General features: G+C 36.6%; 2 protein-coding genes across 5 annotated transcripts; one reads left to right on the forward strand and one right to left on the reverse strand.

The window, feature by feature from the left end:
* The first annotated feature begins 3,488 nt into the window (after positions 1 to 3,488).
* Positions 3,489 to 9,010, forward strand: LOC140791366 (uncharacterized). Its single transcript, XM_073141902.1, has 3 exons — positions 3,489 to 3,818; positions 3,902 to 3,954; positions 8,712 to 9,010. The coding sequence occupies exons 1-3, from the start codon at positions 3,728 to 3,730 to the stop codon at positions 8,832 to 8,834; spliced, it is 267 nt and encodes an 88-aa protein (XP_072998003.1). The 5' UTR covers positions 3,489 to 3,727; the 3' UTR covers positions 8,835 to 9,010.
* Positions 9,011 to 18,315: 9,305 nt separating this feature from the next.
* On the reverse strand, positions 18,316 to 52,068 carry LOC140790401 (probable NAD kinase 1). 4 transcript variants are annotated; one of them, XM_073140468.1, is made up of 14 exons: positions 51,873 to 52,064; positions 51,190 to 51,293; positions 50,701 to 50,764; positions 50,382 to 50,608; positions 49,814 to 49,985; positions 46,437 to 46,556; positions 45,748 to 45,926; positions 45,474 to 45,587; positions 45,198 to 45,292; positions 43,131 to 43,237; positions 29,268 to 29,341; positions 27,876 to 27,955; positions 21,338 to 21,644; positions 18,316 to 18,935 (listed from the first exon to the last, which is right to left on the reverse strand). In XM_073140468.1, exons 5-14 carry the CDS (start codon positions 49,893 to 49,895, stop codon positions 18,612 to 18,614), a joined length of 1,482 nt encoding a protein of 493 aa, XP_072996569.1. In that variant the 5' UTR covers positions 49,896 to 49,985; positions 50,382 to 50,608; positions 50,701 to 50,764; positions 51,190 to 51,293; positions 51,873 to 52,064; the 3' UTR covers positions 18,316 to 18,611. The 4 variants fall into 4 exon arrangements, with proteins under 4 accessions (XP_072996569.1, XP_072996568.1, XP_072996567.1 ...); XM_073140467.1 differs by lacking the exon at positions 51,190 to 51,293 and having other exon boundaries at positions 51,873 to 52,067; XM_073140466.1 differs by lacking the exons at positions 50,382 to 50,608; positions 50,701 to 50,764; positions 51,190 to 51,293 and having other exon boundaries at positions 51,873 to 52,068.
* Positions 52,069 to 72,089: the final 20,021 nt, after the last annotated feature.

A 72,089-nucleotide genomic window follows, 5' to 3' on the forward strand; every position in this document is an offset into this window, starting at 1 on the left:
TTTTAATTTTTTTATTTCTTTTTTAAGATAGGTTGTTACAATTATCATCTAAAAGAACCTCTCTATGAAAATATATCCTTCTACAATCTATATTGGGAATTTCATAAGCTAACGACAAATAGTGTTGTATATATTTATCATTTTCCTTTCGGCATTCCCGTTTTAGTTTTTTCTATTCAAAATTTATCATTGCATCATTTCTTTCATGTGTTTTTAACAAACCATCAACAAATTTAATCAAAGGCTTCATTGCTAATGTGGGACTTCTTTCTTTGAGCTGTAGTTGATCCACTTTTATTTTGTCTCTTACTACCAAATAAGGTTTTAGTAGTATCTATGAAGTTAATATGGGAGATATTAAAATCTATCTGCCAAGTAGAATCAGCAAACTGACTTTCATCAACAGAAAATTTTCCACATATATTTCTACTAGCTAGGTGTATTAGAAGACCTAGTACTTTCATTCATTGTCTTGTCATTTGGTTCAATATATGCAAAAGCATTTCATCCTATTGCAAACCCCATATCTTCAAAGTGTACAAATCCATTATCTCGATATTATTCGTATCTTAGGTCATTCTGTACAATGAAAAAAGTATTTTGTATTATTATGGTTAACAATTGTCCGTTCATAAAATAAAATATATACCAATTTAATTAAATTTGAGAAAATATTATTAAATATATCTTTAACAAAAAAATCTCAATCTTCAACATTAGGTGTGACTGACTTGCAGATGATGTCGTCCTAACCCCAACCCCAACCCCAACCCTATCCATATTTTTCTTTTAGGCTCTTGTAATTTCTTTAATACTCACAAAGCCTCTTTCGCATACTATTTAACTGATCCTTGTGTATGTCAGTCCTAGTATTCAGATTTAACTTTTCATAACTTCATTCCAATCATCTTTGGTAAAGTTCTTACCACTCTTTTTCCCTGTATTATGTTAGCGATGAAGGTGCTCTAATAAAATTATAGTTTTCTCATCAGTTCAATTTTCATCTCTTGGCATCTCTACGGCATCTTCTCCCTAGTGGTGAAATATGAAGAAACACATCTATATAAGAAAGCGATAGTACATTTTGATGCCTTATAAGGATAAAATTTTCTAAGATTCATAGCCTATAATAACAATGCAACATGCATGACCCATAGCCTAATCTACATATAGCTTATCTTCTATAGAAAATCATTTTGCTCTTACTTAGTAGGTAAAACAATATATACAATAAATGAGCTATGATTTATTAGATCTATAACTATTTGAGATAGTAGAAAGTTTATAGTACTTACTTGAGATTGTTCGAGGCTCTTCAATAGGATATTGTTAGTCTAGAAAATGCTACTTATTGGATGCGAGAAATTTTGAGATGTCGTTGCTTCGTCAAAGATGATGTGTGATTCCCAAGAGGTTTCTTTGTCGAAGACGGCATGCGACAGACAAGTAAATTCTTTGAAGGAGACGGCATGCTATTGAGAGTGGGAGCGAGCGAAAGATGACTAATAGTGGGAGTGAGAGGGAAATTGTTTTCTCCGTTGTCTCTCAGCTGTCTCTCAGCTATCTGATACGATCACACCTCTGGCTATGGAGTTCTGATACCAGCTTGATACGATCACGCCTCTGGCTATGGAGCTCTGATACCAGCTTGTTACGATCTCTCCTTTAGGGCTAAAGATCGATCTTTTCTAATTCTCAGATCTGGACTAGATCTGGCACGGAACTTTGAAATAAGATCCCAAAATATTCCGCCGTTGGATCGATGTGAAATTTTGATATGTTGTCTCCCTAGAAAAGAGCTTTCCAACAAATCAAGTTTCAGGCAAATCGGATGCGGGGATCTCGAGATATCGTCCGATTAGTGGACGAACATCAGGATGCTCTGTTTTGGATTCGTGGATGGAGGCACGAGATCCTAGGTAATGATGGTTGGTGGAGGACCGGCGTTAATGTGGTGGCACCGGTGAAAAGTGATGGTGGAAGGGTTGTGGTTGATGGAAGAATTAGGGCAAGTGTGGGATAGATTGGACGAAGGGGGAGAAGAGGGCCACCCCTAAGGGACTAGGGTGATTAGCCGGACGAGGGAGGTTAGAAGCGGCGTCGCCGGGGATTGAGAGAACGGGAACGAAGAAGACGAAGGAGGCAAGGCAAAACTCAATCTCAATAATCAATAATCAATTTGGTTGCCTACCACATCCTTTTATAGGCTAACCAACAACTCAAATTAACCCTAAAAACATAATTTTCGTCGACCGCGTTCGAACTCGCCCGACCGCGTTCGAACGCACCGAGTTCGCTCTTCTGGATTTGCGAACGCGATGCAAGTGTTCGAACGCGCGATCGAACGCGCCTGTCGGTATTTGCGAACGCGATGCAGGCGTTCACAGTGCGTTTGAACGCACCGCGTTCGAACGCACAGTACATTCTCTTCACCACGTTCATAACCCCGTTCACAAACCGCGTTCGAACTCACTCCACCTGCGTTCGAACACGACTTATAGAAAACTTATTTTAATGGAAATTAAACACTAAAACATGAAATAAAAACACTCCTAAAGTGAATCCATGCTCGAGACAACGTCGGTGAAGTCCGAATCGTATCACTATCCTCCTTACTAAGAGAGAGGAGAGAGGATGAGATGAGATTAGACATGATTTGACAAGTATCAGTATACAAATTTATTCTTCTTATTTGCAAACTTCACATTCTAAGCTAACAGATAATACGACCAAGCCCGCAAATAAGTAACATAAACCTGCTAATGTCAGAGTAGTGACTCATCACGTATTAAATTAAAAAAAATTCATGTGATATTTATTATATAATCGTTAGATGTGTACATTTAACTTATTATGAATTTGTCCTCTATAACCCTACAAATTTATATTAAGCCTACAAAAACATAGTTTACTGGCTTATTTTGTTAAGCCAATGAACTAACCTTTGCTGCCTTTTAAACCCGCAAATTAGCCAATTTAGTTTACCCTAAGTCCGGAAATTAAATTTAATATTAATAGGCTTCTCTTTCCGGCTAGTAAACTGATTTTCAATAATTTTTTTTAAACACCCTTTCGCTAATTTGTTATATAATTATTTACACTTTTATTTTATTATATAATTATTTATTAAACCTACATTAAATAATTATTAGTAAATTAAAAAATTAATTATATTTTATCTGCTCAAATTATTTACACTTTTTCCAATAATTTTTATTTTATTTTGTATTATAAAATATTTGAGTATTTTGAAAAAGAGAGGAGAGAGGAGAAAAGAGAGGAGCCATAAGATTAACAATACATTAAATTGATAGATATAAGTAAAATTAGAATAAAATTAAAATAATATTAAAATTTAAAATATATTATTTAATTATTTATTAAAGACTAAACTGGATTAAAAAAGTAATTTAGTGTTTAGTTACCGAACCAAACCAGACTAGGTTCCCTAAACTCAAAACAAAGGGGGTTTGTTTTTCATAGAGTTCACCCAGTTAGAAATAATAATACCCTTATGCTAGGGGTTTGTCGTCAATAAAATTCTTCAGGGGTTTAACTGAAAGTGCAATCATCCCATTAAATGCCCTAATCGTAGTCGGACGGTCACCAGTTGTGGGAGGTGCTTGTATTAATTCATAGCCAAGGCGGCTGGGCAACCCTAGAGGGGGATCTTTAGCGGCAAAAGCAACTCTTCTCTTGGAAGTCCACAGATTGGGATTCTCTAGGGATGACGCAGAAAGGAAACCTGTTCAAGGGCAAGAAGAAGCAGAAGACGATCCCTCCTAGTCGCCATGGTAAAGCTCCTCAAATTCGAAAAGGTACCCATCCATCTCTGCCCTCTGGTAACTTCTCTTTCTCGTTTCCTTGCTGAATCCACTCTCGGTAAATCCTTTAACCGCAGGGAAGCGGTTCGTGAAGCCGTCTAATTACATCAAGGAGGTGGACGCAGATCGAGTAAGCTCTCTGACGTTCTTCTTCTTGTTTTGGTTATTGCTTTTCCTTTTATTGATTTGCTCTGGTTATTTGTTGAGTCTTTTGTGCCATAGATTAGTTAAGAAAATTTAGAGCAGTTTGGGGTAAATTTGGAAGAAGTCTCTTTTTGACACCACAAGATCAACAGCGTCTATGAGCTTGGGCTTCTTTTGCTGATATAAGATCGTCCCTTTCTATGTTGTTGGATAAACCCAATAAGGGTTGCCATTTCTTTGTGAAGTTTCAGTTTTTCTTCTGTTCCTAGTACACATTCCTCTGTTCCTGCATGCAATTGACATAATGGCTTCAAAGGTGAAGCTAAGCTTCATTAGTTGGGGCACACAGCATTCTCAATCCATAATTTTAAGTAAAGCAAGGTCTTTACCTGAAAAATACTACTTCAATTTTAATATCAAGGTGGTCATGACCCCCTTTGCTTGTATGTTGCGCGGCTATTCAGTGTCGTGAATGGTTTCCCTATCTCAGATTAGGGTTGTCTAAAATACATTGCTGGCTCGCGAGGCGACTTTTGTTCGAGCTCTAAATGAGCCGAGCCAAGTTGAGTTTTTTAGCTCGAAAATGTAATCGAGCCGAGCCAAGTTAGAGCCAGCTTGCTTGACCTCGGCTCGAATTAGCTTGAAATATATATTATCATATTTAGTTCTGTTTATTTATCCAAAGTTATACTAGCAAAGTTGGTAAGACTGTCTTTATTCTTACTCATGACTCATGTTCGAATCCTACTTACTGCATTTGTCAAGATAGTGTGTTACTTTTTTAAAATGAAGTTCCACTTTAGTCCCATATCGAAAACTAACAAACTTGAAAATGACCTTTATAGATAGTCTCTTAGACAATTAAAATGTGTTCTCTCAAAATAAATAATATTTAATATTTTAGATACGAAGCACTCGAGTTGAGCCGAGCTAACTTGTCTCGAGCTTGAGCCAAGCGGAGCGGAGCTCAACTTGCTCGAACTCAGCTCGTTTAGACCTCTATTTCAGATGATTGAGCTAAACTGAAGTAGGGATTTACAAAAGTTTCTAGATGTATGAACCTCCTCAAGTTATAAGAACTCTTAAGGAATGTGACAGACTTGAGTATTTCTCAAGAACAGTAGATAACATTATATGCTTCTTTTGATTTGTGGGTATGGTGGTGGTCTCTTTTTGCTGTGGTTGTTTGCTTTGCTTGAAATTGACTATACATACAGGGAATATTTTTGGTTTCAAATTATGTGGATAATTTGAGAAATATTTAGCATTAAGACACCTTGAGATGGGAAGACCATGGGGATTTGTTCTTGAAAGCTAATCAAAAGAGGAGTCAAGTGCATGAGGGTCTAACCTATGTGAAGTCTAGGAAGGTTTGATGTACCCAACTTACCTTTATTTCTAAAGAGGTTATTTCTGTACTTGAACTATGACCTCTTAGATGCAAAGGGTTAAGCCTTATCCTCTAATAATGCCCTTTGGTAGTCCTATATTTTTTTTGTGTTTTAGGAGAAATACATTTAACCCCTTGTGGTTAGGCTAAAATTTTGAGTTATCTCTTGGAATTGCATTTGTGACACTTTAACTCTCTTGTATTGTTAGCCTTTGTGCAACTACTTGACAAACAGCTATTTAAATGTGCAAAGGGTAAGCTTCCCTTTTTAATTTACAATAATGTTGCAAAATTTTTAAATTAGAACGAAGATAAGGGTAGAAGGTCAGATGTTTGATTGTTTTGGTGGGAATTATCTTTTATTATTATCTTTGGATAAAAAACTAATGTTTCTATGTGGAGCAGCACCATAAGGGTTTATCTGCAGATGAAAGTTCAAGGAGACACTATAATTTGGCCAATCCATAGGGAAATGTTTTTTGTTTAGATCATAACATGTAATGTTGCTCACTAAGAAAGATTTTCAAATGCTGGAATATGTTTAATTGAGAGCCTTGCTTCCCACTACATATTGCTCCATTGGCAAGATACTTAGGTGGTGCAATATATTAGAATGCACTTTTGTCCTGCACCAATCAATAATTGACTAGTTTGCCATTGTGGCAGAATACACTGCACTTGTACCTTTCTGGACTTACATGATTATGTGCAAGTTGTGTAATCAAATATTCAATGTGGTTTACATTGCTGGTTACCTTACTGCTTGTTACCTTGCCTTTTTAGAAAATATCTTATTTAATCTTTAATGGGGTTTACTAGTTAGTTAGCAACTTATGCTTAGTAGTAAACTTCCTAATCTTGATGGTTGATTGTGTTGATAAATTTATTCAATTTTTCATAAGAGTTGTAAGTTGAAGCGTCAGTAAGATTTATTTTCTTTCTTATGAAAGTTGTTTGGATTTGGCTTGCCGTCATTTCAAGTGAAGAATAAGTATTATCTATGACAGAGGATGTTCTGGGTCATTTGAATATGTTGGTGCTTCTTTCTTGTGCCTCTTTGCTGACAAGTGAGAATCAAATATAGGCTATCGACCAAGAATTAGGTGATTGTATTTTAGATTGTTTGCATGAGTTACTACACACTTACTAAGAAAAACTGAAAAAGGTTTGTGATTTTGTCTCAGCCATATAATATTAGTTTCCTTATGGAATTACAAAATATTAGTTAGTGTCTTGCCATCTTACCATTTGACTGGGTTGGGCTCTGTCTTCAGTCTGAATAAAAGACAAGAATTTTTAACGAGAAATAGGATGTTTATGGTCATTTGCGCATGTTGTTTGTTCATTATATTATTTCTATTCTTGATAAGTGAGTCATTACTGCTTGTTAAGGAAAAAGTGAGGCTTTGTAAATTATAAGTACTTAACCTTATTATTTTATTCCTTTTTGTGGATATTACAGAGACATCAAAGACGATCTACTATTATTACTAGGTTTGACCACGGATAGAGAAATTGGAAGTTTAGAAGAAACATACTACTAATACAGTTAGGATTAGGTGGCAATTTTTGACTCACTCTGATAATCCGACACGAACCAGAAGACCTTAAACGGGTTTGAATTTAATATAATCAGGTTCGAGTTATAAACGGGCTGACCTGTCTAATTAGACTATTAAATGGGTTGTCTTAATGTTCATGATCTCAACCTGTTTAACCCGTTTTTGACTCACCAATCTATTTATGACATTATAACTCGATTAGAATGCAAATATTTTGTTTATAACATGAATAAATTTATTTGTAACTCAAATAAACTTGTTTATAATCCAATTATAGAACTTGTATAAACTGATAACCTATTTGTGACTCATGTAACCCATTTAATAAACCGGTTGTGCTTGTATTTAATATTCCAACCTATTTAATAAACGAGTCGTGTTCGAGTTCGCTTAAACTTGAGCGGATTGCAAACCCCAATTATGGTTAATACTTTTTCTTTAAAAAACAATTTGTATCTTATAATCAGATAAGAATACCCTGAATCATCCAAATATCATCTTTGTATTTTGACAGTAAAGTATATGTAATATATATCTATGTTAAGTACTCTTAATATATATATTAAGAATTATGTAGTCCTTGGGGTTTCAAGATCTGACTCAAATTTGTATTTTTTAGCTTCAACAGATTTTGCAATAGGGCACTCTGCTTGTTTGGTGTGGTAGGGATAAATATTTTTCCTTCTATATTGTTTTCAAGACAAGTTGGTCAGCAAACCAAGATGTGCTTAGACATGAGATTTATGGGAAGTGTGTTGCCCATAGAATATAAGGTAGGATAGTTCGAAATTAGTAAAGAGGTGTGCCTGTAAATATAATGGAGTATTGCATTTTGGAGAAAAACTTTGAGCTCTTAATATTTTTGGTATTCCTTAAGGGGAGGGCTTTGTAAATGAGGTATTTTATTGTATTCTTCTAATCTTTTATCCACGATTATGATATATCTTGTGGGTGCAAATATAATCCTTTGGAGGTGTGTAAAAAGAAACCATTGTTCATGTGAGGGACCTTTAGTAAAATGATAGATTAGAGAGAAGGAGAAAAAGAAAACCAGCAGTAGGAACTTTTAGCTGCAGATAGCTAAACAGACAAAAATGGATAGGAGTTTTTGGTGCAGTTGGAACTTGGAAGAACTTCCAGGAGAGGAAGATATACCCTCCCTTTGGTCATAAGCATAAAAGGGTTTCAGAAGTTAAAATGAATTCCATTACGTGACTCACTTTAGTGCTATTGAGAGGAACATTGGATTGCAATCAGCTGGACTCCATTCTGACAAATTGGATGCTCCACAATAAAACAAAAAAAAAGGGGAAACTTGCTCCTCTTTGAATTTGAGGTAATTTGTAGTTTATTATTGTTTTTTTTGTGCCACACTACCTTCTCTCAAAAACCAAACTTAGATATGGATTTAAAGGCTTACTTCACCTTTTAATGATCTTCTGACTTCAATGCCATCACAGTCTAATGAGAATGCTGCTTACTCAGAGCACCTTGTTCCCTTTGTGAAAATCATTCATATGCTGAAACTCTGATGTGCAAAATGGTGATTTAATTGGTGTTGAAATTGTTATTTTGTTTCTGGAAGGGTGGTATGCAATTGCTTCTTTTCATCTGCCTTTTATGATCGTCTGTTATTTGGATAAAAGAATGCTCATCTTGTTGCTTAGTGCATGTTCAGGTTAATACTGTATGTGAAAGTTAAATATCGTTCCTTCAAAAGAGTTCTTTATGTTGATCATGCTTCCTATATGCATTCATATCCTGATTGATTTATTGTTTCATTTCACCTAGGAATTGAGCAAGTTCATAAACAAATGTAACGAGATTAAAGCTGCTTCTCTTGCTAACAAAGAAGGTGGTCAACTCAGCATAGTAAAAACCCCATCAGATCCTTCAAACTCTGCACAAAAGTAGATGAAGCTGCGTTTAGAAATGTTTCAGATGTAAAGCAGAGGAAAGAGCTGTTTGGCAGTGTTGTTTTCTCCTAGTTATTTACTTACGAACAAGTCAAGTCTTTCGATGAGATGGAATGTTGCAATTGTATCTGCCCTGTTCTCTGATGTATATCAAGTTTCCATCTGAGTTCATTACTTTCCTGTTTTCCAATGCATTTCATGATAGGTACAATTGAGAGATGCTATATGCTACATGCCTTGATTTTTTTGCTTAAGTGTAGAAATATTTGAAGGCATTTCGCTTAATGAGTCAAGTTTCCATCTGTTGCCTTTTAACGTTGCCTCATTGGCAACCTGGGTTTCGTTCAGCTGTTGTATATGTGATTTGAGATTTAGATAGAGATGATGCACTGCCCAACACTTGGAATCCGATTTTAAAGGAACCATGAAGACTGGAATAAGCTCAAGATAGAGTGCCCTGTTTCGGTGGGAGCGAGAGGGGGATATATGCACCTTTTTTCTTTTATATGTATATATATACACACACACAATTAGAAATACATGAACTTAAAAAGTGGCCAAGGGCCCAAAATTACATGAAACTTCCTTACATTCTAAAGCATCTGTCACCAAAATGATATTAAGATCAGGATGACCTGATTCAACCCACAAATCCGCAGCCTGATTCGCTTCCCTGTACACTGAGTTATATCCGTTTGCTCAAAAGATTTAATATGGTGTTTACAATCTTCAATCATATTTGCGATCTTCAACGGAGAAGTTTTGCTGTAAGAAGTTGAATGAGCTGGTTTTAGTCTGTTTCCTCCACCAGCTTAGCAAAATGCTTGTCCCTAGTTATGCACAATGCTTCCCTCATCGCCTAAGCCACGATAGCCAAAGCCTCTTTCATGGATGTATTGGCATTAGCATCTCTGAAGATCAATCCAACACCCAATTGGTCAGATTCATCATAACCACCATCTACATTGAGCTTAATCCAACATCCAACCCGTGCTAGAAGTCCAATGGGCCAACCTACACTGTTGAGAAGGGGACTGAAAACCCCTCAAGCAGTCCTATGTGTATAATCAAGAGTAAGGGAAATCATATTTATCCATATTTCATAAGTGGTACCAACTACATGATAGTTCTTGTTTTTCCATAATAACCACAAAGTATTACCAATAATAACTCATATAAGCATTCGGTGATCACTGTGATTGACTCCTTCATTCAACCAGTACCCTTTCAGTCATTCTCAATTTTATTAAAGATGAAAACTAAACGTCCGTCATAGACAAGTCCCGCATCTGCTGAGCTGTCTTACAAGCAAGAAATAGCCCCCCTTTAGCTTCTAGAATGCTCATTGTTCTAGAATAAAACTCTTTATTATGTAGTAATTGATATAGTTAATAATTTATCATCCTCTCTCGTCTTATTCTATACAACTTTTAAAAAAAAATTTAATAATAACTCATAATTACTATTTTACCTATAAATTTAGTAACATTTAATGACACATCACTTCATCTACAGATAAGATTGCCTCTTATCTATCTCATCTCCTAAATACTGACCATTTCAACTTCTGCTTAAATATTAGTCATCTCATATACAATTGAGCTTCCATCTCTGTTTTCTTTGACGAGTAAATTTTGCAAAAATAGAAAAAAATATTAAGTCCGCACACTTCAAAGTAACTCCGAAGTGCATAATTATTTCCTCGTAATATTCAAAAATATTATCACAGTAGAAGGTTATTTCGTAATGCAAGCTTATAATCTCGTATTGGTCTAAATTTATCTCGTAGTGTATGGTTATTTTCCTGTAATGTTTAAAAATATACTGCACTATCGGGTTATAATTCTGCATTAGTCTAAAATTACCCCACAATACATAATTATTTTTACATAAAGTGCATTGTTATTTTCTCACAGTGCGGGCTTATAACCTTGTAGTATATAGTTATTTCCTTGTTATGCGAGTATATGGAGTATTTTAAGTAGCACTTGTAATAAAAACTATTATAATTTTAGATAAATATATATTACTACTACTAGTTTACATCCAATCAAAGATATTTTCTATCATTTGGTATAAAACATCACTAATTTCCAATACAAATTCATTATTCTTCAAAACTCTAATATCAACTTTATGTCACATCAAATGTATTTATTACTACTTATACTAGTATTGAATTAAATATTAGAATAGTTTATACTATATTAGCTCTCTTATTCTGGTATTAAAAATTAGAATACTTATTCTAGAATAAACCTTATTCTATAAGTGAATAAGACAAATGCTCAAAGATTTCAATATCTTTCTCAAATATATTACAGAGGAGGTTACTTTTGTTGTCATACTTAGAAATCCTATCCCTAGTCAGGAGCCTTCCCAACAACATTTTCCAAAGGAAAACTTGTATTCTAGGTGCACTAGGAAGCTTCCAATCCTTCCTCCACTTTGGGTTTGTAGGACTCTCTTGGTTGAGTTCCTTGTCCTTCTAGCAAAACTGTGAGAACTAAGAAAAAATAAAATTATATATATATATATATATCCCTCTCCGACACGCGATGAGGCAGCCACAGATATCTCACCAATCTAATTTAGATTTAGATTTTTACTCTATAAATTAATGTGAGAACTAGAAAAAAGGGCCCCCCCTATCACTTCTCCTTCATAGTTACGCGACAGTTTCGGCCACTCCAAATCTAAATTTGATCTCAGATTTGAATTTAAAAATATATCCTATAAATTAAAACTCTAACCCTAGTATAGGGCTCTCTCTCCTCTCTCTCTCTCTCTACTTCCTGTCGGAGCACCCATCATCGAATCACTGGAGCACTGCCGGAACAAGTGGAGACCACTCAACGACTCGTAGGTAGCCCCTCTCCCATCCCTCATAATTAATTTTAAGTTTAATAAGTTAGAATAAAAATACCTATTTTGGGGCGAAGCGGCGTCGTTGATGAATTGAGACGGCCGACGGCTTCGGGTTGCTACCGCTCATGTGCCGAACTATCGTGCCATCGGCCTCGGGGCGTGGGCGTGCTTTCGTAGAGCCTTCGTGGCTTGGATCGCCGCCGACCGTGAGTTAGAATCGTTGGTCATTGGCGGCAGCCTCTCCTCACCTTGTGTGGTTGTCGTTGCCGCGATCATGGCAGGAAGCTTAGTGTGGCCGCCGACGGTGGCCTCTCCTCCGGACTCTCTTCTTCTTCTTCTTCTCTCTTTCTCTTCCTCGCGTTGACCTTCTTGAGGATAAAGACTGGGGTGGGGCTCGGGTTAGTCCGAGCCAACCCCTTCCCTTCCTTTTATGTTGTTGCGGGTTTGGGTTAGCCCGTAGCCCAGTCCATTGCTAATTTAATTGTTGAGCCTTGGCCCAGCCCGTTAAATCAAAATCTTGTGGGCTGTCGCAACCCACCCCAATCCTATGGCTTAAACCAACCCATTTTAGCTATTTAATTAGCTTTAAATTTTAGAAATCATGGTATTAGTTAAATTGAAATATGTTATTTATTTATTATTAAATGTGGTGATTTTTCTCAACCCATGGACTAGAGATTTTAGTCGTTTCAACTAGACACAAGTGAGTAGGTTCACTTATGTATTTATTTTATTTATTCATCTCATATTTTATGCTTTTTTTATCAGATAACATATAGTTCAGTGTGCAAATACATTATTTTATTTTTCAAGCATTATTATGTTCTGTGTGCAAAATATAAAACCCACTGCATTGATATACTTAGTACATATAGTCATTTATATGATCGATAATATTAGTGGAAAAATATAATTAATACATGGTAGGACTTTGAGAATAGACACAGGCTAGATATTCTTCATGCATCTCCCTTTGGTGACTCAAGACTACCTTGAAGTCTAGGGGAAAGACCTATTCTTGATCAGCATATGATCCGTTTAGGTGACTCTAGTACGATTAGAGAACAGTCTAGGGAACAGATTGATACGATTTGGACTTCACCGATGTCGTCTGGAGCACGAGTACACTTTAGAGGTGTCTTTTTTTCTGTATGTCGCATTCGAACGCGGGTGGAGTGCGTTTGAATGCGGTTGTGAACGCCTGCATCAAGTTTGCACATCTAGAGAGTGCGAATTGTGCATTCGAACACCGTGTTCGAACGCACCTGCGAATGCCTGCATCACGTTCGCAAATCCAGAGAAGTGTGAAAAATGTGCGTTCGAACGTGATCGGGCGTGTTCGAACGCGGTCGACGAAAATATACTATTTAGGGTTATTTTTGAATTGTTTGGTTAGCCTCTAAAGGTATGGATGGCAACTAGGGAGTCATTATTAATGAATTGAGTTTTTGCCCTGCTTCCTTTGTCTTCTTTTCTCCCGTTCTCTCGTTCCTTAGCAACGCCGCTTCTAACCTCCCTCATCACCCTAGTCCCTTAGGGGTGGCCATCTCCTCCCCCTTCTTCCAATCTATCCATCACTTGCCCTAATCCTTCCATCACCCATAACCCTTCCACCACCACTTACTCACCGGTGCCACCCTATTAACGCCGGTCCTTCACCATCCACCATCATCTAGGATTTCATGCCTCCATCCACGGATCCTAAGACAGACTACCCGACGTTCGTCCACTAATCGGATGATATCTCGAGATCTCGACATCTGATTCGCCTGAATCTTGATTTATTGGAAAGCTCTTTCGAGGCTACAACTGATGTCAATCTAATGGTGGCATCTTTCGAGATCTGTTTCCAAAGTTCTGTGTCAGATCTTATCCAGATCTGAAATTCAGAATAGATCGAGCCTTCACCAAAAAGGGGAGATCGTATCACAGATCTATACCTGATTAGCATATGATCCGTTTAGGTGACTCTGGCGTGCTTAGAGAATAGTCCCAGGCTAGATTAGAAATCTCCCTAAGGTGACTCTGATATTTTTCTATGGTTAGTGGAAAAGATAGGGTGAGTTATCACATAGTGACACCTTCTGGTGACCCTAACTGGATTAACTATAAGGAAAAGACCCGAATGCATATCGAGGTGACTTGTAGTCGATATTGATCCTCATGCACAGTTCCAAGTTGAGACATATGACATTATTATAAATATTGAAAGAAATTCAGCATATTGACGCAAACCATGTTATGAGATATGATTTACTCTTTATTATTTGTACTTGTTATTATTATTGTCATCATAAGCAAGTTTAGTAAAATTCTCATTTTATATTATTGGACTTGTATTTGTCTAATTTATGTTATGGATTCAGATTTATTGGGCTTTTGAGTGGATTCCACTCACTAAGCTATAGTTATTGGCTCATGGGTTCCCTCTTCCAATATTTTAGGTCATGGTTAGCGTGGCAACTGAGCGAGATACACCGGAACTCTACCTCCACTTATGACCTACCCATTTACTTTTCCATTATTTTGGTCTTATGTTTTAGATTATTTGTTAATTTAATTTTGTTTAGAGACACAATAATAATGACATTGCTTTATTTTCATTGAATTAGTTTAAATCAAATAAAGCAAATTATCTTCTTATGTTTATTCTTGCAATTGTACACTTATGAAGTATTAGTAAGGCTTCGTGTCCCTCAAGCATATTGAGGTATATGGTCGGTCATGATTCTGATTTTGGGTCATGATAATTAAACCCTAATTCTCTCTCTCTCTTCTTTACCCCAGCCTCCTTTCCCTTTTTCTTCTTCTTCTCCTTCGTTTTCTTCTTTCTTGCCGTCGGAGTCACAACGTCGGTTCGAATCGCCAGAGTAATAGGGGACCGCCACGCGAAGCGTCGGTAAGCCCTCCCCCACCCCTCAAATTTAATTTAAGTTTAATGGGTTCAAGTAGAAATACCTAATCATCGGTGAACCACGTCACGCTACCGCTTCATCACCAGAAGGTTTTCCTTCTTGACTTTGGGTTGGGCCTTGTCCTAGCCCAATTAGCATGAAGTGAGAAGGTGGGCTGCGGGCCAGCTGCAGCCCACTCCAATCCAATGGATTTTATTCAACCCATTGTAGCCATTTATTTTAGTTTTAAAAATTCAGAAACTTTATTAGGGATATTTTAAAATTTATGTTATTTCTGTATTGATTAAAGATGGTGATTTTTAGCACGTGGAATAGAGACTAGAGATTTCAATTGTCTTACTTAGATTTAAGTGAGTGGGTTCACTCACATATTTATTTATATTATATTTCATATTTTTATTAGACTATGTAAATTGCTGTGTGCAAATTTATTTATTTCATTCTTATTTGCAAATTTATTTATTACATTTTCTGTGTGCATTCAATTATTATACTCATTGCATCGCTATACCTTGTGCAAATTATAAATTTTAGTGGGAAAAAATAAAACTAGGTCTATGATCACAAGCATTGTGAGTAGGAGTTTGCGATCAACAACCTAGTACTCGTGCGTGTTCAGCCATATCGATAGGTGACCTTGAGATTGGTGCGCAACAAAAAATTGGCACACCGATACTTTGGGTCATTTCGAGTGCTCAAGCGACTTGGCCCGGTAGCATACATAATGCCATTGCCCGAGGGATCCCGCGTCCATCTGGTGCTCCATGTTTCACTCCTGAAGGATCGGGTCGGGATGGACCAGATCGTGGATGGAGACATACTTGACCCGATGGAGGAGACACACCTAGTGGAGCCGGTGACGGTTCTGGCCAGGAGGCGACAACGTAGAGAGGAGGGGCTACGGATAGAGATTTTGGTGGAGTGGTTGGGCTGACACTCCGATGATGCTACGTGGGAGCTTGAGTCCGAGATAGCCGAGCGCTTCTCTAAATTGACACCTTGAGGACAAGGTGGTGGAAGCGTGGTGAATTATTGTAAACCAGCCTAGAGTTGGGTGGTCGGGTTAGTCTAGTCGAGTTAGGTCGAGTCAGGGTTGGTCCAATCATTTGAGTCTAGTTTAGGGTTGCTTGGAGAGCAAGTAACCTAGTATGGGGTAGCCACTATAAATAAAGTGTGGTGAGCACCCCAAGGGTCTAGTTTAGGGTTCCCTAATTTTCTAGAATCTTTCTTTTTTTTTTCTCTCCCCCCCCTCTCTCTCTCTCTCTCTCTCTCTCTCTCTCTCTCTCTCTCTCTCTCCCCCTAGACTCTCCCTTTAGCTGGCGACACTCCCAAGACCACCAACTGAACCCACGTGCCCCTCTCACCTACTACCACACTACTCATCCTGTCAGCTCACGTGACTAAGACCTTCCCCTCATTCATCCACACCGCAGCCCCACCATAATCTTCCTCCCCAACCTCAACACCAACCCCGCTAGCAACTCCTTCGCATCGACCTCCCTCTTCATTCCACACCACCACTGAGTTCTATCCTCATCCACTCTTGCCATTAACCATCTTCACCGCATCAACACGTCCAATCTGGTTCGACGACGCACCTCTGACATTGACGACCTTACCAGATTAGGAAAGCAAAACCCTTCTAGGATTAGGAAAATTAGATACTACTCAAACTATGAAAAACTACAAGAAAGTGAAAACCTATTAATAGTAGGGAAAATTGAAGTAAGAAAAAATAGGAAAAGTAAGCATAGAGTACATGATCATGATTTTTTTAATGTGGAAAATCTCTCAAATTGTTGAGAGAAAAAAATCTCAAATCTGCTAAAATCAAATCAATCTATATTATATCATTCATAGAAATAAAAAATACTTAACAACCCCTTAGATAGTTCGTCGTCTAAATATTAACATTTATGTCTTTTACTCAAAATTCGTCTTGATTAGCTACTTGATAATAAGATTGTCTTCACATCTAATTCATAGTACACCACTACAGATCACTTATGAAACTCTTTGTGTTGGTGGTGGACATCATTGACGACTCCATTGATCGCCTTCGTTGATCAATGATTAATCTCTGATGTAGCTTAGCATTTGGCCTCACACTTGATAGGAGATTTTATTCATGAGGATGAACTTGATCTTTATTGAATTCTCTCTTAGATAGATAAAGTCTCTTCACTTCTGATTCAGTTCTATTGATGTGTTACAAGTTATAGCCGTTGTTTGATTAGCACGCAAACTCAAGTTGAAACATTCAACTAAAAGATCCTTGGCTGAGATGAGACTTTAGTCTACCTCTAGATCCTCTAAATAAGTGAGGGAGAACAATTGCAATTCATACTAAGCCCTCACTCATTTGTGAAATAAAGAATAGCCTTCTTTTAGAATAAACCTCATTACTATGGTATAGTAACTAAATAACATCTTAGGTTATTTTGGTATAATAATTCATCATTTTTTCTCATCTTATTCTATATAACTTTTAAAAAATAATTTAATAATAACTCATATTGCTCCTAGATTAGACATCACTTAATTACATATCACCTCAGTTAGTTCTTTCTCTCTTTTCTCTTTTTTTTTTGAAAAATAGTTATGTCACATAAATATTCGTGCTTTTATGCACTATAAGACATTGCCACTGCATAGTCACTACATAGTCACACACTACAATGCATTACACACTACATAATTATTGCATAGCCACGTACTATCACAAACTGCAATGTACTACAACACACTATATAATTGCATAGTCATGTATTATCATGCACTACAACGCATTATCACGCAATGTAATGCATTGTCATGTATTGCAACACATTACTACTGCATAGCCATTGCATTGCCATGCATAGCCACACACTATATTAACGTACGTTGCTATGCACTATTATGCACTACCATGCAGCCTATGCATTTGTAATTTGTATTTGTTCTTAATGCCAATATATGGAGTATTTAAGCCCGTGTTTGTAATAAAAAATAATACCATTTTAGAAAAATATATTTACTACTGCTACTTTAACATATAGTCAAGGGTATTTTAGCCATTTAGTTTAAAATATCACCGATTCCTAATACAATATTATTATTTTTTGATACTTTAATATCAATATTATGTCGCATCAAATATTTATACTAGTATTAGATTAAATATTAGAATAGCTTATACTAGCATTAGCTCTCTTTTTCTGTATTTAAAATTATAATAGTTATACTTATTCCATAAGTAAACACAAGCCAAGAGAATCATCAAAGAAAACTCCTGTCGAAAACAAGAACAATCACTTTCTTTTCCAGTCCGCATACACTATCTAGATGCCAATGACGAACCATTTTGATTTCCTTTTTAAGAAAACATGATTGTTCTGTGCCGCTATCGAGACTCATCCGGATAGCATAATAAATGCTGAATTTTGCTTCTTCTCCTTTAAATATTCAATTTCTTGACACTTCCATAATTAATGTTTCTTGATCATACATATTTTCCAAATTATATATCATAAAAACATTAGTGTTGTGTCCACAAGTTTACCATTACATTACAATATTTTGCACTACCAAGAGGAGCTGATGTCATTAAAAAAGTGAAGGTATTTTAGAGTACAAAGCCTTGGATCACCAGCATCTAGTTTCATGTAATGATTTTGGCAGTTAACCAAGATTCGCTATCCTTAACATTCTCACTGTCCAGTTTCAAATCACTTCATCAACTTAAATAGAAAATAGCATACAACGCTTTGCCAGTTGTTTACAAATATAAGCTCATTAATTTCCGCATTTTTTTCTCTATATCAGTTGTCTAACTATCTGCTTCTTTTTAATATGGAATTGGTATATTACATTTCATGTCTACGTATATATATCTGTTGCAAAATAGAGGTGTTAGTTCACCATCCCTCTGTTTGATGATAACCGAGTTTGGAGAAATACGCTCTGAATCAGCAATCTTTTCTGACACCATGACGAACCATTTTGATGAACTATAACTGATTGGACAATAGGTCGCGGGGACCATCAAATGATTGGCTCTTCCTCAAGTTCCAATGAAGGCCTTCAAGGATGCTTCGAAGGAAGTCATTGGTCGAGTCCACCTGGCATGCTGTAGGCACAGGCCAAGGTGCAATGCTACAGATAAGAGCATCGCCGGGTGCTAACTGTTTCCGGTCTTTGCCATCAAAAGATGCCCAAGCATGACCTCTGCTGTTGAAAGGTACTTGGACCCGCAGAGTGACATATTCTGGTAATATCAAAGGCCTGAATGACAATGAATGTGGGCAGATTGGTGTAAATAATATCCCGGGAACCTGCAAGTTGAATATGTATAGTGATTAATTCTGATTATATAATGCCAAGAGATAAATAGATTTAAACAAGAAAACTAGCCAGTAGCCGCTGTTTCTATATAGAAAATGCAAATTAAATCATCTCTTGCTTGAACTTTTACATAAAACTATTCTTCTTGTTGACTTCCTACGTTAAGAAACAAAGTCGTGGTATAAAACTCTAAATCTGAAGATACTACTTTGGCTATGTAACTTATCAGCCTATCAGGTGCTCCTATCTATCTAGAAGGCTCGCTAAAGTTCAAACATATATTAGGAGCACCTTTAGCCAAGATGTAGTGAAAAATTGCTCAACATGTGCAATGGTGATCTTCTTTAAAATAGTCAGAATTTGATTTTGGGTGAGTTTTTTGCACCAAACACCCATTTAGTTTCTATTTTTTGAGCTAAGGCTGTTTTCGCTTTCCTTTGCACTTGAGAATTTTTTTTTTCCTTTTCTTCCATGACAAGCTTCAAGAAATGCATCATCCACTGCATGAATTAGTCCATTTTGGCTATATGACAATATCGTCATCTGCTCAAATGGTTCAATTGATACCCAAAGATGATATAAGAACTAGGTCCATGATTTAAGTTTTCAGCTTTGGCTATAATTTTGCTATTGGAATGATTTGATTATTGGCATCCAAAGATCTACTAAATTCATCGAGTTGTTCCAAAGAATCAAAACGGCCGGTTCGCAACAAGTAAACAACCTCTATACTTGCCAGTTAAGAAAGTAGCATCGATGTCGAGCAATGATGACAAATGTGACTTAAATGAACGCAAGCATGCACCAAAAGCCCAAAATACAGGCTTAAAATATCCACAATCAGCCTCTTGAAGTTTTGTTACTATATCAAGATCCCTCTTTTTAAACTCACAAAGGTAGCTTTGCAACCACTTGTAAGATTCCTCATAACTGCCATGGATCTCTTCTATAGACTTTCGTTTAGCGCAATACGCCTTATGCTAATCTACTAAAACACTAATTTTTTTCTACATATCAACTTGAATCATCTTTGGTGTGTATGCTTCAGTACTCTTCACTTGCTCCCTGCACTTTATCGCGTATGAATAAATTCGTACATTGCTTATGATCCCTCCTAGATATACTTTTGCTGCATGAGTGTTGTCCAATAAGACATTTTATCCTAAATGTATTAACACCTAGTATTTTTATAGACTTTATCTTCTATGAACATTCCTTTAAATTGCATCAGGCAATGATCTTTTGAAGGTTAGTTTTAACAGGCTTTAGTTCAAATCTATGCTTGATAGCAAATGATTTTAATACCTTTGCAAACTCTAATGAATTTTAGAACATCTACCATATAAAAAAATTATTTGATGTAATATATTGTGCCACTTCAGCTTCAGAAATTTCTAAATGTTGTACATAAGATTCTACATAATTAACAATACTATTACTTTGTAAAATAACTTCGCGTATCCCATCAGACGAATTACTTAAAATTTGTTCATTATCATCGTAAGGTTGGATGCACAAGTTTGTCGGCGCATCAACTTTATCTGTTAGAAATGGATTAATAGAATCAAAAATAGGAAATTCTTAAAGATTCTCATCTATTTCGTCATTTAAATATGAATCGAGACAATCAATGATAAGAAATTCTTTACCAAAATTGTCATTGCCGTCATGAGAATGAATAACATTTGCTGTGACAATATTATAAGGATCACATATAAGAGGATCAACCATACTGTCAGGTACATACTGTCCATTTAAGTCAAATGACTAATTAGTAGGATGATTGAGATGAGACGACCTTCATGCCCCTAAATTATTCAAGTTAATATTACTAGGATTTGGAACATTTGAAACAATAGGCTGCTCATTCATTGAATCTTGTATTTGGATTATCCTAAAATAAAAATAATAACCTAAAGATGTCAAATATTGAGGAACTTTTTCTTTCCTTAAAAATAACAATAGTTCAAAATTCGTAGCTAAATTACGAATGACATAACTAAAGTACAACATATGTTGATCAATAATGATTTTTATGCTCAATGTCATCATTTTGAGACGAACCAATATATTAGACTTCTATGAGATGACACTTATTTTAAGCTGACTTACATTATGCAAGTACAGCTTAGAAAAACTAAAGAAGATCCATGAATCATGTAACCAAACAAGATAACAAGTACACATATAGTCCAACCAGAATCTACGTTAACTTTAAAATGTCACACTAAAACCGAATAGACTACCAAAACCTATATAATAATAAATTGTCCATGAAGTTTCAAAAATGAAATGAAATCATCTAACTGCTTCCATAATTCAATAGTACATATTACACTAGGAAAAGCTAATCAAGCAAATTTTGAGGATAAAATAAAAGGTTAAACAGTACCTGTGGATGGACCATGGATCCGCCAGCCGCTAATGAATAAGCTGTGCTGCCAGAAGTAGTTGACAATATTAGTCCATCACCTTGTACAGTGGTAACAAAAGAACTGTCACAATAGCACTCCAGATATGTGAGGTAAGATGATATCCCACGGTCAATTGTAACTTCATTCAGGACTAAAATTGGCCCCTCAGTTTCCAATTCCTCCTTAGCTGTGTCACGGATTACATGGCACTGTAACCGATGGCGCAATGTGATGCTAAACGGTCCCTTCAGTACTGTGTCTAAATAATCTTGATAATGCTCACTTTCTAAGAGATGTTAAAGATCACAGCAGAAAGTGTGGCTAACTGTATTCTACACGAAATGACAAATCCAATTTGCATAATAAATTGCACACAAGCCTGAGTTTCTCTAAGGACCTAAATATTATTAATTTCCAAGAGTTCGTACTCCTCCAAAGTTAAAGAAGCACTTTTTTGAGGCTTGATGACAAAGTGCATATAACATGATCAAGCTCAACGGATGGTTTCTAATATTCAAAGCATGAAGAGACCATATGGAAGTTACTTTTCCTGAATAAATCTAAACTTAGATTCCTATAAATTTCTGAACCTTCACATATATAAAAATATTTACATCAGTAGTTGAGAGGATCAATCATTGTCTCTCATTTAGCTAACTGGCTGAATATCTGTCTCTTTATGCTTTGTTAATTAGCTAAGCATGTATTAACTATCTGCTTCACTCTAGACCATTAGTTACCACCACTTGGAATGGAAAAAGAACCTCACATTCGAGGTAAATGAATATAGAAGGTCAATGGAAGGTGAAACTGGAAATATTATTTGACTCTGTAGCATGTATGTACCAGTTACATGAACAAAGCTACCTATGTAAAAACTAAAAAGGAACATTCATTCCTTCATCATCAAATTGCCATGACTAGATTTTGCAAATGGTTTGCACAAGCTTACTGTGACCACCATTTTAGATCTTCCTATACTGTGGCAAGGTTTTAAACCAAGGTTCATCTGATCGGCTGATCCGGATTGGGATCGGCCTATTTTAGTTAAACCAGGTCAGATCCATAATGGATCTGACCCAGATCTAAGCCAGGCAACTTTACCTTTTTTTCTTGACTTTACCTTATTTTTTCCTCACACTCTCTTTCTCTCTTTCACTCTTTTCTCATTTTCTTCAAACTCACTCTATCTAAATTCTAATGGAGAGATCTAGCTCCGATGAAAACTCCGGCGAACTCCGACGATGCAGATCTAGCTCCGGCGAACTCCTATGACTATGGTTCATCAGCGACGTCGTTATCACAATGTACATGCATATCAATGACGTTGTTATCAAGATGTTGCTGCCTATAACTATGGTTCATCAAGTATTCATTGTTTCGAACCATCACTTTAAGAACTAGAAAAGAAAAAAAAAGCCCTAATTCTCTCCTCTCTCCTCAACTCCCCCAGCCTCCTTTTTCCCTTTCCTTCTTCTTCACCTTCATTTCCTTCTTCCTTACCGTTGGAATCGCGACGTGGGTTCGGCCCGAGCATCGCCGAAGGAAATTGGGACCACCACACTCCTCCTTGGTGAGCCCTCTCTTATCCCTCTAGTTTAATTTCGATTTAATTAAGTAAATTAAAAATACTTATTTTGGGGGTTCTTCGGCTTCGCCAGCAAATTAGGCCGGCCGGCAGCTTCGGGTCGCTGCCGCTCCATCTGGAAGCATCTTGCCATTGGCCTCGTGCCGTGGGCGTTCATCATTGGAGCCCTCGTGGCTCCGGTCGTCGTCGGCCATGGGATCGATCGTCGTTCGAGGGTTCTCCTCCACCTCGCAAGGACGGCGACACCGTGTGGGTGTTGGAGAGCTGAGGGTGCGGCCGGCGAACCAACGCTGCGGTGGCCGCCAGCGTCTTCCTCTTTCTCTTTCCCTCTCTCTCTCTCTCTCTCTCTCTCTCTCTCTCTCTCTCTCCGGCTTGGAGAAGACAGACTTGGGCAACTCAAGTCTGGTCTTCTACCATCAAGTGGTTGGATTCGGGTCAGGTTGGATCCGAATCCAAGGAACTCGACCCGGTTGTATTAGTTAATTGGATTGGGCCTTGGGCCCAATCCATTTAAGTTGTTGGATTCGGGTCGGGTTGGATCCAAATCCAAGGAACCCGACCCGGTTCCATTAGTTAATTGGATTGGGCCTTGGGCCAAATCCATTTAAGTGTGGGTTGGTTGGGCTGCAAGCCAATTGTAGCCTAGCCCAACTAATTTGGGCTTATTTTGGCCCAAATTATTAATTTTTGAGTTAAATTGTAGGAATTTTTTATATATTTTTTAATTAAAAATGTTATTGTTATTTATTATTAAAGGTGGTGATTTTTAGCACGTGAGCTAGGGATTTGAGATTCAGCTGTCTTGCCTACATTCAGGTGAGTGGATTCACTAACATATTTATTTTATTATATTTCGTACCTTTGTCAGTCCATGTAAATTTTCTGTGTGCAAATTTATTTCTTTCATCCGTACGTACAAAAATTTAATTGTTACATTTTCTGTGTGCATTTAATTATTATACTCATTGCATCACCATACTTTGTGCAAATATTGAAATTAGTGAAAAAAACGAGACTAGTATTGGTACAACTTAGAGAATAGTCCCGGTATAAATCGCTTGCGATTTTTCGAGGTGACTCAAGTCTATCTGGAAGTCCAAGGAAAAGTCCTAAATCAAATCACTGCGGTGACTTTCTTAGGTGACTCTGGCGGGGTTAGAGAACAGTCCTAGGATAAATGAGAAATTCCTAGGTGATTCTAACTTCTCTCAACGGTTAGTAGAAAAGACAGAATGTGTTGATCACATAATGATACCATCTGATGACCCTAACCGGATCAGCTATGAAGAAAAGTCTCGAGCGTCATCTCGAAGTGACTTCTAGTTGATGTGGATCCACAGGGTTTAGACCCATTGAGATATATGACAGTATAAATATTGAAAAGATGTTAATACGTTAAAACTGTGCAAGGTTACAAGTTGTGACTCTTTATGGTTATCATTTTTATTATTTTAAAGAACATGCTTACTACAAATTGTTATGGATATTGTTGCTTTCAGTTAATCTTATTCAGCATTAATATAATATAGAATTTATTTGGTTTTCGAGTGGATTCCACTCACTGAGCTATAGTTGTTGGCTCATGGATTCTTATTTTGTATTTATTTATCTATCTCAGGTAATAGTCAGCGGAGCGACTGAGCGAGATGTACCCGAACTCCACCTCTACTTAGGATTCACCTATTTACTTTTCCGCTCTTTTGAATTTTATGCTTTAGATTAGAAGATTTATTTATTTCGTTAGAGACTCAAAAACAATAACCTCTACTTAGGATTCACCAAATGAAATATCCAATATTGTCATCTCATCTACAGCCATCATCTTAAGGTGTATACACCAGCAGAAAACAGACAATATCCACTTCTCATCCGTGTCCATTCTTTCATATTCTCAGCTTATTGAATAATCGATCCAAGAGGACTTTAAATGATGGTATTGTATCTAGTATCTACTGTATTAAATAAACTTTTCATTCCAAAAAAGACTTCATTTTGTGTCATTATACTTATGTGAAACCTTTATATTTTTTAGCTGTTCAAAGTTCTTTAACTTCTAATTTAGGATTTTTCTTTTACTTCTTGTAAGTTCCTACAACAATTTAAGCATGGAAAATAGCTAATAAATCATGCACCAGACTATATTTGCAGATGCGCTTAGTTTATTATAAAAGAGTAGATTACTGTTAGGAATCCTTTTCCCCTTTCAAATGAACCAATAAACACCCCAACAGATATATGATATTTCAACTATATGCAACTGAAACTTCTTTATAGTTTGCAGAAGAAGCAGAAACATCCACCTCCAATGGAAACTTGAACTTCTATCAAGAAAAAAGTAGATAAAACACCTAAGCATAAAGAAACAGAGCCCAAGTTAGCTATTAATCTGTAAGATAAAACACCCAAGCAGAAATATCCTTTCCTTATGTGTCCAAGAATCCCCTTCATGGTTAGAGATAACATATTAATAGTTCTGACTAATAGAATGTCATATTCCTTCCAACTCAAGACTTATGTATTTTAAAAGATGCAACACAGTGGACCTTCCAAAGATGGCTGTGCCGATCCCCCGCAAACCATTGGCATGCCTTTGACATATTTTTAATAAAAATTTAAAGTACTTAGAGATACTTTTGGGTCTTCGACATGTCAATCTTTAATTTTTAGCTTAAATATATATACTAAAACCTACATTAGAGTCGTTTATCTTTAGATTACTTTAATAAATGACATATTTTATTAAAGATACAGCAAAAGTCAAATAGAAACATTATTCAATACCTAATATAATTGAATACATTATTAAAACTAATATTAATAATTGAACACTCATTATTATGATTGAATGCTCTACAATATGATTGAACATATAATATCATTCAACACATTGATATTAGTTCAATAATTAAAACTAATACCTAGTTGTATGAAGAATGATGAAAAGAATAAAAAACTTCATTTATCAATAGAAAAATAACATGAGAATGTTGCCTCAAATATTATTTATATTTTCTAAAACTCATCAAATACTAGTATTGTTCATTGTAATGTCTCACATAGTCTTCATATAAATATAAATTTTGTAATTCTCCTATGATGTGATGGGTATTGAACATGCATGAAAACGATAATCGTCAGGATAGGCACATCATAAGCATATACATATTGTGGATATAAAGTATAATAAGGATATTGTGGCTTCGGTAGGTGCGATCGATATGACGGTAATGATGATGATGATCTGATATTATCACATGAGTGCACGCGCTCTGATGTCTTGCTACATATAGATTCAAGTCCTTCTCTCATCTGACTATAATCACGTTGACCTTAAAATTGTCCCTTTCCTTTCTTCTGTCTCTAATAAATTCTACTTCATACTTGTCTAGGTCTAGCCCTGTGGTATTGATCTTGAGTGGCATGTGTGAAGTTTTCTCTTCTCTGTAAAAATAATGCTTCTTTGAGAAGGCTATGTAGCAGGGACGCATGTCTTATCCCCATCATTATCGCTATTAGTCCTACACTAAGTCTTATCATTATCATCATCAATTTTATCTAAGCCTTCTAAGGGATTACTTGGACGTGAAGATGGTCCAACTCGACTAGTAACTGGTCGTGAAGATTCAGCTCGACTACTAGCCAGTCGTCCATGTTCAATACTCAAATGACCACCACTAGCTTGGCCTCTTGAGGTTTGACTCCTTGTATTTAACTCTTTATGAGAGTTTTAGAGGTACTTAATGCCTCTAAACCTCTTAGCTCACAAGAAAGAGAGTGAGAATGATGAATGAAAATACGAAAAAAGAGAGTGAAAGAGTGATGAATGAAAATACGAAAAAAGACAAGAAATAAGATTAGATGATAAAATATAAGTTAATTATTTGATTTGATTGAAAATTAGAGGAACGGCAAAAAAAAAAGTTAGGCATGAGCTGCTATTCTAATAGGAATATTTTAAAAGAAAATGACTAAAGAATCTAAAGATGATTGACAAAAATAAAAATAAAAGTTAAAAAAATGGTTCCACATGACATATTATGTTTGTCGCGTGTTGGGTCAACAAAATTCATTTTGAACCTCATGCGATCTGTGCCAATCATCACGGGTCAGTATGCACTCATGCCGATCGGCACGGGGGTGTGCCACTAGCACCCCTCATGTCAGGTGCCATCATTGACACAACCATCATTTGGACCTTCTAACTTGGGAGCAAGTTGGCCATGGCCAACAGAATGTGATAGGAGACCCATGGTTGGCTGGATGATCTGGATCATATTATTACCCAATTTGAACTACACATACTCATCTATTTTAGCCTTGCAAGTTATAACTATATGCTGTACTGAAATTAGCTAGTGAATTGCTTTTGAAAGTGACGTCACTCGTCAGCATTGCACATAAATGTTGTCATAAGAAAATTGTAGTCATAAGCTCTTTTTATTATGTGGCAAAGAGGAAAGTATTTCTTCAAAAAGTTGCCACTTTCTTACTCTTATTTACCATCAACCAAAGACAGCCTAAGGCAAGTACATAGTCAGATGAAATAAGACAGCAACTGATGAAGTAAAAGAAAATATTTGTATAGCATGAGCATATTTACATAAGATATGAAAAATCCTGAAAGAAGGAATATGTGGTAAGAAAAAGTTTCTGTTTAGAGGATTGTAAACTTGGTAATAAATGATAGAGGAGCTGAGACCTCCGCCAATGTGTTTCGGGAGGCATGGTGTGTTCAACCTTGTTCCCATTTCTAAAAAGGCTGCTTGCATAGCTCGAGCATGTGCCCCAACATGCATGATGAAAAGTCTTACCATCAACAAGGGAGGTCTCTTAACAGATCATTTAATAAGTGAATAAAGATTTAAAAGTATGGAATATGGATGGCACCAATAACTATATTCAGAAAGAGAAAATGACTTAGAAGGATATGAAAAGGGGTCATGAAGCCCAGTGATCCTAGGGAGAATGGAACAAGAGGGGGCACTGGTCCTTTGAATAATGATGCTGCCTGTACAAACAAGTTACTGCATCATCACAAATTAGAATTTAAATACAACCAAGGAAAAAAAAAGCAGTCCTAACCTAAATTTAGTGACTGTGCAATAAACTGATAGTAGTACATTATAATATCCAAGTAAATGGGCATAAAAATACACATGCACGTATGCTTTACAATTGCAACTATGTTGCAAACCATGCTTACCATCAGGATGTACATCATCATTTATGTTTTCATCCAACATATGAAGGGTTCAGCTAAACAAGTTTGAAGGTGAGAAGGCTCCATGATTTAACACTCTGAATCTTCTAAGTAAAATCTTGTGAGGGCTTATCATGAAACCCATTGGCCAGATGAGGGGTAGAATCATCTACTCTTATTCATTGCAACTCAGGTTTGCAATTAGGAAATTAGATTTTGCACATTGTTTATTTCAAATGTATTTTAAGGTGAAAATTTGATTTAGTTCTAACTTATCTTATTTGGTCTGTACAATTATAAGCTAGAAAATTGGGACATCTTTCTAAAGAAATGGTTTGGAGGGAAGTTGATTATGCATCAAATAAAGCCCTTGATCATAAAGAGTCATAAACTTACAACCTACAGGAAATATTTTATTTTACGAACACATTCTTTCTGAGCATCATAAAATATATTCTCTCCATTTTTATTGGATTTTGATTGTCTAGTTTAGTTTGTAAGAGGGTGAAATTAAGAGCTTGAAGGGCATATCAAACAAAACAAGTAGACAGTAGATCAGAAATAGGTCTCGCAGATATTGGAGAAATGTGTAATCTTTCAAATGTTGTGAATGCACAAAAAATGCAAAATTTGACGAATGTTAAAAAATAAGTTTCTGAGTGCACGAGACTATTATCTACACAGGGTTTGGGGAGAGGATGTACACAGATTCATCATCATTTAAAGCTGGCCAATATACTAACTATAATAAAGGAAACTTTCTTCTTCTTTTTTGGGAGAAAATGGTCCATAGACAATAAAGGAAACTTCTCAATCTGCAAAATAGTAGGTAGCTAACTGTATCAGCATATTCTTGAGGTGACGTATCTTAGATGCCTTCGGAATGTCTTTCATGGAAAAGAAAAGGCTACATTTAGTTTCTTAAAGGTGATTATTTTCATCAAATCATAGAAGCAAAAAAAGGAATTTATTTAACATAGGCATTTTAACTCCATTATGATATGCACAACAAAATAGTGTGTATACATGCTATAGTATCACCAGAAATATTTGACATTTAGCACAAAAAAAAAACCACAGGTTATTATTTTAAAAACATTTAGGATTCGAAGCTACATACCCACAGAACCGTGCCATCACCACCAAGAGTTACAACAAGATCAATCTTTGTATGCAGGAGCTTTATTTCCTCATCTATAATGAATTGTTAGTTAGTCAGAGACAAAATGGCTCTGCAAAAATGATTAAAATGCCAAAAGATCAATCAATTCATTAAACACTAAAGCTTCCAATTATGAAAATAGAGATCAATTCATCAAACACTAGAGTTTCCAATTATGAAAATACAGAGAAAAAAAGATGATGATACCATATAAGGAGAAAAACATGTTGTAGAGTTACAACATTCATCAACAGCATCTGGTTAACCATCAATGTGAGATGCAGGCATGGGGCAGTAAAGTTTTAGATATATCTTTAAGATATTAGAATTCATATTCTAATAGGACTCTTATTTTTTTTTTTTTTAATTATAAAAGGGGGCCTAGAAGAAAACCCTAGAAAGATTTTTAGGAAAGAAATTAGGCGGTACTCTATAGTACTGAGAGAAAAAAAAAAGAGAGAAAAAGAGATTATTCTTGAGGGAGATTAGAGAGAAAAAAAAAGAATAGAAAATAGAGGGAAAAAGATTTTATCATATCAAAAAGAAGAAAAAGAAAGAGAAGACAATCATGGAGCACTTTGGAATTCATGTAGATTACGATTAGGATGCGAAAATTAAATTATTTTGGATTGAGCGATCAAAGCAAGTTCCCACTCATATTTTCTTAAGTTTTTATTATATAAAAATAGAATTGATGAATTATAAATATCTTTATGTTAATTCTTATTCTGTTTAATTTTATAAGATAAGAAACTTTACAATATGATGATGTCAATTATACGGGAAGTTAAGAAATTCATTGTTTTAAGAATTTTCAATAAAGAATTAGAAATGTTAATATTTTGCATTTTATAGAAAATTCGTATTTATCATTCTTGGGAAAAAAAGGGATTTTCTTGTTTATTATTTTTCAGATTTCAAAGTATTTATTTTTATTGTAGAAAATAAGAAAATAAATTAGGAATATTTCAATTTATATGGATTTCGAATTTCTGAAAATAATTAATATCTATTTTTATTGTAGAAAATAAGATATAAATTAGGATTACTTCAATTTAAAGGAATTTCGGATTTGTAAAAAAATATTTATTATTATATTTTATTTTCAGAAAATAATAGAGGAGATCTTTATGCTAATATATTTTATTTTCTATAAATAAAATATTATTTTTGAGACATGAAATTTTGCAAGATTAAATATTAGATTATTATTTATTCGTGTTTTTTGACTTATTAAGAATGATTTATATTATATATATATTAGAGGAAATAGTAGTATTTGAATTTATGGATTATTCGTGTATATATTGTATTTGAAGAATTGAGAATTTTGGTGATCGAGGAATTTGATACTTGAGATTCAAAATGAATCAGTATAATTGAATACTGATAAAAGTGAGATCTGGAACCCAATTTGTTTTTAAGAAGATAAGTCCAGAAAAAAGATACTTGGAATGTAACGTTGCGACGTGCTGCCAAGTGATTCTGGCGGGATTAGGAAAAAGATTCCTGGATTTTCGTCCCGGTGACTCTAATCTTACTCAACGGCTAGTGGAAAAGCCAGTAGGGCACTGTAGAGTACCTACTGTGACCCTAGACGGATTGACTATCTAGAAAAGTCCCAGGCGCCATCTCAATGGTGACTAGGTAGTGCGATGTGGCCACGGGTCAGAGTACCCATTAATGAGACAATATGGCATTTTATCAATTTTGACGGGTTTCCATGATAGTACACTTTTGGCAGAGATCGACTGCTTTTATATTGATTTATTCAAATTGAGATATTATGAATGATTTATGATTCAATTTCCATGATAGTACATTTTCAGTAGAGATTGATTTGTTTTATATTTTTATTTAAATTGAGATATTATAAGTGATTTATAATTCAATTTCCATGATAATACACTAGAGGAGATTCGTTTTATGCTCATTTATTTGGATTGTGTTAATATGAATGATTTACGATTTGATTTCTATAAAAATACACTTTTAGCGGAGATTGACTCGTTTTATATTGATTTATTCAAAATGAGTTAATATGAATAATTTATGATTCCAATTTAGAATATATATGGATTTTGAAATTCAATATAAGAGACAAGAAAATTATTTATTTTTCAAGATGGCTTATATATTATTATTATGATTCTTTTCTGCTACTATATGTATCGCATGTTGATCTTTGTCATTAGACATATTATTAGTAGAGTAGATTACTTGCTGGGCGTCTAGCTCATGAGGACTTATTATTTCGCAGGAATTTAAGAAACCGCTTAGTGAGGACTCTGTAGACTGAGTACCGTTTTCACTGTGTCAATCTATTTTACGATTTGATTACTATTTGGGCTTTCGTGTTTTCTCCGGGTTTTATCCTAGAGATTCACGGATCGGGGCGTGACAGAATGGTATCAGAGCCCAGATTTTTGATCTACCTAGTAGATTCATTGCAGAAATTCAGTACTCAGAGTCCTTTAGATTAGCTAGTCTAAATTTTTAAGACAAATATTTTCTTATAATATTATTTAAGTCAGATAGTTAGACGTATGTGATTATCAGAGTAGCTAGCGGAAGCGTGGAAAATAGATTTATTTCTAATGTTGTGAGAAGATAGTTGAATTGCTTATGATGATGATGACATGGATACATGAATTATTATAATTTAGCAGCTTTAATTTAGATTTGTTATGGAGATAAATACAAATTAGATGACTATTTAGATTTGGTGTCATAGTATTCAATTAAAGATCTAGTCACTTCTAGAAAGCGATCGATATTTGATTTTTGATTTTTGAAAATAATTGAAATTATTTTTGAATTATTACTTCATAAATTCATCTAATGGAATTATATTTGAGGATTTGAATCTTATATTTTGGATCGAACAAATAAATGAGATTTGACTATGATAGTTTGGAAATACTTGAACTTATGTTTGGATTATTATATTTTGGAATTTTATCTATAAAATAATTGACACATTGGGATTATAGAATAAGAAAATTATAAAAATTGGGGAGAATGATACTTGAATGAGAATATTATATAGATGAAATTTCTAATATTAAGATTGTATCATGATTTTGAGATTTAGTATTGAAAATAATAAAATAATAATAATAATAATAATAATGTGAATGTGCAAAAGAAAGTGATTATATTTAACCTTTTGATTTAGTATGATTTTGGCAATTCTTATGTAGACTTGATCGATAAGAATATTTGGAGAAATTAGATAATAGCATAACTCGATATCTTTAAAGGTATTTTATAGCGGAAAATTTTTAGATGATTTCATTTTTTATTTTGGAAAGATGAATTATATTGGTCATACAATATCAATGATTTGGAGGCAAAAGATGAATTATATTAGTCATGTAATATCAATGATTTGAAAGAAGCACATGTAAGATTTTTTAGCCTATATTGATTACTTAATAAAGTATATTATTTACTCATTTGGATGTTGATGTGAATTTTGGTGAGAACAAAATAATCAGATAATTTTCTATGATAGATGAGTCATTAGAATTTTGATTTATAAATATAATGTCAAAATGAGAAGATATTTTATTTGAAATTTGTTTAGCTTAATTTGTGGATGACTTATACTTGGAAGAGAATATTAAGTTTATTTATTGTTGAGGAGATGATATAAGGAATTATGTTTAGATATCAATCATGATACACGGAAAGAGATAGTATTGATATTATTATTAGTAGATTTAAAATTTCCTATCCTCTACATACATTTGATAATTTATATAGGTGATCAATTATGATTTGAATACTGAAAATTATGCGAGAAATTTCTAGAAGAACTGAATTAGCAAGATACATATTTGATGATAGTATCTTTTGAAATTATTGGATTATGATCATAACAATTTAAATTTCATGAAATCATATAGAAGCTCTATGTTAATTAATTGATCAACTTTTGACCTTTGTATTGATAAAAAGAAAATTTTGAGTGAGCAATAGAAAAAAAAAGATTCTGACTTACGAAAGAAATTTTAAATTGTAAGTTTCATCGGAAGATAAATATAAAAGCCCTTTAGAGCTATCATCTAAGATATTTAGTTAAATGAAAGTATTTATCTTTCTTGGAAAAAAAAAGGGATTTTATTGTTTATTATTTTTCAGATTTCAAAGTATTTACTTTTATTGTAGAAAATAAGAAATAAATTAGGAATATTTCAATTTATATGGATTTCGAATTTCTGAAAATAATTAATATCCATTTCTATTGTAGAAAATAAGATATAAATTAGGATTACTTCAATTTAAAGGAATTTCGGATTTGTAAAAAAAATATTTATTATTATATTTTATTTTCAGAAAATAATAGAGGAGATCTTTATGCTAATATATTTTATTTTCTATAAATAAAATATAAGAGATCTTTATTTTTAGAATATGATCAAAAATAAAATATTATTTTTAAGACATGAAATTTTGCAAGATTAAATATTAAATTATTATTTATTCATGTTTTTTGACTTATTAAGAATGATTTATATTATATATATATTAGAGGAAATAGTAGTATTTGAATTTATGGATTATTCGTGTATATATTGTATTTGAAGAATTGAGAATTTTGGTAATCGAGGAATTTGATACTTGAGATTCAGAATGAATCAGTATAGCTGAATACTGATAAAAGTGAGATCTGGAACCCAATTTGTTTTTAAGAAGATAAGTCCAGAGAAAACTGAAGAAATATAATTAATTTTCTTAGTATACTCTGGCATGGGGACAATATTTTTAAAGTCTGTGGATGCTACTGCTCATTTCAAAAATGTAGATTATATTTGTCAGTTGATGGGTGAGGTGGTACAATAAATCGATAAAAAAAGAGTAGTCCAAATGGTTACTGATAACGGGGCAAATTATAAAGCTGTTGAAAATTTACTGATGATTAAAAGACCTCATTTATATTGGACGTTATGTATTGCATATTGTATTAATCTGATGTTAGAGGATATTGCAAAAGAGCTTGAAATTGACATGGTCATACGTAAAGGTCAGAGGATAACAAATTTTATATAGAACTATGGTTGGGTTCTTAATTTATTCAGGCAGATGACTGGTGGTAGGGAGATCATCAAACCCGGGGTCACTGGATTTGCCACTCACTTTTTAGCCTTGGAGAGCATCATGCGCTACAAGGATAATATTATGCGAAAATTTACATCACATGAGTGGTCTATAAAAATTAAGAATATGAAACTTAAGATAAATCTTTAGGTAAAACTTTGAAAAATATGGCTCTTGGAAATACATTTTGGGATAATATTACAATTGTCACCGCAGTATTTGAGCCTCTTGTCTAAGTATTAAGATTTGTAGACAGTAATGACAAGTCTGAGATGGGTTTCTTATATGAGGTAATGGGCATAGCTAAAGAATCAATAAAAAGAATGTGGGCCAAAATTATAGAAAGTGGTGAAAGATAATTGATTATAGATGAAACAAACAACTACATAGAGATATACACGCTGCTGGTAGGTATGCTTTTAAGTTTTAAGTTTTAATTTACTAATTTACTTTTATTTATGAATATTTAAAAATTTGAATGCTTACAAATTTTAAATTTCTAAGGGTATTTTCTTAATCCAAGATTTCAATTCTCTAAAAATGTCAATAATGATAGTGAAGTCTTGTTGGGGGTTAGAAAAGTAATCAGCAAGCTTGAGCCCGATATTCATAAACAAATCCTGTGCGATAAAGAAATGAGTTATGATCCAATTAAATAATTTTATTATTATTTGTTTCAAGTTTTAACTTTCAATATAATCAATAAGCTAATTATATATTTCTGATTTCAGATGGAGAGATATAGATTGAGAGCTGGGCAATTCAGTACTGCTAAAGTTGCTACAGCTATATCTCATAACACTCTAACTGAATGGTGGTCTATCTATGGATGGGAGGAGGCACCAAATTTGATGCTAATGGTAAAAAAGATTTTAAGTCGAACTGTGTCTTCATCACAGTGTGAAAGAAATTAGACTACTTTCTCCTTAATCCACACAAAAATACGCAACCGATTGACAATGAAAAGATTAGAGAAGTTAGTTTTTTGTTATTATAACATGAGATTAAGGGAGAGAAATTTAAGAAGACAGAAAATGAACAACTGATTGATTTAAATCATGTTTTTGATGAAGAAGACCCCTTGACTCCATGGATCAGAGAAATAGAGGATAGGTTATTAGATGATAAAGATAACCTATGGTTAGATGAAATATTGGGAGAGACCACGACGAAGGCAGAGGCTGGTACGAGTCATTCAGCAGCGAGAGATAGTATACCTACTAATACCAGTCATAGTCCTGATGATACATATGGTGGTGAGATCGTTCCATCTATATTTGTTGAGGAAAGTAAAGGAGGCATAAGGAGTGAAGACAGAAACTGAGGATATATATATATATATATATCAGCGACGTCGTCATGAGATGCATTTTGGTTCCTATGATTATGGTACATCGAGTATTTATTGTTTGGAGCCATCACAAGATCCATATGTTAGTTATTATCCTCAGTATCCTTAGTATTCTCAGGCATAAGATCCAAATGCTGGTTATTATCCTCCTCAAACGCAAGTCACACAATAAGATCCATACAATATGACTAGTATGATAGAATCACTTTTTAGAGCATCAGATCTCATACATCAATATTTACAAACTTATGGTGATTATGATGATGAAGACTATAAAAATTTACGAGAACCAGCTCGGTATTCATCAAAGTTTTAAATTTTGAGTAAGTTAATGCACCTTTTAAGTTTTTAGACTTCATATGTGAGTAAATTTTGTTTTCTTATTTTTTGTCATTTTTTCTAAATTTTTCTGCATTTTTCTACATTTTTAAATAATATTTAGAATTTTCTATAATTAAAAACTAGTCTGACCCGATACGAATGGCCAATACGGCCGATTCAGCCGATACGTATCGTTTTTCTAGACGGCCGATACCGATCCTGATCCCGATACTGGGAACCTTGCTTTTATGGAATAAGCTTCTTGTTGATTCAGCGTATGGGCTGCTAAAAGTGTCTCATCTTCTTTACTAGTGATGATAATTCTTCACAAACAATTTCTAAGCTTAAACATAGGAATAAAAACTTTGCAACGTTAATGAAACCTGATTGAAAATAGAACTACATGTTATGGTCTACCAATTTTATGCATGTCGTACAATATTTAATAATCTAGCAATAGCCATTTTGGATAAGCACAAGAAAGATGAGGATCTTAAAAATATTTAATAGACTCCTAGCTCATGTCCTTTCATATAGAGGATCTTCAAATATAATGACATTGGACAACCATACTTGTAGAGAACGCCCAAGACAAAGAAGATAGTATGGAAAATAGTGACATAATGTAAAGAGTTGGTAGCAAATTATGTTTGCTAACTCATAAACTACTCTAAAAACTTCGGTTGTGTTTGATTTAAGGTTAAGTTTCTAACTTGATTAGCCGGCCCCAATTTTTAGTTTTGATTTAGATACCTTGGACTAGGCTAAAAATAATATGGTGTTTGGTTGTGAACTAAGTTAAAGTGCAATTATTACTTTTTATGTGATATAAAAGAGTGATAAATATATTGGTTTTTGAGGTAAATAAATGATATATAAAATTAATGGACCAAAATAGCCTTTGACTTTAATGATAAAACTGATAGATTTAAATCATGCAAGGATAAAACTGAAATCAATTTAAATTTTTATTAGAATTTTTATTTTATTTATTGGGGAGTGAACTTAATTAGGGATAAAAAAAAGATAAAAAGATATTTTATTACTAAACTTGGTTAGAAGCCTCTAACTAAGTTCAGGGATCCTCCTGAACTCAAAGCAAATAAGGGTTAAGCTATTAGAGAAATGTAGTTTTTATCTTTTATATACTACCACTCTTCCTTATTTCTGAGCTTGGGAATAGACCCAAGAATTGAATACTTAGTTAGGATTTTATCTAATTAGCTAAATCCAGCTCTGCGCAGTTTCGAAAAAATATTTGTAGAATATTTGACACTTATCCAAATAATATCAAACCAATTGGATAAGGTCGACAACCTCTAGATCTACAACTTTGATATTCATGACTTCTCCAGATTCGGAATATATCTATGACAAAATGAAAGCTTAATCCAAAAGGTATAAGGAATACTGGTTTAATTGGTTTGTTAGGGTTTCATATTATTTTAGGACTTATTGGCTAGCCTCTATAAATATGTGGATGGAACCCAATTTTATTGCTATTAGATTCTTGATTTCTTGCCTCCTATCTTCTCTCTAGACTCCTCCCTCTTCACCATCCTTTTACCTCTACTGTTGGCAAGGTTTCTCCTCGCTTCTAATCTCCCTCGACTGTCGAGCCACCCCTCTTCTTTGGAATCTCGACCACTTCATTCCCTTCGTCTACTTCCCTTAATCACTTCCATAATCCACCCTCATCTCCATACCCATCCATAACCCTAACATCCACTCCACTCGTCACCACCACCATCACCCACGTTATTTTGTATTTTCGTCCCTACTACAGTTCGAATCTGCGAAGGGCGTAAATACGAAAGTTGTATATTAGGAAGATACGGATCCAACCCAATTGGTTTCGTAATTTTCTAATATCTGACAAATATTTTCCTATGGTTGCGCGAACTGCTTCCTGCAATAAATTCAGATCTTAAGGAATTGTTCCGTAGCCGATCTTTTGGTTCTATATCCTATCAATTGGTATTAGAGCCCTATCAATTGGTATCAGAGCAGGCGAACCTCAGACCTCCATTAATAGTTGAAACAAGGAAGATGACATCAATAAGGAGACGTATGGAGAGCACACCAACAAGGGAGGACTCAATGCACGATGATCCTAATCGTGAGGCCGATTCCCTTGGAGCGACCACGGCAAGACCAAGTCAACCAACGTCTATGGGTTCGAATATGGATGAACTAAGGGGCATGTTCCAAACATTGTGGCATAGAGTTGACAATATACAAAAGGATTACAATGAATTCAAGGAATATGTCGTGAATCGATTGGGTTCGTCATCTCCTCGACGACGAACGGAGTTTCAAGAAGGACCAGCAATGGGACCCCATCGAACCGATACCCCACAGGTCCAGTTGCGTCATATGAATATCAATGATCCCCTCCTACCTATGCCTTCACATCATCCCCCACCTCCGTTACAAAACCCAAGACTAACGGTGGTGGAACCCAAGAGGCGTGAGGCACCGGTGCGCTTCGTCGATGAGGAAGATTAGCACTATGAGGATGAGCTTGATCCCTATGGAGATGGTGATGGACGTGCTCGAGGATTTAGAAAAGGTGATTAACATGCACAAAGGTTTAGACCTGAACCAGGGATCTTTCGCGAACCTGACAATGATATTCTGAGGAGAACCGCATGTTTGGACTTTCCAAAATTCCAAGGCGGTAATCCAACGGATTGGGTATTTCAAGTTGAACAATATTTTGATTGTCAAGGTATAGCGGAAGATGCAAAAGTCCAAATGGCAAGCTTTCATCTCCAAGGAATAGCATTGTATTGGTATAGATCGATTATTCGTGGTGGTGGATTTACCGGATGGGCTAATTTTTGTAGGAGGATTACACGCAGATTTGGGATAGTGGCATATGAAGATTTTGCTACCACATTAAGCAAGATGGTTCAAAGGACAACCGTATTGGAGTACTAAGCTGAGTTTGAAAGAGTTAGTAGTCATTGTGAGCCACCGTGACCTGAACGTACATTGATGAGTACATTTATTTCAGGGCTGCGAGAGGAGATACAAGCAGATATTCGTGCTCTATGCCCTACTACTCTTGAGGAGGCCTTTGAGAAGGCCGTGAGGATGGAACAAAAACATAGGGCTCTAAAGATGGCAGCGAAAACCAATTGGGGCAACCGAAAAGGGCGGTTTGCACCTAGAACGCTCGCTGCAAATTCTGCGGTTTCAAAAACAGCGACTGCGACTACTAGACCACGACCACTTTGAGACATTTTTCCGACTACTAGACCACGACCACTAGACCCCCCGTTCGAACTCTCACACCTGCCTAGGTGGAGGAGCGAAGAGCGAAGGGCCTTTGCTTTCGATGTGATGAGCGTTTCACCCCCGGTCATCGGTGTTCTAAACCGATCGGGAGTGTGATGCTTATCGATGGTCCTGAGGAGGATGATGAGATTAATGATAATGGAGAGTATCCAGAGGAGACCCATGAGGAGACCGTTGAGGAGGGAGTTGAGGAAGATATCCAGGCTGAAATATCGATGCATGCATATTCGGGTACTTCTGCGTCAAGGACGTTACGAGTAGATGGACTCGTTAGAACATTGTGTGCACATCCTCATTGATTCAGGGAGTACACACAACTTTCTAGGCGAGAGGTTAGTGAGGAGATTGGGTTTGGATGCCGAACCGACTATGGGGTTTGACGTTGCTATTGGAGACGGCACGAAGCTGAGGGCAGATAGCCTGTGTCGCCTAGTCGGTATACGGGTGCAAGGACACGACATCATTGTGGACTTGTATCCGTTGGCGCTACAAGAAGCGGACATTGTCCTTGGTGCTCAATGGTTACAAAGTTTGAGACCCGTCACATTTGATTTCTGAAACATGTGGATGAAATATAAACAAGGAAACAAAGATGTGCGACTTGATAGTGTACGGACTTTGCCGATTCCTACAATGCAGCCTATAGTGGGGCTGCTTGGTGCGTATGATTTGGCATATCTTCTTCAGTTAGGACCAGCAGGAGATGAGCCTCAAACGAGTTCAGGTATTACAATTGAATTGTCTAATTTATTGGATAACTTTTCTGGACTGTTTGACAAGCCGCAGGAGTTGCCACCGAGGAGAGCGGCGAACCATCGTATAGAGATTGTACTCGGGGCTACACCAGCTAACGTGAGGCCATATCGGTATCCACATGTGCAAAAAGAGGTTATCTCAAAGATGGTAGCCGAGATGTTAGAGCAAGGCCTCATACAACCAAGTCATAGTTCATACTCATCCCCCATGCTATTGGTGCGAAAAAATGACGGAACATGGCGTTTTTGTGTCGACTATCGAGCACTAAACGCTATTACTATCAAGGACCGATATCCTATCCCAATTATCGAGGAGTTGCTGGATGAGCTTGCAGGGGCGACTATATTTAGTAAGCTTGACTTGAGAGCCGGGTATCATCAAATTAGAGTTCACCCGGCGGATGTGCATAAAACTACATTTCGGACTCCGGACGGGCATTACGAGTTTCGAGTGATGCCGTTTGGTCTCACCAATGCTCCAGCTACCTTCCAAGGCCTCATGAATAATATATTTCGGCCTCTCTTGCGAAAGTATGTCTTGATATTTTTTGACGATATTTTGGTCTATAATATGACTGAATTGGAGCATTAGCGGCATTTGGAGGACGTGCTGAATTTGTTGGAGCAAAACTAATTGAAGATCAAGAAGTCCAAGTGCCTATGGGGAGTACCAAAGGTGGAGTATTTAGGTCACATCATTTCAGCGGATGGTGTAGCGGCGAATCCTTAAAAGGTTGCATGTATGACCATTAGGCCTATTCCTACTACTACCACCGGATTGAGAGGATTTTTGGGGCTGATTGGTTATTATCGTCAATTCATCGCCGAATATGGCAAGATCGCTACTCCTCACTTCTTTGTTGAAGGACTCTTTTAGATGGACGGATGAAGCACTTTAGCCTTTGAAAAATTAAAAATAGCAATGATGACGGCACCCGTTCTAGTGCTACCGGACTTCACCAAAGAATTCATTGTTGAATGTGATGCGTCGGGTGTTGGCATAGGAGCTGTACTAATGCAAGAAGGACGTCCCATTACCTATCTTAGTAAGGCTTTATCGCAAAAATCTCAGCAATTATCAACTTATGAGAGAGAGATGCTAGCAATTCTATATGCCGTGACAAGGTGGAGGCCTTATTTGATCGGTAGACAATTCATTATCCGAACCGATCAGAGGAGTCTTCCATACTTTATGGGACAGCGCATACACACTCCGGCACAGCAGCGATGGGTCACAAAATTGCTGGGGTATGATTATAAAATTCAATACAAGAAAGGAACGGAAAATAGAGCGGCTGATGCACTATTGCGCTAACCTGATATCGCCGAGCTTGCAACCTATTCATCTCCTACATTTTCCTTCCTTGACGAGTTGAGGTATGCATGTACATCTGACCCAGATATTTTGAAATTGTTGCAGGAGGTGATGGATGATCTGGAGCGCCGTCCAGAGTTAGAGAATCAAGGCGGTTTGCTGCGGGACCGCGGATGCATTTGGGTGTTGGAGCGTATTGATCCAGTTGTATATCGTTTGAAGCTGCCAGAGGGGTCGAGAGTGCATTCTGTCTTCCATGTTTCATTGCTGAGGGAGCGCATTGGAGATCATGAGATTGTTGGACCAGTTCTACCGGAGCCATTGGAGGAGATAGAGATCATAGAGCCAGCTCAAGTACATAATAGACGCTGACGACAACATGGTACCAGATTGGAGATAGAGATTTTAGTTGAGTGGCTTGACAAGCCATCTGATGAGGCGAGATGGGAGTTGGAGACTGATATTTTGGAGCGTTTTCCTGACTTTTCATCTTGAGGGCAAGGTGGAGGAAACGTGGTGGGCTAATACACTTAGTTAGGATTTTATCTAATTAGCTAAATCCAACTTTGCGCAGTTTCAAAAAATATTTGCCAGAATATTCGACACTTATCTAAATAATATCAACGACAACCTCTAGATCTACAACTTTGATATTCATGACTTCTCCAGATTCGGAATATATCTATGACAAAACGAAAGCTTAATCCAAAAGATATTCGGAGAAGATAAGGAATACTGGTTTAATTGGTTTGTTAGGGTTTCATATTGTTTTAGGACTTGTTGGCTAGCCTCTATAAATATGTGGATGGCACCCAACTTTATATTGCTATTGGATTCTTGATTTCTTGCCTCCTATCTTCTCTCTAGACTCCTCTCTTCTCCCTCTTCACCATTCTTCCACCTCTACTGTTGGCAAGGTTTCTCCTCGCTTCTAATCTCCCTCGATTGTCGAGCCACCACTCTTCATTGGGATCTCAACCTCTTTGTTCCCTTCGTCTACTTCCCTTAATCACTTCCATAATCTACCCTCATCTCCATACCCATCCATAACCCTAACATCCACTCCACTCGTCACCACCACCATCACCCACGTTATTCCGTATTTTCGTCCCTACAATTCGAATCTGCGAAGGGCGTAAATATGAAAGTTGTAGATTAGGAAGATATGGATCCAACCCAATTGGTTTCGTAATTTTCTAACTACCAGAGAATATCTGACGTATATTTTCCCACGGTTGCGCGGACTGCTTCCTACAATAAATTCAGATCTTAAGGAATTGTTCCGTAGCCGATCTTTTGGTTCTAGATCCTATCAATTGGTATCAGAGCCCTATCAATTGGTATCAGAGCCCTATCATTGACAAAGTAAGCCTAGCGAGATTTAAACACAATACCTACTTTGATACCATGTTAACTCACAAACTACACTAAAAGCCTAAGTTATTAGAGAACAATAGTCTTTTTATCTTTTATATTCTAACAATATTAATAGCAATCATTAAAATGGTTTACAGTTTAAACAATTGATTAACAGCTTAAACAAAATCAATGATTATTCAGTTCCTTTGATAACATTAACATTAATTCTGAGGTTCCATAGAATTTCTAACATACTGGTATTTCAGATGACAGAACTTCCAATATATATTAATTACTTATGCTTTGTCACTTACCGTCTTCCCATGTCTGGACAAAGTCAAAGTAAGAAGCCTCAGACAGAAGTTCATTTCTCACTCGGGGCTCTACAAAGACATGTATTTTCTTATTCTCTTTTAGCCATCTGCAGAAAAAGGAAGGAAGCAAATATAGCTAAACAGATTGATACAAGGTGATTATGAAAAGAATTTTTTTTATCAGGCCAATGTGCATTATTATATAAGTAAACTATAAGAATGGTCCAATGTTTCCACATTAGACATACTTGCTCATATACGTCACAGTCAGCCATACACCAAAGCATCTCAGCTATCAGGAGAAACTACTAAATTACTAAGATAAAATAGGTTAAGAATAGAATGATCCTGCCTCATTTCCAGAAGCTGCAGTAGAGATCCTCGAGTCTGAGATCAAGTTGATGATATCACTCAATAGCTTTTGTAAAGTTTCTGATTAAAGCAACAATGAAGAAACAGAAATGCTACTTCCAATCCATATTTAATTAAAAATGTTGTCCTGGAATTCTGCAGCAAATTTCTTTTAATGTCTTTGTACTTTTTCCCACATACATTAAAGTTGTTTAATCTCCTTTATCACATGATCTTGTAAGTGTTTTAGGCTTTTCTAATATTTGACCCTAGGAATCATGGTTTTGTCTCCTCTTGCAACAGAAGCAACATCAGTAGCAACTGAGTTCAGTAACAGTTTTTAGAACCACTCATTTCAGTAACTAACAAAGAGGGATGCACAACCTGATATTCAATTGAGAATCCTTATCATGTCTTGGCCTCAATCTCATTTAACTTTTCCCTTGCTACATTATTCATTTGTTCACTCACTAGTTTTACCATGATCTGTTTTCCATCATCTATAAGATGGGAGAAGCCCATAAAAACTGAAAGTGATTGACCTTTTTCTCAAAATTCAATATAAAAGTAAGAAATTCGATCATACGGGCATCTCATTTCCCATAAATTGGAAGCTAACTTATATATGACAATAATCTAACTCAGAGATATAATTCTCAACATGTTGATTTGTTGTTCAGCCTAATTTTTGAGTTTCTGCAGATATTTCTATAAACCTAATTATACTGTTTGTTTGCCAGCTACATACAGACAAGGATGAATTCAGTTCCTACATTATACTATTAGCTCATCAATTTCTCTAAATGGGCAAAGACTTTATATTTTACATAGCGGAGAGGCAGGCCTAGCCGATTCGAACTCAAGACCTACTGTTCTGTATTATGTCAACTCATTGACAACTCTCAAAGCTTAAGCAGTTTAAAAAACAGTGATTTTGTTCCTTTACACTCTAATGTAATCATATAGTATGTCTCAAATAAATATACTTAACTTTAATCCTAACTAGACTTGACTCGATAAAGACATGGAAAAACCAACTATCAACTCTCTAATCTGGAATGTGAGCAACTGTTATGCTTTGACATCATTGCCTCAAGTCAGTTTTTGTGATTTAAGTCATGTACTGTGCTGCAATGCACAGTGATCACTAATTGAATCGTTGCTTTCAGATGGGTCAATATAAAACAAAAAAAAAAGTTTAAAGCCCTATATTACCCAATGTGCCCTTGAATCAATTGTGCAACTAAAAAAGCATATATTCCAGGACAACAGAAACAAAGTTGTAGGTAATAAACCTACAACAATTTTCAAGGTTATTGTTGATGTAATAGTACCACTAAGTTAAGGAAATCTACATGCAGTAATTTACCACTTCTGCAGAACACTAGACCTTGCAAATAGGAAGTAGTTATCTATGATCTAACATCAGCTACACTTGTTTGACATGTCAGGAATGAAATCATCATAAAGTTGTTGCATAGAACATCTTTTATTCTCACTGCCTCATTCCGAAGTTTGTATCTAGAACACTCAGAACAAATTTGTGACAAGCTTAACGTTCGTCATGATCACCTAGAAAGTTACCCACATTCCCATCCTAGATAACATGGTTAATTTTATGATGAATAAATAAAAAAATGCACTTCGAAATTTCTCCTGCAATCATATAGTTCCTGAAAAAACCCTAGATGATAAATTTCCTTTTGTCTAGCACACCTGACCATTTCTGCGCAGAGAGCACGGACAGAGGTAGAATTTGGTTTAGTCAAAATAAGCACAGTTTGTGGTTGGGATTCCCATTTCAGCAAAATCTGAAAAATACAAGTTGCCTAATATAAGCATGAAAGTACAGAAATGCAATGGCAGAAAATGGCATGTTGCACAATTTCAAACTTCACATGGCTAAAAAAGTAGATCCAGAGGTTTTGATGGAAACATAATGAATGTCAAAGTTTGAATAGAATGAGAGGTTAGATTTTGGAGAAAGTTTACCTGCTTACTACTGCGCTCTGCAGTTGTGATGTTTCCCTTCTCAAAGGATACAACTTCATGCTTGTGCTGGCCAGTTTTGTCTCCATTGCATCCCCATGAAAGCCTAAATGATGCCTGGTAAAATGCCAAAAGTCATACCTTATGGTGATCAGGCAGCCACTCATTAACATGGAAAGTCAAATAACCTTTCCTGAGTGCTTAATAATATGAATGTATGCTATTCTTTTTAATAAAAAGAAAGCCAAGAGGGAATAATAAGTCTATCATGATTTACCTTTCTTCCCACCATTTTACGAGCTGATTTGGAGACTATACCTCCATTCCGAAGAATCTCTTGTGAACAAATTCCATGATTTCCACAACATTCACTATGCTCCAAAGATGGATTTCGTGCTAGTAACAAGTTCTCCATCTCCACCTTCAAATCTTTGGAACAACCTTCAGACAGTTTTGCTACAGAATGCAAGGAAAACTTTGACAAGTCAGAGTCAACTGTTAATAAATATAAAGAAGGGTCCATGAAATGAATTTCAATATCTCACTTTTCAAAGATGAGGTTCATAATCTGATTTTCCTTAAGGTATTAAAGAAGCTGTTCTGAGGAATTTTAATAGATCTTATCAAGTTATGACTTCTCTAGTACATTCACAATATAAGCAATCCTATGCACTGTTTGACTTTGACTGGAAGTAAACTCAATAAAATTTTCTGATTTGATATATTTTCATGAAAGACAGAAATCATCTTTCATATAAATCACACCGGTCTGCCAAATTCTTCCATTCCCGGTAGCACAATCATGTCTATCAGGTTAAACAATAGAAAGAGAAATTCTTGCAAATGTTCACCTGCTCCTTTTGTCTAGTGAGTAGTGAACCAAGAGATAAATAGCAAATAAATATTTGAGAGTGAATATGCAACTGCCAAAGAAATACCAATAGAAATTTTTTGGCAAAGGCTAACCTTCATGTTTATGTTGCAGGTTGTGTTCCCTCTCTAACTCATACTTACGTTTCCATTCTGCTGCTTCAGCTTGAGCAGCAGCCTTTCCTTCAGCAACTCGCCTTAGCGCCTTCGCAACAGCTTACAATGCACATATATAGATTAGCAAACTATAGCCATTACTTTGAGAAAATGATAATTAAATAGAAGGAAAATATTGTAACATACAATAGGAAGTATTTACACAAGATTAGATAAATAAAATAGTATAGTTCCATGTTAAGAAATTCAAGGATTGTTGTGCCAGTGGCACGCAGCATCCCAACCTTAGCTCCGCATGCTATGTACTATTAGCATGTGCTATGTCAAATGGTCTTAACATGCCAAAAAACAATCTATAAACCTTTCTATGACTTTAAAATATGTTTTAGGGGTAAATTAAAATTATTCAATATTATATATCAGTGTATGTTGTAAAATTTTATGTAATGGCAAGTTCATGCATACAAAACATTTTAAATAAATTATACAATCTAGGTTTAATGTAAGATCATGACATGACATGACTTGTGGAAGAGTGTATGGCAAAGAAGATCAAAGAGCAAATGAGGAATCAAGTCAAAAGAGTTATTTTTCAGTTATGCAGGCTAGCTGCGCACTCCAAATATTGTGGTTGCACCCCAACAAAAAAATTACATACATCTCTGATGTGTAACTCAAGGCTAGGTGCCCACTCGATAGGCTGACAGCTTAAGCAAACTTCTAAATAGCATTCAAACTTGGTGTTTTCCTTTTAGAGCATATTTTTTACCAATTGTGAGGAGAGCTATCTACATATGTTCGTATGCTAGGCTATATCAAAGATTGATCATTAAGCACCAGAAGAGCTAAATTGAATCGTCTTCAATGATATCTACACTAACACGAGGAGTTTGAAAGTTTGATCCACGTCAAGTTGAAGATAATCAATGAGGAAGTAACATATTTCACTAAGTAGTTCATCGACGTGGCAAGTTTGAGCAGGAGGACTTCAATCAGAGAGACCTCTCGGAGAATAATGAGAGTGATTGTAAGCAAATTTTGTATTTATGTTTGAGCTTGAAATAGATTGATCCGAGAGGTTGATTTGGACCGTGGTTTTTTCCTCTCTATATAAGAAAGGTTTTCCATGTTAAAATAATTGTGACCATGTATTTGTCGTGTTTTACTTTTTCTATTCATTTTCGACTTTACAATTTCTACTCTTACATGGTTTTCACTTTCTGACTTGAGTTCAATTTATTTTCATAGTTTGGATAATATTCTTTTTTCCTTGTTATAGAAGCATTCATATTTCTTAATTGGACTAGGATTCAAGTTTCTTTTCCTACTTGGTTTCAGTTTGCTAAATATGATTTGAAATTGTTTTTCTAAACTTTATAAAATTAGACTCTCCTACTTTATTTGGATTTGAACTTTGATTTTTGACTTGGTCTTTGACTTTCTATATCTCTTTCAACTATTGTCCAGGTTTTATATCTCCCCAAAAATTTCATTGTAGCATACGCAATTAGATTCTAATCTCATCATTTTCTCTAAGTTTTACTAGATCCTCTTTGCTTGGGAAAATAACTCGAGGAAAACCGAAATTTCCCTTTGATTTCTAAAATTCGAAGTATAATTTATATAGATCAAGTACCAAAATGTAAAGAGGTATCAAAAGATATGAAAGAGACGCCCTAATTAGGTTTCTTTAAAGTAAGACATACTTAATTCTAGTGGCAAATATTGATGAGTGGCTATGAAAGAGTATCAAATTATTACCCCATATATCGATGCCGATAATTCAATGGCACTATATGTATCGACCCATGCCGATCATGCCGACCGGCACAGCAACCCATTGAAATGGTGCCTTTCCGAGTGGTATGCAACAACTAGATTTGAAGCAAGTTTCTTATAATTTCATGATTAAGAAAATTGCTTCCGGGTTCTAATTATCTACAAGCAAGATTCCAGGTATCAAAATTGAGATCGGCCGTCCCAAAAACTGATACTTATCCGTGGTATTGGCAGTATCAGCCTGTATTTAAAATAATTTTTAAATTACCGAAAAATTATAAAATTTTTAGATAAAATAATAATAAGATATAAATATAAACTATTCATATATAAAGTCTAAAACTATAAAAAAAATATTATTTTCTCAATCTTTATCCCCTCCCTTTCTACTACTCACACTCTCTCCCTCTCTCACACAAATAAAAAAAAATCTTAGTTTTTCTCCCACCAACTCTCTCATTAACTCTCTTATCAAACTCTCTCTCACTACCTCTCCCTTTCCCACTAACTCTCTCCCTTTTCCTTTTCGATTCCCTTCTCTCTCTCCCTCTCTCTCTCTCTCTCTCTCTCTCTTTCTCTCTTCCTTTCCCACTCTCTCTCCCTCCAAGCCGATGATTGTCTTATGTAGTTTCGGTCTCCATCGATGTCCAACAAAATCTTCTGACATAGATCCGGCTCCATCGGCCTACGACAACCTTAGATACAGTTTTTTTTATTCCTTTGTTCTCTCTCTCAGACGAGCTCTCTTTCTCTCCCTTTTTTCTTACTCTCCCCCTCTCTTTCTCCCTTTCTCTCTCCCAATTTTTGTCTGTTTCAGCTGATTCGGCCGATACGAAGCTGAAATCAATCAATGGACTACTTTTAGGCCTTAAATTGCGATCGGCTATGGTCAATCTTGATCCGTTTTGGCCAATTCCACTCAGGATCTATAATCTACAAGTACAAGAATTTCATAAAATGAAACCAGAGAACTTATAAAACTTTTGTTAGAATATAAAAATATAAAAACTACTATTATCAAAAAGCTTAAGCTTTAGAACAGCTAGTGAGTTAATATAGCATCAATGCAGATGTCTTGAATTCTAATTCCACCAGACCTATTTGCCACATAAAATACAAAACCTCCACTCATTTAGGTCAAGTCCATTTCTAAAACTCATCATGTCTCAAGCCCAGAAGTGAAGGGAAGTGTTAGAATGTATTATATAGAAACTATTATTCTCTAACAACTTAAGCATTTGGAGTAATTGGAAAGTTAACAACTTTAAAAGCATAAAAAGAAAGTAAAATCTAAGTGGAGTAAAATATTTTCAACAGTAAAAAACTCCTAGCAAAAGTATAGCATAAACTCTCTAATTTGTGGAGAAAGTATTTCAATTTACAGTTATTACAGTACTATTTTAATTGTCAGGGATAGAATGACAGCCAAGGCATAAAATATCTTATAGCAAGTATATCTGCACATGTACTTATCATATGTGAATTGTGTCATATCCATTGAGCTTTCAGAGAAACTTATTAGCAACACTTCAGAAGATGAGTGACTCATGCTGAATATAAAATATAAATCTTCTTACTTCTCATAGCCTCAGAGAATTCGAGAAGGTGATCATCTGTTGTTTTGATGGGTGTCTGAGGAAGAAGTCCATGAAATGCCATTTCCGATTCTAAGGCACTAGCTGGAACATGAAATCTGTTTTCTGCTGCATGTGAACGAGACACATCAAGCTTCAATTTATCAACAGAAATCTGCCATAAGAAGATTCCTCATTAAAAAACTTCCACAGTATGAACGAAGATTAAAGTAAAAGTAAACTCTTCAGAATCATAGAACAGAGACTACTATTCCCACAGTTGCAAAATTATTCAATAATTGAGTGCAGGTTTAATTTAAAACAAATTGGTTACTTAGAAGTAAGTCACATAAATTTTTGATAGTTTCCCTAAGATCTGAGAAGAAGAGAGATGGATGAGTTTGAATTAAAGAGGATGCAGATTTTAGCTCCTTTTTAGAACCTCCTTCCCCTTCTCCACTCTCTCTTCTCTTGTCTTGTATTTGTACTATTTTTATCGTAATTATGGAAAGCTACAGCTAAAATTTTTCACTTTCATGATTGGGCAGCTCTAGAACAAAGAGAAACTCACATGTATGGTACACACTTTTGTTTTTTGGTTCAGTTTTCATCTAAATGTATGAAAACAACTAGAGTTTAGTTGATGGATATAATGGATAGAGGATGCCACATTGATAAGAACTTCTGGAGCTGCAGTAATATCCTTTTGAAAATCTGTATCATGTAAGGATCCGAGGAACTTCTACTTTTACCATCACTTGACATGCAAAGTCAAATTCTATTGGTTGTTTTCCTTTCCTGTATTGCCATCAGATAACATTAATTCCATATTAGAGGTTGAGAAATTCCAAAAAAAATCTAGATGAAGAGGTAGAGGAAAATGTCTCAACCCTTTTGGGTAAATGTGGAAAATCCTATACTAGCACGGTCTGCCGCAGGGGAGCCGAGCAAAGCCTGTTTCAAGTTCATGTGAGAGGATGGATTTGTCATACGCATGATCAGCATGCCATTATCAAATCTATAATATCTTTAAGTTCTTTCAGACTACTTCATGAATGCTTTGTGATGAATACAATAAGAGGATAACAGGAAAAGCAAGTAAGCATTCAAGTCAACAAGATAAACATCTGACTTATGCATGACAGTAAATTGATGTCCTTTACAGAAATTTAAATCATGCACAGTTGAATTCCAAGCTCAAATTCAACTTCTATTAGTTGTTCCAGTTTCTATTCTGTATCATTTGAAACATGTAATTCTATGCTGGAAATTGATGACCTTGACACCTATATAAGCAAGGCCAAGAAGAAGGCTCAGGGCCACCATCTCACAATGTAGGAAATCTTATACTAGAATGGTTTGTCACTAGCGGAACCTACCAAGGCCTGCTTCAAATTCATGTGAGGAAATGGCTTTGTCGCATGCTTCACTAGCTTCTCCAACTATATGAGTGTAGTCCTTCCATATGTGACACATTCTTATTCTGCGTACATTAGATGAAAAAGGACAACACATGGACACAACACATGAAACTTCGAACAATGAGATTTAGGGACTGCAAGATATACACAACCGTACCACAATTTCTGGAGAGGCTAAACTCATGGTGACATGCAGCCATGTCTTATCATCACACTAATTCATGCTCTCACAGGGTATGCTATAAATGCAAGGCTAAATTCACTAGGACTTGTTTATATTCCCTAAATAGAACTATTGTTAACTAATCCAAAATGAGAAATTCTCAAAGGCCAACTAGTTTTAGTAGTCAATTCACCATGATCAAGCCATGCAATTGATCTGCCCATCAACAAAAACACCAATTTCCCACAGCACACACCAACTACAACTTTATCTGAGTCAAGAACAATCCCAGAGATCCAAAGCCTCCAGAAATCACAAAAAACAGCCAACAACCAATTGCAGTCTAGCCAAAAACAGCAAAATTAAGCCACTAAAACCATCTTACAGAAAAAAAATTTGAAGAGAAAACGTCAATTGGGTGGGTCCTAATCCAAATGCAAAACAAGAAAGAATGACGGGGAAACCTAAGCAATCGCACCTTCTTCTCCGACTTATCTGACGACATGGCTAGGAGGGAGAGAGCTCGAGCGGATCCCAAGAGATCTCCTCGGCAACTCCTCGGATTTCGGCTCGGAATTGGACGGGGACTGGCATGCGAGTAGATAGAGGAGGAGTAGATGGGTGGGAAGGGAAGGAACAACTACTTTGATTTGGTCATTTAATGCTACGGATTTTTTAATTCCGTCTCGGGAGTTATATAGAGATGTGATGCGTGGAGAGCCAGAGAGGTGGGAGAGTTTGGGGCGGGGACGGAGGAATAGGAGACGGGCCCACACGGATTACCGCGTGGCCTTGGATGCAGTTAGCCCAGTTAGACGATCTAATGCCCCCCCTCATGTCAGTTGCCGTGGGCCGCCTCTGGTCAACGACAACGCCTCTGGTAACATACTACTTGGTCTCACCGTGTGATTCCATTTCTTTCCTTATTTGAGAATTAGCTTTTTTATTGTTTTAAATTACATGGTTTACGTATGCTACTATCAGCGTGATCTCCTGAGAAAAAAAAATCAACAAACAACACACCCTGAACTAAATAGGATAATATATTTTGCCATTGTAAAATGATCACACGGCTTTTTGTTATTTTTATAGCGTTAATACTCTTAGAATAGAAAATTATTATACTCTCTAACTAGACCAAACCTGAGTCAAGATAGAGTCTGAAATGAGTCTATTATCAAGCCTCATTCAAGTCAAGCCGAATTGAGCTGAGCCGAGCCAGATAGAGCCCAAACCAAGCCACAACCTATTTAAGCCAACTACAGTTGCAATTGCAGTTGGCATTGGTCCATCACGTGCAATGTGCGTGCTAGAAGTGCACATGAGGGGCACAGGGTAAGCCGGGTGGGAGTACAAGGCCAAATTGGATGCCTTTTTGAGTTATGTCTCCGTAAGACCCAAAACCCCAAGAGAGAGAGAGAGAGAGAGATGGTGGGAGCAAGCGAGTCATCGCCTCACCTTCATTGGGAGGTACTGCTGTGGTGGGCGGAGGCGGCGAATGCCATTGCTCGCGCAGCCTCTCAGTCACCTATGGTGTTTATCTATGGTCCTAAGAACAACGACAAATCTACCTTCTCTCGGTTTCTTCTCAATATTCTCTTGCAAAAGTCCCTCCTCCACCACTTAGGGTTTAGGGTTTAGGATAGGTATTCACAATTTATTTTATTTATTGTTATATAGTTGTTATTTTTAGTTTACTTATTTTGTACTTGTAATATTTGCTTTATCAATACTACGTATGAACATGATCATTGCAAAATGTATCAATATTTCACTAACAGAAAATCATTGCAAAATGTGCAATATATCAATTGTGAATATCCTTCACCAAATCCACAAAACGTTGTGTCACACACCTCAACATAGAGGTGCTAATGTACAAAATATTATTTCACAATATCTAGATAAACATAACCAAATCTAAAAATATTATATCACACATGTCAACATAGAGGTATTAACATCCAAAACATTCCAATGTTTCAAAAATCCAAATAACTAATCAAATGTTTTACACATTCAGATAACTAATCAAATGTTGCACAAACATTCCAACAAGACAAGAACAATATGTTTTTTTGAAACTGATTTTTGAGTTCCCAAATCTTTTTGTCCTCCATCTTTCCTTTGGGTATAGTAATATGCTTTTGAAGCCTTTTCAGCACTTGTTAATTTCTTTACTGTTGTCATTCTTCTACACTCTTTTTCTCCTAGAAGATTCTTGACCATAAATGACAGTGACAGTAAAGTTAAATTCTCAATAGAAAGGCTAGAAGAGATAATTTATTAGATGACATCACTTGTGATGTAGCTTCTATAAGCAAAGATTTGTTAGCTGATCGGCATGTCCTAAAACTATAATCATGTTGTTTGCATATATTAGATTTTAGTGAGATCGTTTGTTTCCTAATATGAAAGTTAACTTGGTAGGATTTTTAGCTTATCTTTATCTCATGTCCAATTCTTCTTGAGTCTTCTAGATTGCCTTCTATAATGTGAAGGTTATATAGGATCTAAATTAGTATACACTTATATTGTATGACCAGGGACGAGATAAATCGTAGAACTATGTCTTGTTAAATGTGTCTTTTTAGTTGTACTAACTGACAAATTCTTATGTTTTTCTTTAATCTATAAAATTGTTACAATTGTGAGAAACTAATCAAGTCCGAATGCTAATCAAACACTAACTACAATTTGCAGTAGATCGATGGAGCTAAACTAGAGGTTAGGGAGAGGCATCCAACCCAAGGAGAACTCACGGAAGATAAAGCTTCAATATTCTTTCATATTCCTTAGTTTTTCTCACATAGCATATTGTTCATCAAGTGTGAGGAGAGCTTTCGGCATATGTTCAAATTCTAGTCTATAGCAGCAATTGATTATTAAGTATCGAAAAAGCTTAATTGAGCTATCTATATTGACATTTCTTACTATAATGACACGACAATTGAGAGTTGATTTGTAACTTGGGTGCTTACCGAAAAGAAGTCTTCTACTTCACAAAAATTATTAATCACGCAGATCGTATTCAATAGATTTACTTAAACACTCAGAAATTTGATTATTAGAAGGAATTGTAAGTAAGTTTTATTTATATTACTTGATAAAATGTTGTGTCAATATTTATCATGCTTTACATTTCTCACTCTTGGTTTTACTTTCTGTACTCAATTTCGAAATACGATTCTAAATAGGTTTAGTATAGGACTCAGTTTTCCTAAACCTAAGCTGCTACATCTAATCAAATCAGGAATCCCATCTCTCCCAAATTTTCTCATCAGTTTCTTAAAAGTCTATACTAAGCTCTATAGGCCAAGGTAAAGGTAGAGAGAAATAATTAGCTAGTTCTTGTCAAAAATAGAGAAACAATTCATTAGTTATTATAAAAAGAAAAGGAAAGTTATACATTTGTCTTTCTAAGATAATATAAATTAAATTCTCTACAAATTACAACCAATTGTCATTGCATTCTTTTTCAAATAATGTAATAGCTAATGAATATATATAATTATTCCTATCCGTCCATACAATATGTAATAGTTGTCCATTATATGATTCTTTCAAGTGAGAAGTATCTAATCTAATTATGGGTCTACATTCATCTAAAAATCCTTTAATTATGAATTATACATAATAAAAGCCTCCTAAACATAGGTTGTGCATCTATAGTAGGCATATCTATTTGTAAAATGGTTATACTTTTAGGATTATGTTATCTTAGTATTTCACAATAATGCCACAACTTAGCATACTACACACGAATGACATCATTCTATCTTTTATATAGCTCTTTCTTTGTCCTATGAACTTGTATTCTTGATGCATTCAACATCTAGCCTCTTCTCACTATTTTATTCATAGAATTATTAACATTTTAATCTAGATTGTCAATTAATTACTCTATATTTTATTATTTTGAAAGTCATGTATTTGTTGTTATAGCATTCCTATAGACTCTTTCACAACAATGAGACATTTTGGGACTTTTAATTTAGTAAGTATTGGTATCTACCAACGATGATACGTGACACTAAAATTTGCATCCTCTTTTATATGCTACAGTAACCAAAGAGGACCATTCTTTTATAAATGTGTACTCATATCATTCTTTGATGTGGAATTCATTAAGAAGTAGCCTGAATTTTTGTATATTGAAAAAATCATACTAATAGCTAATTTAGACTTTTCGAAGTCCTTCTCACCCTTATTTTCTTTATAATCAGATAGACCTTTGTCACTTGATCCATTAATGCCTTTCTTCTCTTCACTACTCTAAGAGTGGTCAAAAGCATCAAAATTCTAGTCTCTTTCTTTTGGTAGAGAGAGGTAGTTTGAAAGAATACAAAAAATGCACCACTAACATCTAGAAATTCACTTTCACTTGATTAATCCTCTAATTGGATTTTTACTATCACTGGGTAGCTAATTAGTTCTGTCCCAGCTCTTATCATGAGATTTATCATCATCCAAAAAATAGTTAAAATCAACATCAACTTCTTCCTAATTAATATGTGTTGCTAGTTCAGAAGGTACATGTGTTGCATTAGAAGGTTCATATATCAGCCTCATGAACAACCATAAAAAGAAATTCGGTTAAATGCATTTTACCACCCTTATATTTATGACCAAAATTATTTTACCTCCTTATACTTTAAAAAGTGTCAAGCCAGTCCTCATACTTATGACTAAAATGAAATTGTTTTTCGATAAACTTAACTGAATAATTTCAAAATAACTAAAATGTTCCTATCATGTTTGTTAGAGAAGACATGCAGATTTTAATATAATATAGCAAAGTTATAAAAATAACCATAATACTTAGTTAAATTTAACAGAAAAATTAATAGTCTTAATTTAGTCATAAGTATATAGACTGATTTGAGACTTTTTAAAGTACAGGAGTAAAATAATTTTGAGCATAAGTACAAAGGGATAAAATATATTTAACCCAAAAAAATTACATATTTTCTATTTACATGGTCTGCCTCACTCCCTATTAGTCTACATATTTGGTTGTCACATTTTTTCTTCATGTAGTGATTCCTACGTTAGGTTATAATTTCGAGGGTGCAAGTATAATTAAACATATTTTACATTATTTGAACTTTGGATAAAATTATTTGTCATTACTAAACCCCTATAAAATTTGATTGGATTTTTTTTTATCTCATAAAAGTGTTAGTAGTTTAAATAAAAATAAACTTAATCCCTCCGTACTCTTTTCTATCACTAAGCCCTCTAATTTTTTTTGCCAATTTATATTTACTTAGCAAAATTAAGGTTATTTAAGTATTCCAGTATCACATTAATAATAATTACAGTTATAAATTTGTTAACAGTTTAAGTAGACATAGTGACACAAAAATAATTCACCGGGTAAAGTTATTATCAGTCAAACTACATGAGACTAAGTGTATTTCACCCTTTCTTCTATTTTTAATGATTTTTAGTATTTTTTTAGCAAAAGCGTGGCTAATAGAAAGAAAATTTTGAGTTTTTTTTTTTTGCATTTATATACCACTTAAAAAGCCATCAATATTTGATGTGATCTTGATGTGATCTAGGTCAGATCGAATCATATCATGGGGATATTGGGCTCAATAGATTGAATTTAGTTATTTTATTTGTTTATTTAGTTTAGTTAAAGCCTTAGTAGGTTAAGATTTTATTTAATTAGCTAAATTCAGTTTTGTGTAGTTTCAGGAAAATATTCACAGAATATTCTACAAATATTCGAATAATATCAAACTAGTTTGATAGGATCATCAACCTCGATCTACAACTTTGGTTTTCACAAATTCTCTATATTCAGAATTTATCTGCGGCAAAATGAAAGGTTAATCTAAGAAGATAAACAAGACTAGTTTAGTTAAATTTGTTTTAGACTTTTTGATTTAATCTCTATAAATAGGGCCTCATGGCTTGTATCTTAGATATGCTTGGAATGAAAAATTTATTGGCTTTTGCCCTGGCATCTCTCTCAACTAGGTCGCTGGCCTCTATATCTCCATCCTCCTTTACCAACTAGTGCCACCTCTTCCGTTGGCACGGTCTCGTCTAGCTTCTAACCTCCCTCTTCCGTCGATCCTCCTAGTCCCGTAGGGCAAGCCTATTTCTCCCCCTTCGTCTCTTTATCTTAACTGTCACTACCTTTCGTATTATTTTTACCACAATTGTATGCTAATCTTAGCCTTCAACCATCTATCGCATCCGCATCCGCAAGCCACTACCACCATCATCTATTGTCGAGCTACCTCCATCAACTACTCGACCTCCACTCCATCATCATCTCCATCCTATACCTTGGAGTCCATGCCTCCACCCACGGATCCCAAATTCCGTATAGACCTAAATCTCAACCGCTAAGAATTGGATCAAGTCAGTTCGTAACAATTGGTATCAGAGCCAACGATCCTCAGACTGTCATGACTACAACAAGATCAAAGGCAGCAAAGCAAATGAGCGAGCAAGGCTTGAAGACGAACCACACGGCTCCGTCAAGATCGCCATCTCCACTAAGCTCGCGAGGTCGGACGGAAGGCCCTCCCGATCTCTCGCAATCCTTAGCGCTCATGGCACAAACATTTTTAGAGATCAAGGCAACCCTTATGAACATGAACCAAAGTCGTCCAAGGCATACACCTGATCATACCAACCGTGGGGAAGGTAATCAAGATGGCACACTGGCGATGCAAGCGCAGCCATCGAACCGGACCAAGCCATGGCAATGGGGACTGAAGCTACACCGAGGGCACCTCCACAACATGATGAAGGACCACCAAGATATACATCACCATCAAAGGAGACCTTACTGCCCAAACCAATAGCTAGGAATCCCAAAGCGGTCATCAACCATTACTAATCGCCACCCAAGCCATTGATTGAGGGCATTGAAGCTTTGAAAGATATCGAGGATCCGATATCTCAACGGCCTGATCCTACTACCTATCAAGTTCCTTACCAATCTAAAGCACAACTTCCTTAGCCCATAAGTGATGTGCCAAAGCCTATATCGATCAGCCCTTGCGCGAGGCCTAGACTAGACTCGAGCCTACATTGGATTGTGGGTGAGTTAAATCTTAGCCGTGGACTAATTGATCGAGCACCAATCAGTAGGCTACATTGTGTTACACTTAGCCAAGCCATGTAATCGGTTCTTGTACCAAAAGATAGGTTATGGAACAATTCTTTTAAAATTTGAATTTATTGCAGAAAATAAGTCCACGCAATCGTGAGAAAATATTCTCCAAATATTCTTCTGTAATCAGAAAATTACGAAACATAGTGGATTAGATTCGTAACTTCCTAATCTACAACATTCATTTTCACAGATTCGAACTACAACTGAGACGAAAACACGGAATTACATTGGTGATGGCAATGGGGGTTGAAGCCTATACCGATCAACCCATAAGCGATGTGCCAAAGCCTATACCGATCAGCCCTTGCGTGAGGCCTAGACTAGACTCAAGCCTACATTAGATTGTGGGTGAGTTAAATCATAGCCTTGGACTAATTGGTCGAGCACCAATCAGTGGGCTACATTGTGTTATACTTGGCCAAGCCATGTGATGGGTTCTTGTACCAAAAGATAGGTTATGGAACAATTCTTTTAAGATCTGAATTTATTGTAGAAAGCAGTCCACGCAACCGTGGGAAAATATTCTCCAAATATTCTTTTATAGTTAGAAAATTACGAAAAAAAGTAGATTAGATTCGTAACTCCTAATCTGCAACTTTCTTCTTGGCATATTCAAACGACAATTTGGTCAAAAACATGGAATAACGTGGGTGATGGCAATGGAGCTGAACCTACACCGAAGGCACCTCCACAAGATGACGAAGGACAACCAAGGTAAATATCACCATCAAAGGAGACCTTGCTGCCGAGACCAATAGCTAGGAATCCGAAAGCGGTCGTCAACCATTACCAATTGCCACCTAAGCCATTGATTGACGGCATTGAAGCTTTGAAAGATATCGAGGATCCGATATCTCGACGGCTTAATCCTATTGCCTATCAAGTTCCTTACCAATCAAAATGACAACCTCCTCAGCCCATAAGCGATGTGCCAAAGCCTATACCGATTAGCTCTTGCGCGAGGCCTAGACTAGACTCGAGCCTACATTGGATTGTGGGTGAGTTAAATCTTAGCCTTGAACTAATTGGTCGAGCACCAATCAGTAGGCTACATTGTGTTACACTTGGCTAAGCCATGTGATGGATTCTTGTACCAAAAGATAGGTTATGGAACAATTCTTTTAAGATATGAAATTATTGCACAAAGTAGTTCACGCAATCGTAGAAAAATATTTTTCAAATATTCTTCTGTAGTGAGAAAATTACGAAACAAAATGGATTAGATTCATAACTTCCTAATATACAACTTTCTTCTTGGCAGATTTGAACTACAATTGGGACGAAAACACAGAATTACGTTGGTGATGGCAATCGGGGCTGAACCTACACTGGGGGCACGTCCACAACATGACGAAGGGCCACCGAGATATACATCACCATCAAAGGAGACCTTGCTGCCCAGACCAATAGCTAGGAATCCCAAAGCGATCGTCAACCATTACCAATCGCCACCCAAGCCGTTGATTGAGGGCATTGAAGTTTGAAAGATATCGGGGATCCAATATCTCGTCGGCCTAATCCTACTGCCTAGCAAGTTCATTACCAATCTAAAGGACAACCTCTTCAGCCCATAAGCGATGTGCCAAAGCCTATACCGATCAGCCCTTGCGTGAGGCCTAGATTAGACTCAAGCCTACATTGGATTGTGGGTGAGTTAAATCTTAGCCTTGGACTAATTGGTCGAGCACCAATCAGTGGGCTACATTGTGTTACACTTGGCCAAGCCATGTGATGGGTTCTTGTACCAAAAGATAGGATATGGAACAATTCTTTTAAGATCTAATTTTATTTCAGAAAGCAGTCCACGCAACTGTGGGAAAATATATTCTTCAAATATTCTTCTGTAGTCATTAAATTAAGAAACAAAGTGGATTAGATTCGTAACTTCCTAATCTACAACTTTCTTCTTGGCAGATTCGAACGACAATTTGGATGAAAACACGGAATAACGTGAGTGATGGCAATGGGGCCTTAACCTACACCAAAGGCACCTCCATAACATGATGAAGGACCACCGAGGTATACATCACCATCAAAGGAGACCTTGCTGCCCAGACCAATAACAAGGAATCCCAAAGCGGTCATCAACCATTACCTATCGCCACCCAAGCCGTTGATTGAGGGCATTGAAGCTTTGAAAGATATCGAGGATCCGATTTCTCGACGGCCTGATCCTACTGCCTATCAAGTTCCTTTCCAATCAAAATGACAACCTCCTCAGCCCATAAGCGATGTGCCAAAGCCTATACCAATCAGCCTTTGCGCGAGGCCTAGACTAGACTCGAGCCTACATTGGAATGTGGGTGAGTTAAATCTTAGCCTTGAACTAATTAGTCGAGCACCAATCAGTAGGCTACATTGTGTTACACTTGGCCAAGCCATGTGATGAGTTCTTGTACCAAAAGATAGGTTATGGAACAATTCTTTTAAGATCTAAAATTATTGCAGAAAGAAGTCCACGCAACCATGGGAAAATATTTTTTAAATATTCTTCTTTAGTTAGAAAATTATGAAACAAAGTGGATTAGATTCGTAACTTCCTAATTTATAACTTTCTTCTTGGCAGATTCGAACTACAACTAGGATGAAAACACAGAATTACTTGTGTGATGGCAATCGGGGCTGAACCTACACTGGGGGCACCTCCACAACATGACGAAGGACCACCGAGGTATACATCACCATCAAAGGAGACCTTGCTGCCCAGACCAATAGCTAGGAATCCCAAAGCGATCGTCAACCATTACCAATCGCCACCCAAGCCGTTGATTGAGGGCATTGAAGTTTGAAAGATATCGGGGATCCAATATCTCGTCGGCCTAATCCTACTGCCTATCAAGTTCATTACCAATCTAAAGGACAACCTCCTCAGCCCATAAGCGATGTGCCAAAGCCTATACCGATCAGCCCTTGCGCGAGGCCTAGACTAGACTCAAACCTACATTGGATTGTGGGTGAGTTAAATCTTAGCCTTGGACTAATTGGTCGAGCACCAATCAGTGGACTACATTGTGTTACACTTGGCCAAGCCATGTGATGGGTTTTTGTACCAAAAGATTAGTTATGGAATAATTCATTTAAGATCTGAATTTATTGCAGAATGCAGTCCACGCAACCGTAGAAAAATATTCTCCAAATATTTTTCTGTAGTTAGAAAATTACGAAACAAAGTAGATTAGATTCATAACTTCATAATCTACAACTTTCTTCTTCGCAGATTCGAACTACAATTGGGACAAAAACACAGAATAACGTGGGTGATGGTGATGGTGACGGGTGGAGTGGATATTAGGGTTATGGATGGGTATGGAGATGAAGGTGGATAGTGGTTATGAATAAGGGATATAGACGAACGAAACAAAGTGGTAGAGATCTCAAAGAAAAGGGGTGGCTCGACAGTCGAGGGAGATTAGAAATTAGAAGAAACCTTGCCAACGGTAGAGGTGGAAGGACGGTGAAGAGGGAGGAGGGAGATTAGGGCAGAAATATGATAAAGATGTAAGAAATCAATATTCCAATAGCATTCTAAATTTGGTTGCCATCCATATATATAGAGAGGCTAGCCAACAAGTTCTAAAATAATAAGTAACCCTAATTCTAGAGGATTCTCGCCGATCACGTTCGAACGCGCCCAATCGCATTCGAACGCACAAAAGGCATCCTCTGTATGTGCGAACGTGATGTAGGCGTTCGAACGTGTCCGACCGTGTTCGAATGCACTTTTTGCATTCTCTGTATTTGCGAACCTAATGCAGTCATTCACAAGGTCGTTTGAACGCGACCCCTCCTACATTCGAATGCGACTTACAGGAATTTTATTTTAATGAAAATAAACAAGTAATAAAATAAGAAAAGATCCTAACTAAGTGTATTATCATGGCCTCCTCCACAAGTCTTGCGCTCTTGGACTCGGCTCGAATGTTGGTGGGAACGATTTGGCAAATATAGCAAGTTTGGAAACCACCATAGATACCTTGAGGACAAGGTGAATGAAAGCGTGGTGGATTGATGCAATATGAGTCAGACGGATCACATCATGGGGACATTAGTCTCAATGGATTGAGTCTAGTTATCTTATTTGCTTATTTGATTTAGTTAGAGCCTTAGTAGGTTAAGATTTTATTTAATTAGCTAAATCCAACTCTGCGCAGTTTTGAGAAAATATTCATATAATATTCTACAGATATTAGAAAAATATCAAACTAGCTGGATAAGATATGCAACCTCGAGTTCTACAACTTTGGTATTCATAACTTCTCTAGATTCGGAATCTATCTATAGAAAAATGAAGGGTTAATCTGACAAGATAATGAAGACTAGTTTAGTTAAATTTATTTTAGACTTTTTGATTTAATCTCTATAAATATGGCCTTATGGCTTTTATATTAGATATGCTTGCAATGAAAAATTAATTGGCTTTTGCCCTGGCATCTCTCTCAACTAGGCCACCGACCTCTACATCTGCCTCCTCCTCCTTTACCAACCAGCGCCACCTCTTTCATTGGCACGATCTCGTATAGCTTATAATATCACCTCTTTCGTCGATCCCCCTAGTCCCATAGGGCAGGCCTACTTCTCCCCTTTAATCTCTTTATCTTAACCTGTCTCTACCTCCCGTACGGTTTTTAACCACAGTTGTAGGCCAATCATAGCCTTCAACCCTCTATCACATCTGTATCTACAAGCCACCACCACCACCATCTATTGTCGAGCTACCTCCATCAACTACTCAGCCTCTACTCCATCATCACCTCCATCCTATACTTTGGAGTCCATGCCTCCACCCACGGATCCCAAATCCCGTGTAGACCTGAATCTCAACCACTACGAATCGGATCAAATCGGTTCGTAACAACATTGTGTATTTATATATATATATCCTTTAACTCATGGTGTTTTACACAAATACCATTCAACTAATGTTTTTATAGTTATAAGTCAAAATCTAAAGTACTTAATAGGCCAAATGATAATAGTTTCAATGACTAAGAGGTAAGTATGCAAACAAATATAATAAAATTTTCTTTTTCCTATTAAAAAGAATATTTTTTTAAGACGATTAGCTTTAAATTATATTTTTATTAAAAAAATAATTACACTTGGACTCATGAACTATCGCTCATTTTAATATATACCTAATAAACTTTTAAACAATCTCATGATGTATTTGAGGGTGGCGCTAGAGTCCTCATTGGCATCAGATTGAAAGAGAGTATTGTCTGCGAATTAAAGAATGTCAATCTTTGTCTCCTTCAACAGCCTTCCCTTTGGTGAGACTTTGTCGTTGCGTGTCCTTCAGAAAATCTTCATGAACAACTTAGGACGAGGATGAACAAGAGAGAGGGCATAGGTCTCCTTATCGAAAGCCATGACTAAGATTGAAGGATGGAGGGATATTGTTGACCAAGATAGAAGCCACCTATGAGGACCTAAGTCTCTATTTTTCCTACACTTAAATTACTAATAAAGGTAGTAGGAATTAGTAATTTCTCACTTAGTATATATTTATAAAGAGAAATAAGAACTTAATGATATTCTAATTAAACCGGTGCTGCTGAGATTAGATTCGAACTCGGAATCTCTCAAATAACTTGAGCCTCTTTTAACTATTTAAACACTATCTTATTGATCATTTAATAATTAATTATTTTAAAAGGCCCTTCATAGTGTGGAACTGTAGACACTAAGACTTGCAATATTATATTTATATTTCTCTAATCAAATACCTCAATTACATCACGTGCTTCGATAGCCACTTCTCAATGCTAGCGACCTTGATACTTGAATGCTTCCTTTCTTCTACGAAAATAATTAAAAACTATAATGGGTCAAAAGAGCTTGCTTAAGCTCAACCATATATTAAGCAATTGAGCCGGCCATCATCTCCTTTATCTCATTTTTTTATTATATTACATGACATGAAATCAACTATATGACTATTGACTGGACTATTTAGAAAATTAGCATCTTATCAATTATTTTTCTACCAACCAGTCAACCCCTTTCCCTTGACATGCTGACCTTTTCTTTATCAAAGAAAAGAAACGGAAAAAAAACTGAAGGTCTACTTTGGAGGGAAGTTAATGACGTAACGATTTACTTATTAGCAGCAAATAAATTATTACCATATGATCAAGTGAGTTAAGTTAGTCGAATTAGTTGAGTTGAATCGAGTCAAATTGAGTTAGTTAGTTAAATTTATCTTGTTATTTTAAATTTTTATCTAAGATTTTTACTCCTATAAATAGGAGTGGACATATATTGATAATTATCTTTGAATAAATCTGAGTTTAGCCAAATACTTCTTATTGTCTTTTCTTTTAATATAACCATTGGATTGCTTTTATCTTCCTAGAAGTAGAACCTTCAAAGCTTTCAAACTCTAGCAATCATCTTCTTCCAGTAGCCATCCTACTCTACGGCCTCCCACCACCACCCTACTCTACGACCTTCCACCATTGGGAGCTGTCAATGATGAGCCACCGATGTTGGAGAAGATAATATTTTAAGAATTTTTAAACTAGTTGAAGGAGATGCAAACCTCTCACAACAACTCGATCCAAGCCTTGACAAAGGCCCTACTAGGCGCCCACCACCACCTAGAGTTGCCAACACTGCCAGCCACGGTGGAGCAAGCCCTCCCACAGCAAGAAAACCCAACTCGTGAGGGGAGAGGTGTCGGCATAAACCGTGGCCTTAGATCTTTCCACCACCAAGCTAAGCCCTTCCACAACCCTACGTTATGGACCAGATTTGGACCAATCCGGATGTAAGAAAATTATGAAAATTTAGCTGGTGGTATCCTCATGAGGTAGGGTTCTAATGGCTTTAGTTTTACATCAATCAGATTTATGAATAAAAAGGTATAATTAAAATAGTAGAGCAAGATCAGAACGGGGTAAAACGGTATCCGACATTGCAGCGGTCGTTAGAGGGTGGCGGTCGACCAAGGGTGGGGGTGGATGGCCATATAGTAGGGTGGCTGCTGGAGAAAGGTGGTGGCTAGGGTTTGGATGCTTGGAAGGATTATGCAGTTATGATATACTCCTATGAAGATAAAGACGATCTAATAGCTATGCTAAAAATGATAAATACGATAATAAAAAAATAACTAAACTCAATTAATTATTAATGCTTGGATGCTTAAAGTCAGCCCCTCTATATATAGAGGTCTCGTACAATGAGTCATACTCGGACTTAGCCCTAAAGGCTTATACGACTCGAACTAGGACTTACTTTAGAGGCTTACATGACTTAATTGAACTTGAAAACTTATATGACTTAATTGAACTTGCCTTAGTGGCTTACATGTCTTACCTTAAGGGCTTACATAAGAGATAAACATGAATCAATTAAAATATAAATAGATTTGATCCATCGAGCACAATGTCCTTATAATTTGATCCGATTAGACCTGAATCGTATCAATCCACTACACTTCTAACACCTTGTCCTCAAAGTGACTAATCCCTAACGTCCTTGCCTAAGAACATGACGTGGGCTGGTTGGCGCTTCCATTTATGACTCGGGGTAAATCGGTCATCATAGTAAAAATACAAACCTTTCCTTTGACGCTACTCCAAGTCATTGGGTATAAAGCAGTGCGAGATAATTTGTCGGTTAGGCTGAGCCGTCAACGCAGGCTAAGTCAGGACAGATGTCGTCTCTAGTGGGTCGTGGGCTTGTGCCATCTTTCTTCTCTCCTTGTGGATATAGTTCAACTGATCCAACTTGGATTCCATCCAAATAGCTAAGGAGAAGGCATTGTCAAAAGTAGTGGGCCTAAAAGCCTTGACCTCAGCCTGAATGTTGGGATTGAGCCCACTAATGAAGGTACTCTTTAGGGCTGAATTAGACCAATTAGTGACCCAGTTGTAGATCTGCTCGAATTTCTCTCTGTAAGCTCAAACTATTGTTGACTGAGTTAGTTTAGTCGACATATCTTGAAAGTCCTCGTACTAGATCGAACCGAACCGAGCACAAATCACATCTGCAAAGTCCTACCAAGACTCGAATATTTGAGTCCACTCAGCCGACTGGTACCATCTAATCGCCAGGCCCTCTAAGTGGAATGAAACTAGCTGAACCTTCTGATGGTCTAGCGTGCCATGGTACGTGGAAAATTGCTATGCTAGATAGGTCCTAGCGAGTCTCCTCTAGAGAATTTTGGGAAATCAAGCTTGATGGTTTGAGCTTGGATCCCAAAATGTGGCCTGTCATCATGAGCCAAGTGACATCGCCGTCGAGGCTGGTCACGTGGGATATGGGCGGTCCGGCTAATGTCGCCCGCGGGCTGCATGCAGTTTGGCTCAATCTAATGGTGTGGGCCCACCGAGTCATTCCACAATTCATCCTTGGGCTCGTACTCATGTTCGGGGTCATGTTTATGGGTTCCAAACTAGTTCGCACGAGGTGGTCAAACCGATTCACGAAAATCTGGCCTACCTTGAAAATCGTGTACTTCATCATCTTCATGGACTTACCTAGCCCTAACCCTAGGGCTGAAATTGAATTTTGGCCTAGGGTGATGCCATAGGCTGTCGCCATCTGGTAGGTCCATGGGCGTGGCGAGCAGTGGTGGAAGGCCGAACTCAAGCTTGTAGTGCAGCCATGGCGCGTCGCTAGCGAGTCCACCGACCCTCAACAGCTGTGGAAGAGATCCATGGCCCCACTACAAGTGAGCGGCGGCGATGGAAAGCCATGATAGAGCCACCCTATCATAAAGGTAGCTTCCCGTGGTGGTGGTTGTCAGGTTCGGCTACCCGACGGTTGCGGCAGCCACCATTGGTTGGTAGTCGGTGAGGAAGCCAGTCATGGCTGTTGACGGTCGTGGGAGCGCTAGACTTGCGACCACTAGCCAAGATTTGCTACAGTCAAAACTGCTGCCATTGGCAGTCTTCCGACGGTCGTTGGAGCAAATGGAGGCCACATCTCAAGTATGAGTGGTTTAGGGAATGTGTTGGATGTGGAGTTTAGCATCGATGGGGGCTAGATCACCGCCTGTGGGAAGATGATGTTGGGATAGTCGCGGCTAGCTGCTTCGGCGTCGCGTGGGTGATATTTTGTGTCTAAAATGGACGAAGGGCCTATACCGTGGCTGGAGGAGTTCTGGTTACCGCAATTTGGGGCTCCCCTCCATCTCCCTCACAGGTGGAGTTTTCTAGCTGCGGCTAGTCGGATTCCGTCATGGCTGGTGCCATGGGGTGGCCATGCTGAGTTAGGAGAATGACCATCAAGGCTTGGATCGCCTTCTTGATCTTTTTGGAGCTCTCCTTAGACTCGACCAAAAATTCTTTAAAAAATGCTTTTGCCCACGCTGGCGACTCGTCGTCGATAGTTGCCGGTGGTAGAGGGGGCGCCGGAGAAACTCCCATAGGAACGGAGATGAGTTCCTGGTTCACTATGGTCGCTCCTTCCTTGTTCGTCTTAGATCACGTGATAATCATTATCTGAGGAACGTCGACTTTGATATCAAATATTATGGACCAGATTTGGACATATCTGGATATAAGAAAATAATAAAAATTTAGGTGGTGGTAGCCTCACGAGATAGGTTCTAATAGCTCTAGTTTCACTTCAATTGGATGACTGGATGAAAAAATATAACTAAAATAGTGGAGCAAAGTCAAAATGGGGCAAAACGGTAAATATCCGACGTTGCGGCAGTCGTCGGAGGGTGGCGGACAACCAAGGGTGGTGGTGGATGGCCGTATAGTAGGTGGCTACTAGAGAAAGGTAGTGGCTATGGTTTGAATGCTTGGAAGGATTATAGAGACGATCTAATGACTATGATAGAAACGGTAAATGCGATATGAAATAACTAAACTCAATTAATTCTCAATGCTTGGATGCTTAAAGCCAACCTCTCTTTATATAGAGGTCAAGTATAATGAGTCTTATTTGGATTTAGCCCTAAAGGTTTATACGATTTGAACTATAACTTACCTTAGAGGCTTATATGACTTAATTGAAACTTGTCTTAAAAACTTACACGACTTAGTTGAACTTACCTTAGTGATTTACATAATTTAATTAGACTTACCTTAAGGGCTTACATAAGAAATAAATATAAATTAATTAAATAATGATTAGACCCGAATGTTATCACCCTACCTAGGGTCCTACCGCAACCAATCAACTTCCTCCGATCCCTAGATGTACCACCTAAAGCTCTATACCCACTAGCAAGTCAAATCAAGTCAAACTAGTACATCAGCCCTACAACAATGCGCACCCCATGTTTTCAATGTGCACTAGTTCCAGAAAGACGAAGACCAACTCGAGCATCAAATTGAGACCAACTTGAGTGCCAACCTGAGCTGGTGTGCACCATTTCTGGACAATAGCAGAGAAAGCCTTTTGCTATCTTAGTCCAATTTAGGTACAACCCATTGCCAGGTCACATTAATTTTGTTTCGGAGCTTTTTGGATTGCATCATTTTGGTTTGTGATCAAGAACCTCTGGATATGAACTCAGAAATGAGTTTTGGATGGATAATAGATTTAAAATTATATTCTAATTAAATAGATATGAATATAAATCAAATATGAATCGGACCTTAAATAAATAAAAATTGGATAAAGATTAAATCTTAAATAAATATAGATACAAATTTGATATGAATTGAATCTTAACTCAATACAAATATGAAACGAATCTTTCAATAAAATAGTGACCCGGGATCTTAGATAAACCAAATGCAATGAAACAAAAGAAAATGACAGGTAAAAAGAAAAGGGCAAAGCAATAGACAGAAATATGTATGTGTTAGGTTTTTAATTGTTGGCAATTGTGTACAAAATATTCTAAGTGTATTTTTACATGTATATGAGCTTTATACAAGTCTAGAATATCTCTGGTTTGAAGAATTACAAGATTATTGGAGAAAAGCTGTTGAGTTCACATCGCGTTCACAAACGCGTTCGAACGCGGTGCATTCACAAACGCGTTCGAACACGAGTACTACGTTCAGACAGACCGAGAACTGCATTCACAAATGCGTTCGAACGTGGGTACTGCATTCACACAGATCGAGAGCTACGTTCACAAACGCGTTCGAACGCGGGTACTGCGTTCACACAGACCGAGAGCTGCGTTCACAAACGCGTTCGAACGCAACCTAAAAAATTCAAGTTGTCGCGTTCGAATGCACTCGGGCCCGTTCGAACGCACCTGAGATCAAGTCATGCCGTTCGAACTCACCCGGGCCGCGTTAGAACGCACCAACGAGGTTTAAAAATCTTGGACTTTCGTGAGTACGGATAAGACTTGGATTTGGCTCTATCTTGGAGATCATATATAAGGATTGTGATGCCCTATCTCTAGGGTGGTTGAAGAAGCATTATTGAAGGAGACTTCTTGAGGTTGCATCGGTTCTTCAACTAACAAGGTTCTACTTATCTACAAAACTTAATCTTTCGTCTTAAGGGCTATCTAGACGAAAGATCAATCTCGAGGGTTACTAAGGTTGGACTTTAATTACGAGAAGCAATGAATCGTGGGTTCTAGCGAGCAAGACTGAGAGGAACAAAGTCGTTTGAATCGACGGGTTGTTTTGTGAGTCAGTCGTGTAATTGCTACTATACTAGTGATTGGTTTTGATCCGAGTTTGGATCCGTGGTTTTTTCCGTTTGAGTTTTTCCACGTTAAAATCTTGGCATTCATCTCTGTTTTCGTTCTTAATATTTCTTCGGACTTTTAATTAAGCGAACGAGTGATATCATTGTCTAGTATTTAAATGCATACTTGTGTCTAGGGGTTTTTCAATATGCTTTCATCCAAAATGGACCACTCATTGCTGATACTTTTTAAGCTCGACATTTATTACAATCCTTGAAAGAAATTGAAAAGAACATAAAGCCCTCTTATGATCTACATGGAAATGAAACAATTAGGAAAAGAAATATAGAGTTCACTATGAAAAATGAATATCAAACATTTGAAAACAAACACTATCTGATCTCTGAAAGAAGAAGCCCTCTTCGGCTTATTGATTGTAGTGCCCCAGGTCTAGAAAGAAGAGGCAACCAGTCAACGCATGTATAAGAAAAGAACTAATGATAAATAGAAGAAGGACAAGGATGTGGAGTCTGACATTTGTTTCAATGGCAAGTGTCATTTTAACCTCCAATAAATCACCTAATTGTAGAGAACCCCTTTCATTTTCCTTGACAGAGATCATAGGGACTTGCCTGGAGGATGCCATGCTCGGCAATGCTTTGTAAGCCATTTTGGGTTGCACCTAGCAGCCACAAGCACAGGCATTGCTAGTAATTCCTTTTATGCAGTTGTGTAGTTCATCTAAGCACTATTGAAGGTTCTATTAGCATAATAAATCACAAAGGGTTTTCCCTCTCGTCGTTGTCCTAATATCGCTCCGATGGTGTAGTCACTTGCATCACACATTGAAATAACACCTAGACATACATCTAAACTGTAGGCAATGATATCACTCGTTTGCTAAAGTAAAAAATGGAAGAAATATTAAAAAATAAAAGCAAAGATGGATGCCAAGATTTTAACGTGGAAAAATTCAAACGGAAAAAACCACAGATCCAAACTCGGATCAAAACCAATCACTAGAATAGTAGCAGTTACAAGACTGACTCACAAAACAATCCGTCAATCTCCACGACTTTGTTCCTCTTAGTCTTGCTCGTTAGAACCCATGATTCACCGCTTCTCGTGATTTATCTTTCGTCTAGATAGCCCTTAAGACGAAAGTTTAAGCTTTGTAGAAGAGTCAGACCTTGTTAGTTGAAGAAACGATGTAACCTCAAAATTTCTCCTTCAAATTGCTTCACCAACTACCCTAGAGTTAGGGCATCACAATGCTTATATATGATCTCTAAGATAGAGCCAAATCTAAGTCTTATCCAAACTCACGGAAGTCCAAAAATTGCAAACTTCGTAGGTGCGTTCGAACGCGGCCCGAGTGCATTTGAACGTGGCCCGAGTGCGTTCGAACGGCCTGACTTGATCTCAGGTGCATTCAAACGGGCCCAAGTGCATTCGAACGCCGCGGCTTGATTTTCACAGGTTGCGTTCGAACGGGCAAGTACACTCCTCTGGATGTGTGAACGCGCTGTGAACGTAGCAGGGTGCATTCGAACGGCCCATGACTGCGTTCAAACGCGCGCAGAAACAACACTCACTATTTGTGCAAATGCCTACGCTCGCGTTCGAACGCGCTTGTAAAAGCCATTCTCTGTCTGTTGCGAACGCCGCGCTCGCGTTCGAACGTGCTTGTGAATGCCATTCTCTGCCTATACGAATGCCTACGCTCTTGTTCGAACGCGCTTATGAACACTATTGCGAACGCGCTATGAATGCGGTATGAACGCGATGTAAACTTAAAAACTTTTCTCCTTTCATCTTATAATTCTTCATACCAAGTACTTTCTAGACTTGCATAAATGCTCATGTACATGTATAAAAATACTTAGAATATTTTATACACAATTGCAAACACTAAAACCTAACAATCTCCCCATTTGGCAATTTGTGACAAAACATCTAGTTTACAATAGTTACAAAGAATCCTAAATGAG

This window comes from Typha latifolia, chromosome 6, assembly GCF_019914945.1.
Source record: "Typha latifolia isolate L0001 chromosome 6, TyphaL0001v2, whole genome shotgun sequence".
Classification (NCBI taxonomy): Eukaryota; Viridiplantae; Streptophyta; class Magnoliopsida; order Poales; family Typhaceae; genus Typha; species Typha latifolia.

What these genes read in the sequence shown, in the direction of transcription:
- LOC140791366 (XM_073141902.1), top strand. Translation starts at nt 3,728, where the DNA reads ATGACGCAGAAAGGAAACCTGTTCAAGGGCAAGAAGAAGCAGAAGACG. An exon ending in AGCTCCTCAAATTCGAAAAG is followed by an intron (nt 3,819 to 3,901) that starts GTACCCATCCAT and finishes CTTTAACCGCAG; the next exon opens with GGAAGCGGTTCGTGAAGCCG. An exon ending in AGGAGGTGGACGCAGATCGA is followed by an intron (nt 3,955 to 8,711) that starts GTAAGCTCTCTG and finishes CATTTCACCTAG; the next exon opens with GAATTGAGCAAGTTCATAAA.
- LOC140790401 (XM_073140466.1), bottom strand. Translation starts at nt 51,899, where the DNA reads ATGTCGTCAGATAAGTCGGAGAAGAAG. An exon ending in CCTGCAACATAAACATGAAG is followed by an intron (nt 45,927 to 46,436) that starts GTTAGCCTTTGC and finishes TGCATTCTGTAG; the next exon opens with CAAAACTGTCTGAAGGTTGT. An exon ending in CAGAGCGCAGTAGTAAGCAG is followed by an intron (nt 45,293 to 45,473) that starts GTAAACTTTCTC and finishes TGTATTTTTCAG; the next exon opens with ATTTTGCTGAAATGGGAATC.